Raw genomic sequence first — 72,089 nt, 5'->3', positions numbered from 1 at the left:
AAACGTTCAAAGTTAGAATTCCAAATAACAGACAAAAGTGTCGCTTGTTAAATCATTGTTTAATTTTCTGTTAATTAATATCCTTCCTACTACTTTTCACTTAGAAGCATGATTTTTTTCTCTCATTATAATCCTATGCTTTTGAACTCAAATCAAATAACATGTTTTTCTCAAACGAAATTCCAATGCAAAATCAGAATTCGAGTAAAAAACATACGAGAGCTAAGAATTAAAGAGGAAATCCTTATATGTTAACAGACAATTGTGGTGTTGGTGTACAATGACAACGGCGGAGACGGAGCAAGAAGAAGCGGCAATGGTGATATGATGCCAGTAATGATGAGAAACGTGATGAGGAAGATCGATGGCTTATAGGGTTTTTAAACTGATTTCTCTAATTTTAAGAGATGTTAAAGGTTTTAAATATTTACTATAATTAAATGCGGTTAAAATCACAATTATACCCTTACTTATTTAATAAATAAATAAATTAATTGCTAATTTGTGATTGATACATTCATACACATATAATTTGCTTGAAATATTTGAACACACACACACACACACACACACACACACACATATATATATATATATATATATATATATATATATATATACTCTAATAAATGAATGTTATTTTGCCACATGTCATCTTCTCATTCATTTGGACACATGACATTTTCTAAAATTTTTAGATTTTCTATTTTCTACTTGTCATTTTATTGTATTTTTCATTTTATTAAATTAAAATTCCATATTTAATATGTAAGGTAATATATATATATATATATATATATATATATATATATATATATATGTAAGATATTTATTAGAAAATGGTTTATATATATAATGTATTCAATACATTAAAGCCTTATTAATTTTAATAATTCAAATTTTTTCTCATTTTTCTTATAAATTTAAAATTTTCAAATTGTTAAAATTTTATATATATATTTTTAAATAAACTCATATAATACTTTGTGTGTGTATATATATATATATATATATATATATATATATATATATATATATATAATATATATATATATATATATATATATATATATATATATATATATATATATATGGCTTGGTGAATATGTAGCTGTCATGTATACAAGTTTAAATATAAAACTTGATAAAACTACGTAGTTTCGTTTAAAATCATTTAAATTACCTTCCTATTATGTGAAATTCATATATTAATTATTTAGTTTTTCGTTAATTTTACAACCAAATGGTAAAAACCTCATCTATTTTTTTTCATTTGCGAACGTATTGTCCACCATCTCAAAATCTATTTCAACCATCTTTATTTTCTAATATATATGTTTTCATATGTAACTGGGTATATCGAAGTTATAACAACTTTTTGTGAATCATGATTTTTCATATCTACAAACAGTTGCTTCGCAGCACAACAAAAAGCAATAAAGAAACAAGAATATGATGAAGTCTGAAAACAATTTTAAACAATAATATGATGAAGTCTGAATACAATTTTATATTCAAAAATTGTTAATATAGTTTTGTTATTTATTCATGAATAGAATATTTCAAACGAAAGAAGATACACACAGTTTAACTTCGTGAAGATGTTTATTTATGTTGTATTTGGTCATTTGAAAACATTTAACAAAAATATAGTAAAAAAAACTGGCGCAATTAGGTGGAGTGAATGCAGCAGGAAAGAGACGAATGACTTGGAGAAAAATTAAGAGAAAATGTAGATCGAACATGAATAATCTTCTATTATTATGTAAGATTTAATCAAAACTACATAGTTTTGATGTGTTCTATATGTATGCTTATATACCTAACAGCCTTATATTCACTTTTGCCATATATATATATATATATATATATATATATATATATATATATATATATATATATATATATATATATATATATATATATATATATATATATATATATATCTTAAATATTACTAAAAGAAAAACCTTATGACATCATTTTAAATAATCTGGACCATTGATTGTATTTTAATCTTATTTTTTCCATCCTTAGATCAAATTGCTGACATCATCTTCCCCATATGGAATATATTTAATTCCAATAAATGATTTCCAATAATCAATCAATAACTTACATTCGTTGAAATGGAATGTATTTAATTCCAATAAAAGCTTTCTATATTTTACATCTTGAATTTTCAGTTATAAATATTTTAATATGGTCAGTTTTAAAAACATATTACTAACAAATCATTTCAATCAAGGCCTTAATATCAATCATTAATATAAATCCGTTTATATTAGTAAACCATTAATATAAAATCTTTTTTTATTAGGAAATCATTAATACCGAAAAATCATATTCAAATTATCACATACATATACGATTCATCATTGAATCCGCGACTCACATTTATTTTCTATCGTTTCTTTTCTTCAAACCTTCTCCTACAACATCGTTAATATTGCTTATAACTTTCATCATCATTCTCAGCTATAAACATTCGCTCTTGTGCGCTAGAAGGTAGTACCTTCTTTCGCTTTTTATATTTTTTTCGATTATTTTTTGTTCCTATATCAAATGTATGTATTCATATATTTGGATTTTCTTTGTCACAAATTACATGAAATCAGTTAACTATTTTTCTAAAACTTTTCAAATAGACATGAAAAGATATTAGGTACCTTTAACAAAACAAAAATTAACTATCTTGGGAACTGACATTAATCGCTAAAATGTTACTTTTATATATTAGAGATGATTATGATTTTTTTTTTATAATTTTTATATGATAAGAATCCGTTTAATTTTGGCATGATTTTAAAATATCATTGAAATTATTATGTTTTTGTATATCATATCAACCTATTTTTTTTATCTTTGTATAGTAACAATAAAATATATTAATTTACACAACAAATATAGATATTTCAAATTTTGTAATATTGCTATACCTTATAAAATACAACTCCCTCCAAAATAAATTTTCGCCAGTAACTTCATCCATAATTTCAACAAATTTAAATTTGTATATTCTTTATATAATTTTTTTTAATGATCCTGATTTTTTTTTTCTCCAAAAGTATATCAAACATTTACGTCTTAGATAATGCTGCCTTATTATAATTATTATTTTGCAAAAGTATATCCGTTTAATGAGGAATTTGATATAATAAAGGAAGTGAATGTTAATTAAAATGAGATATATATTCCATAATTATTACATGAGTTTATTAAAAAAATTAATATCAATGTGTAAACATTAAGCATTTTTAAAGTGAAATTTCAGAATACATACAAACGATGATGTTGTACAATGAAATATAAAATTGAATAGACTGAAAAAAAAAATTATTAAAGCAGTCAATCTTGAAAATAACATAGTTATGAAAAATTATAAAGTAATATAAAAATTATAAGATATTAGGAGATTTGTAAAAAGTACATTTAGTAAAAGCGTTATGGTTATTAGAAAAAATAAGACCGTTAAGATTAGTGAAAATACAATATATAAACTAAATTATCACGATAGTAATGAAATGTCATTATTTGATATTTCATATAATTGAAAGATATATCAAATTACATTGATGATATACTAAAATTATTCAAAGTTGCGCCAAAACTAATGCAAAGTTCTTGCGAACACCAAATAAATAAGAACAAACATAAAAGGTAGCATTTATATTTATAATCAATTTAAAATAAACCAATCATGATTTAGAAAAGAATCTCTATTGATGATATACTAAAATTAAATCTATATAACATTTAACATTTTATAAATTATATTACATAACTTTATTTGAATAAATGAAATACTTGTCAATATTTAATTCAATAGAAAAAAACGGTATATTGGTTGTCAATATATGTTTAAATTAGGTAACATTATTATGCAAGGAACGTCTAATTAAAATGTTTATAAATATATAAATATCATAACTATATGAAACGAAGAAAGTCGTTCAGCTAATAAAACAAAAAAATGATGTCTACCAAGAGATCTTTCAATGATTATATATATTTATCGTTTTCAATGTATTTTCTACACATTTCAATAATACTAATAACCATATATTTTTTATAATCATTATACACTATCTATAAACGATTATATGTTTTTTTATGCGTTTCCCGCATTTAACGCGGGCTATAATCTAATATATATATATATATATATATATATATATATATATATATATATATATATATATATATATATATATATATATATATATATATATATATATATATATAATAGTTTTTATCATAACTATAGAATGAAAGTGGAGCAACACAGTAAACGAATAAAGTGAAACTCAGAAGATGTTTCTTACAAAGTCATGAATAAGATAGTCAACAGATGCATACGAAGAACCACCCTTTATCACGGCCACTCTACTCTTCTCGCTCATCTCTTTCACCTTGGTTCTAACGTCGTTATCCTCCATCAGTCGTCTTATTCCTCTTTCTATCTCCTCCGCCATGACTATCACCTCATCCGCCTCGTGATTAAACATATCCTTTTTATAATCCAATTTTATCTCCACCGCCAATCCAAGCTCCACCACCATTTCAAACGCATTAATCTGCTGCTCGGCGTAGATCGGCCATGTCGCCGATGGTACACCGAACCACAAACTCTCCAACAACGAGTTCCACCCACAGTGAGATACGAACCCTCTTACTGCATGGTGAGCTAGCAAAGCTACCTGTGGGACCCACCCAGTCACTTTTCCGATTCCGGCAGTGCGTTCTAGGAATCCTTCCGGCAATATGGTTGCTGGATCCTCGTAATCAGTTGGGGCTCTGTTTGTTTGATCTGACGGAGGACGACGGAGGGACCAAACAAAATGGTAGCCACTCCGCTCTAAAGCATGTGCTATCTCCTTTACTTGGACCTCCTCAAAACTTCCCATACTCCCGAAACACAAGAACACCACCGAAGAAGGCGGTTGACTGTCCAACCACCTAATGACATCATTTTCCGACAAGTTTCCGGCAGCAGCTTCTAGGTTGAGTATGGGGCCCACTGCATACACCGGCGGAATGGTGCTGTCTTCCATTAATGACTTGATCGCGTGTGTTTCCAATTCCATGAATGTATTAACCATGATTGCTTTAGCTTGTCTAAGTTTCCGAGCAGACCACAGAAAAATCTCCAGCCCTTCTCTAGACTTGATAGTGGCTGGAAACACCTTCGTGGGCACCGGTTTGACAAAACTCGGAATTGATATCATGGCATCTGAGCTGTTGCTTAATTCAAGAATGTCTTGCTTATGATCATCACAAAGTGTCTGGATATAGAACATAAATCCAAGAAAACCAGCATTAGAAGTGAAGAAAACATAGGTGGGAACATTAAACTCATTAGCGACATCTATCATCGCCGTGCAAAACATGTCAACGACGAACCCTGCGACCCGACCTGAACCCGGTTTATTTATCATATCGGCCACGACGTCTCTTACGTATTTGCAATGACTATTGATAAATGCTTGAGTGGAAGCCACCGGAGCTTTGGAGTCCATAACTGGTGGGGTTTCGTCTTGATGGAGTTGTATGAAGGATATGCGATCCATGGTGCTTTTAGATAACGAATCTATGTATGTGGTGATAGCTGAGCCAGAACCGAAGGTTGGATTAGGAAGCGGCTTTATTACAAGGACAGTGATAGATAGGTGGTGAGCTCGACTCACGAGTAGTTTTGCGATCTCGATGGTGGACATGATATGACCAACCCCAGGTGCAGGGATGAATACCAGCTCTGCAATTGTGGTTGCCATTTGTTTTGGTTGATCTTTTTGAAGTGAATGTTTATATGCAGTTTCGATGATATTTATGATATTGTTTCATTGGTGGTAGCAGGAACGCGTAGCAATCTAGTGCACATACAATAAAGTCTTTAAAGGTTTGAGCTTTTTGTCAAAAACAATTTCAGATGAAGTCTTTAAAATTTGAAAGCCTACAGAGAAGAGTTTTTTTAAACAAAGTTTTTCGAATGATATTATTAATTAAGAAGTTCTATAAGTAGAGTTTTTATTTTTCAAATAGAATATTAGTTTATTCGCTTTTTATATGTAATTGGATTTGCAAGGACCCATAAAAAACTATGTGAAAAAAATTCTCATATTTTGAATATTTATTAAGTTTTATTTGTAGGTTGGTGATACCACAAAAATTCCTTTCAAAAACCTGACTATTGTGGATGTGCCTATAGCATCCATAATATGTGAACACAAATTAAAGGCCTTATATATACAAAATATATACAAAAGTACTTTATAAAAGGTCGTAACCATATATTATAAAACTAATTAAACTTTTTATAATAAAAATTTATAATTATTAATTAATTATTTTAAATAAATCATTTTAAATAAATTATTAATTAAGAGATATATCAAATGTTTAAAGTTATTATAACTTCAAATTTAACATATAATTAGAAAATATAAATTTAAATTTTGAAATGAGTTACCTAATATATCTACATGACACATAACATAATATTAATAAGGAGTTATATTAGAGTGACACTTGACAAAATAAGATTAAAATTATTTATTTATTAGAATAGAGATTATAAAAAGTAACACTAGTACCTAAGGTATTTTATAGTGCGAAGCATATTTTAGGTGGTTTATTGTAAAAACTACATTATTAAATGGTTATAGCATTAGAAAATAAGAGAACCACATTAAAAAAACACCCAAAGAGAACTCCCGGTACATTTGTTAGTGTGGTTCACAAAGAATTAGTATTAGAAACGATTTTTTGGTATGACTTGTTGTGAAGGCATCATTAAATTACGATTTTTTGTGCTATATTTTGAAGAGCGCATCAAATAAAACCTAGCTATATCCATTTAGGTGTTTCTGTAAACACAAACATGCTTCTTCTTGGTGCAGTTTCTCTGCAACATAAATACATAAAAACTCAAAATATTCTCATTAATTGTTTCAATATCCCGGTTCAAAAAAAAATTGTTTCAATATCTTCATTAAAGGTAATTTTAATTTTACTATTCTTTTGATTTTATTCTAACTATTTATTTATTAAATGATTTTTTATTGTTATTTTTAAATAGATTTTTTTTGTTGATTATTAACATGTTACAGTTTACATAACTTGTTCATTTAAAATCAATATATTTATATTCCTTTTTTGTTTATTTTAATCTTCAGATGAATTGTGATTATTGGCTGTACAAAACTTCACGTTTTTTGAATTTTACATAGAGGGTGTTCGAACTTTTATTAGCGTTGCCGAAGTAAATCGTGTGAATAAAGAAAGTGGATCAATTTGTTGTCCTTGTAACGTTTGTAAAATTTTTTAAATGTTTAATTGTACCGAAGAAATAGGGTATCATTTGTTGCAAAATGGTTTTGTGCCAAATTAGACTTGTTGGTCAAGACATGGAGAAACACTACTTGATTGTAGCACATCGTCAAACAATTTACATATTAATAATAGTACATACAACAACGATTCATATCTTGATGATGATAATGACCCTAATGAAAATTTCAATGAAATATTTGATGACATGGAAGCTAATATGGGTGATGTTGAACAAGAAAAATTACAACGCTTATTTGAAGAAGCAGAAAAACCATTATATAGCGGTTCCAAATTTATGAAACTTAATGTTGTATTGAGTTTGATAAACTTAAAGTCAAAAAACGGATGGACTGATAAAAGTTTGACACACTACAAGAAAAAGACCCTTTTACGACGTACAAACAACGATACTCAATTTATGTTACGCAAAAGAGAGTGACATTAAAAAAGTGTCGTCTCTTCAAAAAATTTAAGGATTTAAGTCATGCATTATTGCGTGCCCCTAAATTAGTGTCTTAAAAAAAAAAAAAAAAAAAAAAAAAAAAAAAAAAAAAAAAACACGGAGGGCACCTATAATAAAATGTGCGTCGTCTAAAGATGTCGCTTTATAAATTTTTATGGAACGCGCGTTCCATCCGGGGGTAAATGAAATCCTAAAAAATAAAAAACCCCGCTATCTTTTTCTTCTTTCCCTCTTGCCCTAATTATCGACGATGCTTCCTTTCCCTCTTGTCTCTCTCAGTCGCTACCTAGGGTTTTTATTTAAAGCTTGAATCGATCGACTGAGGTAACCAAAGTTCAAGCGAACTGGGAAAGGGTTTTTCAGTGAAATCTACTGTTACTCTTTGAAATCGGATTCAATCCCAAAAAGTAGAACCGCTGCCTCTTCCAATTAGCAAGAAAAAGGGATAATGTCACAGTAGCATATGGAACTTTCTTCAATTGGCTAATTTGGTCCTTAAAGTTTTTTTGGTACATTAGGCTAGTAAACTTGTAAGTGACCTTTTAATTACACTATTTTATCAAGTTTTAGACGGTTTCCCGGTTGACCTTTTATATATGTGAATTAATATATATTTTTTTGTCTAATCCCATGCCACGTGAGATATGCCACGTCAATTAATGATATAAGAAGCTTAAATCCTATCGTCTTCAACTATCGAACTTCAATTGTCTTCATTATTCAACTGTAAAAGAAACCGAGTTAGGGTTTGTGAAGCATTCTTGTGATTGAGCTGAAGAAACAAAAAAGTCGCAGCACTGGCACAATCGGAACCTAATGGAGTGTTTGTGATGGTGGAACTCAACTACCAAGGGGTATTTAATTGAAATCCTTTCTCTTACATTGGTGGTGTGAAAACCATGTTCACTGATGTTGACTTTTCTTCTATGACTTATTATGAGTTTGTGACCTTCTACGAACGTTTCATGCATGAAGAGTGTAAAAGTTTTACTACTGTGAACCAGGAAATTCCCTGATGGAAGGGCTTAATCCCATTTCAAATGAAGTGGAATATGCTGCTTTTATTTTTGATGCTTATGGAACAGATGGTGTAATTTCAGTTTATGTGGATCATATTGGGGTTGGTGTTGATGGGTGGCTTGATGATGATGATAATGATGTTGATGAACATGAGTCTTATATTGATGGTGAAAATGAAGATAACATAGATGAAGTTAGGAATATTGCCTTTGAGTTTATTGAGGATGTAGTGCACATGAATAGGACATCAAATGATCCTTTCTTCAGTAAGTTCTGTGTTGATGATGAGGATGAAAACAACATTGTAGATGATGACAATAGGAGAGAAGTTGAAGTTAACATACAAACTCATTCCATATTTAATGAGCTATTACATTGGAAAAAACAAAAACCAATTCTAGGGATAAGATTTAAGGGTTTAGAGCAAGTAAAATCAATGTTGTGTAACTATGTTGTAGCTAATGGATAGCAATTGTGTTTTGAAAAAAAATGATAGGACAAGACTTTTGGTGAAGTGTAGCAAGGGTGCTTGCACATTTAGATTATGGACTTCTTGGATAAGTGATGAAGAGGGTTTCCAAATCAAATCACTAAAAGCTTATCATAATTGTGCTAGGAACTTCAAGTTTGGATCATTGGTGACATATGCATGGATTGGGAGTCACTATACCAAAGAGATTGTACAAAGTCATATAATAAGTGTAAGGAAGCTTAGGTTGAAGGTAACGGCCAAGTTTGGTATCCAAGTTAGTATGGGGCAATGTAAAAGAGCAAAGAAGTATGTACTGAAACTTGTTGAAGGTAGCCTTGTTGAACATTATGGTAAGCTATGGTCATATTGTCATGAGATTTTAAGGACAAATTGTGACATCCTCATTTTCACGGCCAGAAAAGACCGATTTTGTTTATGCTTTATAAAAATCAGAGTATCTATTTTAATAAAAATGTTGCGGAATTTGTTCCTATTAAAACATGATAAATACGTTATAAAAGCATTTCCGAAGAATTTTTTTATTCATTTAAAAACATTTTTGGGATGTCATTGTCAATATAGAAACATAAGCATAAACAGAACTTACATTCATTATCACTAGTGATTTATATCTTCTTAATCTCTCAGTGTAATGTGACTTCATATCAACACCTATGATATAAGTAAACTGAGTGGGTCAGGTTGGGAAACCTGGTGAGTACATAGAGTTTTCAACCCACAATAATATAATTATTATGTTTAAACATTTAAACAATCAACCCAATTACCCATCCCCATTATCTTCTTTATTCTACTCTAAGAATTCAGCTATTCCTTGTTTATTTATTCCTAAGGGTTATCCTAAGGAATAGGCACGAAATCCATCGTTGCCAAGGTTTACTCAATAGGCACTAAATTCATAGTTACCAAGGTTTATCTCATTTATTGACAGTATCGTTTCCGAGACTCTTCTCGCAATACAGGTCAATGGGTTTTATCTCGTTTATCGACGGTATCGTTTCTGAGAATCCACTCGCAATACATGTCGATGGGTTTTTAGAGTACACCTGGTGAATACACAGTTCAAAACACCTACAAGTTGCGAGCCTGCTAGTGTCCACTGGACTGTCTAGAATAGTCTGTGGTTGTCATCCATACTCTGCTGGATGACAGGGCCATCACTTGGGTAAAAGGCTTCTCTCATGGTTCACCTCTCACCCTTACCTCATGGTCTATATCACCTCTTTCTCATTTTATTTTTGTCACACATAAACTATTTCATCTACCCATGTTTTACCCAACACATTTTGTAGATATAAAATACGTATACATTTTAAATAATTTAAAACATGTATGAAGATCCTTCACCCAGCACAGACAACAAGTATTCAGACAATATACACACATAGCACGTAGTTTATATAAAATACTTCATATCTATGTGTAAGCTGAAAGTAACTATGCACTCACTTGATACGGTGGTGACTCAGCACTCAGACAGCGCTTCGATACTCTCAAAACAATTTTCCTTCAATAAAACCTACTATCACTACCACTAGGGTTTAGTCTAACGATAAACGCGACAAATTAATAGTCTAACTATTATTACTATTATATAAGCGTTAAACGATACTTATATAACTCATAATAATAGCCCAAATAATTATTTGAAGGACCTAATAACATTACTATAATTATTTGAAAGTTATATTAAAATTACATAAGCGTAGCTTACTTGCAACGGATTTTAAAGAAAACCGGGCTTTGCTCAGAGCAGCGTTTCGAAACCGAAAGACCCTTTTTCTTGGGACTCCGGGAGCCTCGGGGCTTCCTTCGGGTGTTAGGGGGGTTTCCTAGGGTTTTGGGGGGTTAAAATGGTTTAGAGAGAGAAAGACTGTAGAGAGAGAATGAAGAAAGGTGTGAAAAACTTGGAAAGGCTCGCACCCTATTTATAGGCCGGAGGACTTCAGATTACACTGGGCGTACGCCTCGGATAAGGCCACCAGCTCGGATCCAGCTATCTTCGTACGTCGGATGGATATGGACGAGGGTACACAGGGCGAACTGACTTCGGACGCGGGGCGTATGCGAGGGCTACGTGTCATCCATCCGAAGCGAGGCATGATTAGCAAGCGACGGTCCAGATAATGCCACGTCATCAATCGAGCAACAAGTTTCGCAAATTTGAGTCTACACTTTAAAAATTCGTATCTTTCACATGCGAGCTCCGTTTTTGACGTTCTTTATATCCACGCGAAGGCGGGAACGTACTCTACAACTTTCGTTTAGACTCTGTCGGCTAATTTTGAATTTATTTTAAAAGTTACATTATTAACAGGCCGGTACATGATTGGTCCGTTAAATTCTCATAACTTCTTCATCCGACGTTCGTTTTCACCCATCTTTTTCTCGTTACGCTGCTCTTAATGAGAACTTCGATTCTTGTTTAGGTTGTGTCGGCTAAAAACTGCTTGATCTATTATTCAAATTTCGGGTTGTACACTGCTAATCCGAAACTTCGAAAAATCATAACTTCCTCATACGAAGTCAGATTTGGGCGTTCTTTTTATGGATGCTTTCAGTTTAACATATTCTACGTCTTTCGTTTAGATCGCTAAGGCTAAATCTCATTCTATCATAAATTCACTATTTACGCTTCCCGGTATCGTGTCGGTTCCGTCGCGAAACTTCGACGGGTCATAACTTATTCGTTATAACTCGGATCTTGGTGTTCTTTATATGTACAGAAACCTTGTAACATATACTACAACTTGGTTAAGATTATTTATTCTAAATAATCTTTTGTCAAAAAGTCGTTTTCGACCTTTATTATCTCTAGCCCGGATCTACGGGCGTTACACAAATCCTGGGTCAACTGTGAAACTAGATATGGAGGATGGTCCAGATGGAAAGAAATATTTTAGCAAGTTCTATTGTTGTTTTAGAGGAGTTAAACAAGGTTGGATTGAAGGGTGTAGAAGGATAATTGGTGTTGATGGATGTTTTCTTAAAGGTGTTTGTAAGGGGGAATTGCTTTATGCTATTGGGAGGGATGCAAATGACAAGATATATCCTATTGCTTGGGAAGTGGTTAATGTGGAGAACAAGCAGAATTGGAAGTGGTTTAATTAGTCTCTTTTGATCACTAAATTAATTCCAAATTAATTCTTGATCAATACTAATTAAATAATATGATTATTAATATATTAGAACTTATAATATATTAATAAATCATAAATAACCTTATTCTCAAAAGTCCATCCTATCAAATTGTACTCATGAAGGCAACCCAAAAGGACCATGCTACAATCGGGTCAAGTACATCCCAGTTATAGTTATGGTCTTAGACAGTAAATCCAACAGGATAGTCACAACCATATCATAAAAATCAGATTTTATGATACAAAATAGTTTATAGTAATGATCCTAATCCAATTCTGGCAAAAAAAAACCCGAAAATCTGCCAACAAAATATCCAGCTCGTCGATTATGGCAATGGACTTGTCGAGTTCTTCATGGATTCGTCGGGTTCTTCATAGGACTCGTCGAGTCCAGCAGTCAGAGTGCAGTTTTCAATTTGCTTCAACTTTGAACAATTAAACTGAAACGACCCAAAAATACGACCCCAAAATTTCGTTTTTCAACATAACCAAAAACCATAATCTGAGTGTCATATCATATACCATACATGATGTATCTCAAAATAATAATAAAAAAAAAATATTGTGCGGAAAACTGTATCATATCCATGTCATATAAAAATCAAGAACCAAATCAACTCCCAGGATAAAAGCTGAAGCTGTGGTGTGTGCGATGCCATCATCCCGAGCTCTTCCCTCTACAAGCGGAAGTACCTGAAACCAAAACTGAAACTGTAAGCACGAAGCTTAGTGAGCTCCCCCAAACTACCACATACCATACAATACATATAAATCACATACTGGGCCTTGCCCACTGCATCAGACCGAGGTCTAGAACTAGCTGCATCGGACCGAAGTCCGGAACTGACTCGGACCTTGTCCCCTGCATCGAACCAGAGTCCGGAACTAACTGCATCGGGCCGAAGTCCGGAACTAACTGCATCGGACCGAAATCCGGAACTGACTGCATCGGACCGAAGTCCGGAACTGACTGACCATGACATAGCATAACACATAACAGATATTATAATCACACATACTGCATACTGCATCGGACCGAAGTCCGGAACACATACACGAATATGCTTGAATCACAAAGACATCAAGCACTCTAGCTACTGCATCAGCCTAAAGACCAGAACTACTGATAATTACACGGGCCGGCATTGCGGCCGTAGACCCGTTCCTACTGAAGGGAAACTCACCTCGTGAACTGGCTGCTGAGTGAATAGCTCTGAGGGCTAACTGCTGCCGCTCCGGTATCTCCCCGGCTACAAGTCCATAAACACACTCAATCAAATGCTAAACACTGCACTGGGTAAAATGACTCTTTTACCCTTGGTCAAAGTCAACTCTCTTTGGGCTGACTCGCCGAGTTGGGCCACCCAACTCGCCGAGTCCTACTCTCACTTCTCAGTTCTACACGCTGCTTCTCGTCGAGTGTGGCATCGACTCGACGAGTACCCTCTTGATCCAAGAACTCAGACAATCTTCATCCGACTCGCCAAGCCGTATGAACAAACTCGACGAGTTGTTCATGATCCTAAGAAGATTGCCTTGGACTCGCCGAGTTGTATGAACAACTCGCCGAGTCCCTCCATCACTGAGTCTACCCTCACTCGCTGAGTCCACTCTCTAACTCACTGGATTCACTCGACACTGATCAAAATGAAGGACTCGGGAACTCGCGACCCAACTCGCCGAGTCGTTCTTCCCGACTCGCCGAGTTGCCGCCATGCAACTGATTTTTACTCGATTTTGTTTGAATCCAACACATACAATTGATAGATCTGAGTCCAATAAGCTGATTTACCACGTAAAGTTTCCAACTTTACGTGCACAACCTCATGAATAAGGGAAATAAGGCTAAAAGATGCATAAAATGGGTAGATCTATGATTAATATGCAAGTAACTCCAAAAAGACAGTAGATTTGGGCTCTACAACACCCCATCATTCAGATCTAAAGATATCTCGACTTATTAAGGCATTCATGCAAACATAAGGCTTGGAACAAGCATCAACTAGCTCTTAGGAGAGCCCTAATGGAAGTTTATAGCATATAACAAGAGGGGAACTCCGAAAATACCTCAAATAACTCAGATTTGCCCTTGGATCTTTGCACTACAACTCTTCTCCTTGCTTCTTGCTTCTTCTCCTTCTTCACACCTTCACAAAATGGCACCAAAAACACTTATAAGCTCTCAAGGGAGGATTAGGGTTTTCTCACTGTGTTCTCAGGTTGAGGGAGGCGAGAGTGGGGCTATAAGGTGGTTTAAATAGTGGGCAACCCGGGGATTTAGGGTTTCTCCCAGACGGGCAGACTCGCCGAGTCCAGAATATGGACTCGCCGAGTCGCTAGCTAATCACATGCTCGAAATCCCGACCCTACTCGGTGAGTCAGGCTATGAACTCGCCGAGTCCCTCTTGCAAAACTTCAAAATAAATACCAAGGAATTACCATACCGGACACGGGTCGTTACAATTCTCCCCCACTTATCTCAGACTTCGTCCTCGAAGTCTGCTATGGCTGAACCTGCAAATAACTCTGGGTAGTGCTCCCTCATCTCCTCCTCAGCCTCCCACGTCCACTCAGACCCCTTCCGGTTCTGCCACTGCACCTTTACTAACTGAATTTCCTTGTTCCTCAAGGTCTTGGTCTTCCGGTCCAGAATTGCGACCGGTCTCTCAATATAATTCAGGCTGCTATCAACCTGAATATCCTCTAGGGGAACGACTGCTGACTCATCCACCAGACACTTCCTCAACTGAGACACATGGAAAGTGTTGTGGATCTAACTAAGCTCCTCAGGAAGATCTAACCGATAAGCAACCCGACCCACCCGGGCCAAAACCCTGAAAGGACCAATAAATCTGGGGCCCAACTTGCCCCTCTTCCGGAACCCGATGATACCCTTCCAAGGTGAGACCTTCAGAAGGACCATATCCCCCACCTGGAACTCCAAGTCCGAACGCCTCCTATCGGCGTAACTTTTCTGCTGACTCTGAGCAGTCTGCAGTCTACTACGGACCTGCTGGATCAACTCGGTCGTCTTGAGCACCACCTCTGTGCTCCCAATGACTCGCTGACCGACCTCGCCCCAACAAATCGGGGTCCTACACTTCCTCCCATACAGCATCTCAAAGGGAGGTCGATCAACGCTTGCATGATAACTGTTGTTATACGAGAATTCCGCTAACGGAAGATACGTATCCCAACTGCCACCGAAATCTAGGACACACGCCCTTAACATGTCCTCGAGAGTCTGAATCGTCCTCTCGCTCTGCCCGTCTGTCTGGGGGTGGAAAGCGGTGCTGAAATGGAGACGAGTACCCATCTCGTCGTGGAACCGCTTCCAAAATCTGGATGTGAAACGGACATCTCGGTCTGACACCACCGATACCGGCACTCCATGACGTGCCACAATCTCACGCACATAGATATCGGCTAACTTCTCCGCCGATATACTCTCCTGGATCGGGATAAAATAGGCACTCTTCATCAACCGATCCACTACTACCCATATCGAATCCACTCCACGTGCGGTCCGGGGAAGCTTGGTGACAAAATCCATGGTAATGTCCTCCCATTTCCACACGGGAATGTCTAATGGCTGCATCCTGCCGTGAGGTCTCTGGTGCTCCGCCTTGACCTTCCGGCAGGTCAGGCATCTCTCGACGTACCAGGCGACATCCCGCTTCATGCAGGGCCACCAATAATCAGATCGAAGATCTCGGTACATCTTCGTCGCCCCTGGGTGGATAGAAAATCGAGACTTATGAGCCTCATCCATCAACACTTGCCGTACTCCACCCCAGTACGGTACCCACACTCTCCCGTGAAGCGTCAGCAAACCACGACTATCATAATCAAACGAGGCTACTCGGCCCACGATCCTCTCACACTTCTGTCTCTCCTCCTTGAGACCCTCTACCTGAGCCTCCTTGATCCGCTCCAACAACGGAGTGATCACTGTCATCCTCAAACATAGATCCCTGATAGGGGCCGCCGACACCTTGCGGCTCAGGGCATCGGCCACCACATTGGCCTTCCCTGGATGGTATAGGATTTCACAGTCGTAATCCTTTAGCACATCCAACCACCTCCTCTGCCTCATATTCAGACTCGGCTGATCCATAAGATACCTCAAACTCTCGTGATCCGTGTAAATAGTACAACGAACCCCATAAAGGTAATGCCTCCAAATCTTAAGGGCAAACACAACTGCCCCCAGCTCCAAATCATGAGTAGGATAATTAGCCTCGTGAGGCTTCAACTGTCTCGAGGCATAAGCTATCACATGGCCTCGCTGCATCAAAACTGCTCCCATACCTGTGATCAAGGCATCACAATAGACTACAAAGTCCTCTACTCCCTCTGGCAAGGTAAGGATCGGAGCCTCGCATAATCTCTGCCTGAGGGTCTCAAATGTTGACTGCTGCTCAGGACCCCAACGAAATACCACTGACTTCCTGGTCAGTCAGGTGAGCGGCACTGCTATCTTGGAGAAATCCTGAATAAATCTCCGATAATACCCTGCCAACCCCAGGAAGCTCCGAATCTCAGATGGAGACTTCGGGGCCTCCCACTGCATCACGGCCTCAATCTTGGCCGGATCTACCAAAATACCCTTCTGGTTGACGAGGTAACCAAGGAACTGCACCTCGCGCAACCAGAACTCACATTTGGAGAACTTTGCGAAAAGTCTCTCCCTCCTCAAAGCCTCCAGCACCTCCCGCAGGTGCTCCTCGTGCTGCTCCTGCGTCTTGGAATATACCAAGATATCGTCTATGAACACTATAACCGACCGATCCAGCATCGGCCTACACACGCGGTTCATGAGATCCATGAACGCGGCTGGAGCATTGGTGAGCCCAAATGGCATCACCACAAACTCATAATGACCATACCTGGTCCTGAAAGCAGTCTTCTGTACATCTTCTTCTCTAACCCGCATCTGATGATAACCGGAGCGTAGATCGATCTTGGAGAACCAAGACGCTCCCTGAAGCTGATCAAACAAATCATCTATCCTCGGAAGTGGGTAACGGTTCTTCACCGTTACCTTATTCAACTCCCGATAATCAATACACATACAATGCGACCCATCCTTCTTCCTCACAAATAGGATCGGCGCTCCCCAAGGCGAACTGCTCGGCCGAATGAACCCTTTGTCTAACAGCTCCTGCAGCTGTGTAGACAACTCCTGCATCTCAGGGGGAGCTAATCGATACGGTGCTTTGGCTATCGGAGCCACACCAGGAATTAGGTCGATCCCGAACTCGACCTGTCTCTCAGGAGGTATCCCCGGCAAATCCTCGGGAAACACGTCCGGGTAGTCTCGAACAATAGGAACATCGTCAATTGTCGACTTGCCCTTCCCCCGGGCATCCAAAACGTAAGCTACAAAACCGGCGCAACCCTGTTGAACATAGCGCCTCGCCCTTGCGGCGGAACAAAAGGTCGGTCCTCGCTGTGGCCTCTCGCCCTGAATCACCAACTCTCCCCCACTGGGAGTGCGAACCCTCACTAGCTGAAGCTCACAATCAATCACCGCCCCATTGGGGCTTAGCCAATCCATGCCCACAATAACCTTATTCCCTCGCAGAGGAATAGGTACCAGATCCACTGAAAACTGCTCGTCAAACAACTGAAGAGAACACCCTCTATGCACCCTGTCGACCCTCACGGTCCTATCATCTGCTATCTCAACCTCTAATGGACCATCCAGCTCCCCTGGAGCCCTACTAAATCTCTTGCTAAGCGCAAGTGATACGAATGATCGGGTAGCCCCCGAATCGAATAATACCAACGCAGAAATGCCGTTCACAGAGAACGACCCTGAATAAAACATACATTCATAAGCAATATTCAATCAATAATAATAAAGAGATAAAGGGAAGATACATACCCGTCACCACATCAGGAGTCGCTCGTGCCTCCTCTGCTGTCATCTGAAACGCCCTACTCTTCGCCACTGGCGCATTAGCTCGGCCCTGCCGGCCATCTGTAATCCTCAAAGTAGCAGGGGCAGGTGCAGCCACCTTCCCCGCTGCAGCTAAACTCGGACACTGGGACTTTTTATGTCCCCTCTGATTACACTGAAAGCAAATCAGATCTGATGCTGCAACGGCAGTAGCAGGGGCCGTACAATCCCTACTCAAATGCCCAATCCGACCGCACTTGTAGCAGCCGGAACTCCCTGCCTTGCACGCTCCCTCGTGCAATCTCCCACACTTGCCACATCGACCGTGGCTCTGCTGACTCCTAGATCTGTGATCCGAAACCTTGGGCTTTTTGCCCGAACCGCCTGAACCCGAAACCGCCTCCGGTTTCCTCTTCTTCTCCATCTCGAGATCAATCTCCCTCTCCCGATCCCTACCAATCATATCTTCCAGCGTTTTACAGCTGGACCGGCTCACAAACTGGCGGATATCGCTCCGCAACATCTCATGATAACGGGCCTTCTTCATTTCCTCATCAGCCACGTACTGAGGAACGAGAAGAGCCCTCTCCCTGAACTTGGCGGTGATCTCCGCCACTGTCTCTGTAGTCTGGGTGAGGTCCTGAAACCCCCTAGCCAACTGTTGCACCTCAATGACCGGTGCAAACTCCGCCCTGAACCTGATAGAGAAATCAGCCCAGGTCATGGCGTCCAATGCTGCATCATCTCCAATGGAATGTCCGACCTCCTCCCACCAGTCCCGTGCCCTGTCCTTCAGAAGACAGGATGCCAATCTGACCTTGTCCCCCTCGGGACACCTGCTAGTGCGGAAAGCGTTGGCCACATCCGCCAACCATCTGGTACTCGCTATGGGGTCCCGCGCCCCATGATAGTCCGGAGCTCCACATGCCCTGAACTCCCTGAATGTAAGGGTGCGCGACCCCATCATGGCCGCCACCTCGGCACGGAAGGTGCCCAATCTCTCATCCATTAGCTCTAGAATCCCCTCCTTGATCGAACCGAAGATCACAGGAGTCTGCTCTATAATGATACGCGTAATCTCCGAAGAAAGAAACTCTCGGGTCTGCTCATCCATGCGCTCATCCCCCGAGCCTGAACCTGATCCCTCCCCGGCACCTCCGCTGCAGGCTGCTGGTCTCGAACGCAAAACCACCATTCTGAAACACATCACAACTACATCAGAAAATAGAAATATCTCAAGGGATCATTGATACTACAACTAGCTTCCTGGTCTTGTCTCAGCCTTTCTTGATTCGAGTACGGATCCTCTGCTTTCAGTAGTACGGGCCCATACTACCTTCCACATCTATCCGTACTTTCTTCAAGAACTGCTTTGGCTCCACCAAGTCACTTTTACTACTACTGTTCTCTGCTACTCACATCCTAGGCTTGCCCTTAGGGAAATCTCAGACTCAACTCAACTAGTCCTCAGCTGCTGAGAGTCTCCTTATAATGCTAATTAACCACCACCTGAACACCATCACATGTGACGAAGGTTAGATAATCATTCAAGTAAAGGACCCGTCCCTATAACGGTTGGACTCAAACAAGAGCTGCGCAATAGGGCCAGTTCCAGCACTCTGGGATCATTCAACCCTGATCACATGTGGTGTGACGTGTTCACCTAATGGCTAACTTCCATCACTCAGAACTCCCACAAAGCACGAAGCAAGCAGCATTCGGATAAAGGAAACATATTCAGGCAAAACTATTCTCAAAACGAGAAACTGTACTAGCATACAATGCTAAGATCACACTATCAGGCATAACCTAAACAGGCTATCCTACTGCTATCTGCTCAATACTAGCATACAATACTCATAAAGCTGTAACACATAAAGCATGCACATAAGGCATCCTCCTAGATCCTTAGTCCTATACCAGCATGCTGTTCTACTGAAGCTGGAACAATTAATCATAATAATAAAACTTGTATTGGTAATTTGGGAGTACTTACTTGAGCTCGGTTGATCGCATGCACCACACCCTTATCTCGTTTTAAAAATTTTCTTTCTTTCTAAGTGCTTTCAAAATTCTTTTAGAAACATTTTTCTTTTAAAAATCTTTTTATTTCCCCCTTAGTTTGAGTTCAGATACACCCGGAAGTGTATCCGAATCCCTCAAACCAGGGCTCTGATACCAACTTGAAACGACCCAAAAATACGACCCCAAAATTTCGTTTTTCAACATAACCAAAAACCATAATCTGAGTGTCATATCATATACCATACATGATGTATCTCAAAATAATAATAAAAAAAAAATATTGTGCGGAAAACTGTATCATATCCATGTCATATAAAAATCAAGAACCAAATCAACTCCCAGGATAAAAGCTGAAGCTGTGGTGTGTGCGATGCCATCATCCCGAGCTCTTCCCTCTACAAGCGGAAGTACCTGAAACCAAAACTGAAACTGTAAGCACGAAGCTTAGTGAGCTCCCCCAAACTACCACATACCATACAATACATATAAATCACATACTGGGCCTTGCCCACTGCATCAGACCGAGGTCTAGAACTAGCTGCATCGGACCGAAGTCCGGAACTGACTCGGACCTTGTCCCCTGCATCGAACCAGAGTCCGGAACTAACTGCATCGGGCCGAAGTCCGGAACTAACTGCATCGGACCGAAATCCGGAACTGACTGCATCGGACCGAAGTCCGGAACTGACTGACCATGACATAGCATAACACATAACAGATATTATAATCACACATACTGCATACTGCATCGGACCGAAGTCCGGAACACATACACGAATATGCTTGAATCACAAAGACATCAAGCACTCTAGCTACTGCATCAGCCTAAAGACCAGAACTACTGATAATTACACGGGCCGGCATTGCGGCCGTAGACCCGTTCCTACTGAAGGGAAACTCACCTCGTGAACTGGCTGCTGAGTGAATAGCTCTGAGGGCTAACTGCTGCCGCTCCGGTATCTCCCCGGCTACAAGTCCATAAACACACTCAATCAAATGCTAAACACTGCACTGGGTAAAATGACTCTTTTACCCTTGGTCAAAGTCAACTCTCTTTGGGCTGACTCGCCGAGTTGGGCCACCCAACTCGCCGAGTCCTACTCTCACTTCTCAGTTCTACACGCTGCTTCTCGTCGAGTGTGGCATCGACTCGACGAGTACCCTCTTGATCCAAGAACTCAGACAATCTTCATCCGACTCGCCAAGCCGTATGAACAAACTCGACGAGTTGTTCATGATCCTAAGAAGATTGCCTTGGACTCGCCGAGTTGTATGAACAACTCGCCGAGTCCCTCCATCACTGAGTCTACCCTCACTCGCTGAGTCCACTCTCTAACTCACTGGATTCACTCGACACTGATCAAAATGAAGGACTCGGGAACTCGCGACCCAACTCGCCGAGTCGTTCTTCCCGACTCGCCGAGTTGCCGCCATGCAACTGATTTTTACTCGATTTTGTTTGAATCCAACACATACAATTGATAGATCTGAGTCCAATAAGCTGATTTACCACGTAAAGTTTCCAACTTTACGTGCACAACCTCATGAATAAGGGAAATAAGGCTAAAAGATGCATAAAATGGGTAGATCTATGATTAATATGCAAGTAACTCCAAAAAGACAGTAGATTTGGGCTCTACAACACCCCATCATTCAGATCTAAAGATATCTCGACTTATTAAGGCATTCATGCAAACATAAGGCTTGGAACAAGCATCAACTAGCTCTTAGGAGAGCCCTAATGGAAGTTTATAGCATATAACAAGAGGGGAACTCCGAAAATACCTCAAATAACTCAGATTTGCCCTTGGATCTTTGCACTACAACTCTTCTCCTTGCTTCTTTCTTCTTCTCCTTCTTCACACCTTCACAAAATGGCACCAAAAACACTTATAAGCTCTTAAGGGAGGATTAGGGTTTTCTCACTGTGTTCTCAGGTTGAGGGAGGCGAGAGTGTGGCTATAAGGTGGTTTAAATAGTGGGCAACCCGGGGATTTAGGGTTTCTCCCAGACGGGCAGACTCGCCGAGTCCAGAATATGGACTCGCCGAGTCGCCAGCTAATCACGTGCTCAAAATCCCGACCCTACTCGGCGAGTCAGGCTATGAACTCGCCGAGTCCCTCTTGCAAAACTTCAAAATAAATACCAAGGAATTACCATACCGGACACGGGTCGTTACATAAACAATTTATCAATATAACAGAAAACACCCTAGGCTCTGATACCACTGATGGGTTTTGAGCACTATAACATCTCTATGGTGCGCATACAACCCTAATGCTTTGGATCTAAGTTTTTTCAAGTTATACATGTAATTTTCATTTTTCCAAAGAATGAAGCCTAACTAGCATACAACTTTGATAATTGAAACATAAAAACAAGTAAGATGATTACCTCTTTGTTGTAGCTTGTAGAACTTGGCCTTACAAGAGCTTAGCACCTCAAATGTGATGCCTCAAATAAGTCACAAACACCAAGAACAATGAAGGATTACGAGAGAGAGAGAGAGGTTGGGAGGCACCAAATCGTATATAGTTTCTTCCTTGAATACCCTTGTACCGATTTTAGGGCTTAAGGGTTACATTTATAGTGTAGAATTCCAAGGGTCACTTGTAAACCCTAATTCATTCACTTAGGCTTTATATCCGATAACTCATTTGCTAGCCTTTTGGACTAACACTTCATGGACTCTCACATAAACTTAGTCCATCACTAATCAATCATGGATCATTAGCCCAAACTATATGTATCACTGATTTACATAATCAGCCCCTGTTAATTTAATCAATCTCTTTTGATCACTAAATTAATTCCAAATTAATTCCTAATCAATACCAATTAAATAATATGATTTCTCAATTAATATATTATTCTTCTAATATATTAATAAATCAAAAATAACCTCTTTCTCAAATATCCATCCTATCAAATTGCTCCGATGAAGCCAACCCAAATGGACCATGCTACTATCGGGTCAAGTACATACCAATTATAGTTATGGGCTTAGACACCTAATCCAACACTAATTTCAATTGAGTATGTGAAATCACAACATAATTTGGCAGATCATTCTACTAAGGGTTTGTTAAGAGACTTAGTACACAAGCCTGTGATTAGGATGGGATTAAAGTCCATCTAAATTCTGTAATGGCAAGACACCAAATTCCCTTCTAATATAACATTAGGAGTTGAATTTAATGTGGAAACATCACACTTATAGATTGAAACACATGACGTATACATCCTAGGTAATGTGCTCGATTCTACAGTTGACCAGGTTGAAGTTTAAGTTCTTAATAATTCCTTTGATTAAGTGTAAGTGCAGATACATGGAAACGAGTTATCGACGTGATTGTGAAATGCAGCCGCATTTCAAAAGGTTGTGGACTTGGCCTTGATATGATCATTAGAGGATTAGGACATGCGGCTTAATAATAATGTAAAGTTATATTTTTTTCTAAAATTTTCAATAAACTAGAATGTATTTTACTTTCTAGTATTCAAATAGGTTGATGGGATCAATTCTTAGAACACCTTGATTCTCGAGTATTTGTAAGAGTGTGATACTAAGTTGAAATTCAATCGTTACGTCATTTTCATTTTGTACTGGTTTTGTTTTGTTTTTATAATGTTATGTTTGTTCAAGGGTTACACTAAAATGGGGGAGGGTTGTTGGTGATTTTATTGTCACCAAGACACTTTGTGTAATTGGAACTTACACGTGAGCTAAGGGGATTCATAATTTGTACTCTAATATATGTTTGGGTATGTACGGAGTGCATGCATGTATAGGATCGAATTAGACTCCAGTTCAACAACAAGTCGGGGGTACGGGGGCAGCACCCCTTTGGCGGGGTCTAAGGGCAGCGCCCGTAGCGAGGTCTAGGGGGAGCCCGTTTGGCTCGGTGATTATGGTTAAAATGACTAAGAGCGTTAGTTTTAGAAACCATTGATTTCCTAATTAATTCTAGATTCCATTGACTTGTTTCCAAAGCAACCTATGACGGCCAACCCTAAAACAAAATCCTACTTATTGTTTTCTATATAAATGACTATCCTCTTAAGGAGAAACATGACCTTTTTAGCCCTCGTTTTCTTTATACGAACTCAAAATCTTCTAACAATTTGACTTACGTTTTCTGTGTCTAGATTCGTAAGTGTCCCCTTAGGATTATCCTAGGCTGAATTTCTATTAACGTGAGCATAGGGTAGAAATATCAGTTCTGAAAATGTTTACACGATCCAAGGGATATCTAGATCTCCACTATGACCCTACCCAATTTTCTAACACAGACTGCATATGACAATCGTAATATTCATTCTTAAATCTTGGGAAAGACTTTTTGAGTGTCATGCATATTTGTATGGAGATGAAGTGATCTCTTTGTTGCTTGTTCAATATCGATCGCATGCAACAACTAAATTATGGTTCCCACCTTATCTTGTAGGTAAGAAAAAAAGAACAAACTATTTTTTATGAATTACTAATGCAGGGATAGTTCATAAGACATTTTGCTAATCATTTCATTTGCATTGGATAATCAAATTGTAACAACTTATTAACGTGTATAACTCCCACAAATGTGTTGAAATTGAATAATTAATGTTCTTGTGTGTGTTCACATAGTTATCATGTATTTACAAAGAAAAAATAAATATATTCTCAAGTATTAAAACCAAAAAAATGAACTTTGTAGGTTGTCTTGCTAAGAGTGTTGAGAAGAAGAAAGGACAACAAGGTAAAGGAATTGAAAATCTCAACTGTGGATGGCTTCCAAGGAACGGAAAAAGAAGCAATTATTATTTCAATGGTTATGTCAAATTCAAAGAAAGAGGTGTTTATTTATTATTATTATTATTATTATTGCTTTTTAAATTCAATGAACATGTTGACATAAATTTTTTTATATATGACTTTCAGGTAGATTTTTTGAGTGATCCTAGACGTATGAATATTGTTGTGACTCAGGAAAGGAGAGGCAAGGATACGTTGTTGTCTTATATGTGAGTCCGAGATTGTGACTCGGACATTTTTTAAAATGTTTGATTGAATATTTTAAGGAGTGTGGTGAGTACTTTAGTGGTTCAGAGTTCAGACCATGGAAACTAAATAGAACATGTAATAAAATGATTATATTGAGCTTTATTTAACCTATTTTTTAAGACAGTTTCAACTATTATCAAGGATGTAGCTTTTACGTGTATGCAACTCTGTATGACAGTTTTTGTCACTTGCATATTTTTAAAATGAAAGGACAACATACTTTAAATACATACACAATTTTAACATTATACTTTCAAAGTACAATGCTTAAAAAGAAATTTTAATTTAATTTAATTTAAAAGCAAAATAGAAGTAACTAAGTAAGATGCTATATTAGACATAAAAATGAAAGTACATTGTTATTCATTACATTTAGACCATCATTAGGCATAATGTAAGAAATATAACTCAAAGTAAGATGCTACGTTTATCCGGTGTCATATTAAAAAAGTGACTGAAAGCTTTTTTTTATTATTATCTATTTTATTTTAATGCGTTAACCATGTACACGGGTTTTCACCATGTTATATAGTAAAAATCTATGTAAACAAAAAATCCAAAATTTACCGACATATTGACGCGAGATATAAGAGGAGAAAATTTTATAATAATAACAACTAGCGGAAACCCCACACGCCCTTGGCAGGGGTTGGAATAAACGCTGTATATAGTCTCGCCCCTATGAATTTGTTGAAGCTGAAACAATTACAATAAAAGTTGTTTCTCACCTAGTTGATACATATATCCATGTTGGTCCTAATTGACCCTTTGTAGGATTGATTATCTAGGCCCTTATTATTAAAAGATGAACCATTGTGAAAATTATCAACTTTGTAGTAGTAAAGCTCTGTGAGCACATCACTCGACTCAGAATCACTCTTAATCACTCTTGGACTTTTTTCTCTTTTGCTAAGTAATATATGTTCCCCTTTAATATTGTTTTGTTGTAACTGCTCATGCTAATCTCTTACATTGCATTTTTTTTTGAAAACCATGCATTAAGACGGTGTTTGGGTAAATTAGCTTATAGCTTATTAGCTTATAGCGGTGTGAGAAAGCAACTTTTGCAAAAGTATTTAAATTAACTTATTGCGGTGAGGATAAACAATAAGCGGATAAACATTTAAGTGTTTGGCAAACAAAAGAATTTATATGAGTAAAATGACTAGAAATAAGCTATAAGCAACAAGCTTTAAGCAAGGGGGGAGTTTTTCAAAATTAGCTTATTTAGCTTATCCTCACCATAATAATCTGATTTTTAATGTTTCCTATCCAAACACTTAAACTTAACTTATCGCAGTGGGGATAAGTAATAAGCTATAGGTTGTCTCATTTTTCCCTATCCAAACACCCTCTAACAATATATAACATCATTACCATAAAAAATATGAAGTTACTAAAGCCATACACAATAGAATGTTTTTGGCCGAATTAATTTCAAGTCCAAACCATTTTGGAGTTTTGAAGAACATATTAAATAAGGAAATATATAAAATTACATTCCCACATAAAGAAAACCAACACATGTATCTACAAAAATAGGGTAAATTACACCAATCGTCCTCATGCATATGTCAAAACGCACATATAGTCTCTATTTTCAAAAATTAAGTAAACTGTTCCTCAGTTTGTTTTTTCTTTCATGCTTAATCCCTCCGGACATAAAAAGACAATTTTGCCATTATTTCTTTCTTTTTTGATTTGTTTATTAATTATTAATAAGTAATATATTATAAAATTGTTTAATTAAATATAAACACCACAACTACTATTATATCTTTTCCAATCTTCTTTTTCAACTCTGACAACCACTAGTTATCACCACCAGAAACCACCACCTATCACCACCGTTAACCACCACCAGAAACCACATGTCACCTGTTTCTCTTCCACCACCATTGAACCCATCCCACTAAAGCCTAAACCTGAAAACTGAAACCCACAAGTCGCAGGATTCATAAAGAAGAAAGAGGATTCGGATCGAGGATTCACAAGTCGTAGTAGAACTTGTACAATCTCCACCCCTCCCCAGTTTTCTTTCCCTCTTTCTCACCCACTCCAACAAACAACAACTCCTCCTCCTAGCTCATTCTCTTCCTTTTTCTGATGGTGGTGGAACGTTATGTAGCGAGGATGAAGATGGGGAAGAATAATGTCAACGAGGAAGAATAAGGTTATCTCCAGTCGGTTCCTCACGTCCCCTAAGACTGCCTACTTCTTATCATCATCATCATCCTTACTGTACGATATGGAGGAATGAAAACCAAGAATGTATATGGCGGAAACAATTACGTCGGAGGGTGGCTTGAGGCGGAGGTCGATGTTGAGGTGGGCATCCGGCGGGATTTCGTCAGTCGACGAGAATCCATAGCGGCTTAGTGGCAAACCATATGCGCAATGGAAACCCTAAATCTTGCTGGAAATCGATATCTTCTTCTTGCTGGAAATCGACTGTATTTTGCCGGAAACCTTCTGTTTCAATAGAAACCCTAGCCGGAAATGGAGCGGCGATGGCCGGTGGTTTTCAGCAGACTGACGATTTTTGATGGCGCTATTTGGTGGTGGTAGGACCAACGATTTTGTGCGTGTTATCTTATGTTTTTTCCGATCAGTATCACACTAAAGGGGTAGATGGGGGGGGGGGGGGGGGGGGGGGGGATGAAGGAAAAGGGATGGTCATTTCAATTGTACAGTTTATTATCTTTTTCTAATTGAAAATAATAATAAAACATTAAAAAAATAAAAAACATAAGAATATTATGGTCATTTCAATTATGACATGGACTAAGTTCACATCGAAATCATATTTCAGGGATGAAACGTGCAATGTTAAACCAAACAAAGGATGATCCAAGTTAATTTTTGAAAATAAAGACCAAACATACCTTTTGGCACATATACGAACTACGCCCTAAAAATTACAAATAAAAGTAAACTACAAGCTCTCTTTCAACTTTACATAAATGACATTCCTTGACAAAACTATTAAGTCAATATTTTAATTATTAAAATCTATCCAATTTACAGTTATAGAATTAAAACTCATTTTTAACATGACTAAACATCAATAAACTATACATTGTGTGCCTAATGTATCTGACTTTAACATTAAAACTATCTACTATATTTGGTTTCCATGTTTTTTTTTTTTCCAAAACTCAATTTAGTCATACTCAAAATCAAAAGATTTTATTAAATAAATAGTTATGGCAAAGAACATAAACATTTAGGATCAAACTTTTGCCTATATGCAAACCATATATAATCTCAAGAAGGAAATAACTATTTTCTCAAAATCTTTCACAGATAAAGCTAAACCATGTCAAAAATGATTTATTTGTAGCTAACAATTTCCAAATGGTACCCACATTTCACTTAGGTGACTCTTGCAATATTTTTGAGAAGAAACATCTTCACTTTTGTTGCAGCTTTCATCAAACCATATGCTATCAGTGTAAAACAATATTAGACATGAGTGTGAATTTTACTTTAAAATTCAATAAAAGATAACACTAATGAACTTGAAAACTTAAAAAAAAAAAAAAAAAAAACTCAAACGACAATGACGAACCTTGAACATACTTGGAACAAATGAAAACATCTGACAAAAATAGTATGTATGAGATTGTGAATAGCATAAAATGTTGATGACGGCGCCGGTGACAGATGATGTTGGAGGCTCAGAGACAGACGGAGTGATTCATGGTGAGTGTTCCGATGGTGTCAGCGGCGGACAACGCAACAAAAGAATGAAATGATAGAGCGCAGAAAGTGACAAAACTAAACCCTCCACCGCCGATGTATGCATTTTTTCGTTAATGGGTATCTGAGACTTCGTCATCTCTTCAGCTTCGACTCTTCCTTATCTGTTAAGGAGCGAAGAAGCTACAAAAGGCCCAAGGTGATTTATTTTCCAATAACAACATTATGTGATCTTTATCTGATTTGAAGATAGCGTCGGCGATAAAATAATGGCGGTGAAGCAGGGAAGGACCAAAACCGTACAGCTCAAAACCCATGCCTACTCGTCGATACCTAAATCGATATTTGGCAAGAGGATTGAAAACCTCGTATTCCAGTAATTCTTAAAAATTTGTTCTTCCAGAGGAGAGAATGACGGATTCTACATGGGAGATTAAGGGATAACCGAAGGAAATAGAAGATTGTAGGGCTTTTTTTGTTTAGAATCGAATTAAAGGTAGGCGGTGAACTGTTTGGAGGAGAAGACGGGTAGGACGTAACTGTGATCGGCACAATGTGGCAGGCCCAGGTGTCCTATTGATACACGAAGCAAGTCTATAATCTGCCATGTAAAGAGGTAGAGGGAAAAGGAGGGACTGAAGTTATGACAGATCAACATGAGGGGTGTAAATTTTAAAAAATGGCAAATAAAGGACGAAAATTGCCAGAATATGAAAAATTATGTTGTGAAAGTCTGAAGCCCAAAAAGTAACTATTCCTCGTATCAATAAAGAAATCAGAAAAGTTAAATGTAAGGCTGTGGGAGTGTAACTATTCCTCGTTTCAATAAAGAAATCCGAAAAGTTAAATGCTAAGGTTATGGGAGTGGTGACGTCACCACTCCAAAATTATATGGGATAATGACTTGAAAGGGTAATGAACTTTCGATTTTTTATCACATTTAGTCACTAAATTTTTTTTCGTTATCTATTTGTCATTGATTTATTGAAACTGTTCATATTTTACCCTTATGACCGGCTGTTACCGGTCATAAGGGTAAAATGTGAACAGTTTTAATAGTTCAGTGGCAAATAGATAACGAAAAAAAGTTTAGTGACTAAATGTGAACAAAATCGAAAGTTCGTTTCCCTCTAAAAGTTCAATGACTAAATGTGAACAAACTTCCTATTGTATTATGTTTTACCAAATTATTTATTTTTGTTTAATTGTAGCAACATTTGTTGATGAAGAAATCTATGAAATAAAAAAACAAAATGTAACATCCGGATTTCCAGGTATCATAATTTAAGTATTTTTCTTTTGAGTTAAGAAGAGAGACTCGACGAGTTGACGCCTCAACTCGTCGAGTAAGGTCGCGACTGATGACTCAGATTAATGAATGGACTCGACGAGTCGGTGAGGCGACTCGACGAGTCCGCGTTGTTAGCAGAAACCCTAAATCTTTGGGCCCGAGCCATATTTAAAGGCACTTATGACCTTCAATTGCGACTACATTTCCCATAAGTGAGAACCCTAGCGAGCTTGAGTGTGTAGAGTGAAAGGAAGAGCTATCTTGAGCTTTTTGGTGTGATAGATCTAGATCCTTCTAGGTCCAGAGAGCCGAGAATATGAAGCTTTAGTAGAGTAAACCTTGGGGTTCGAAGTTAGGAAGCATTTATGGGATTTTTATGGTATATATAGTTATTTTCATCTTACACATAGATATGAAGTATTTTATATAAATTACGTGCTATATATGCATATTATTTGAATACTTGTTGTCTATGCTGGATGAACGATTTTATATATGTTTTAAAAGATTTAAACGGTATATTTATTTTATATCTACAAATATGTTGTGGATGAAACATGGGTAGATGAAATAGTTGGTGTGTGATGAAATAAAATGATGAGAGATAAGTGATGATAGAAAGGTGATGATAATTAGGTAAATCGATGATGATGAATATGTGATGTAGGATGAAAGGATATACCATAACCTTAACCAACAATGTGGCGATGTAGTCATCTATCAAAGTATAGATGGCGACCACGGACTATTCTAGACAACTCAGTGGAAACACCAGCAGGCCCATAACCTGTAGGTGATGAATTACGAGTTCAGGCGATGTTGTAACTACGTATTCATGCAATGATACTCTAACCCCTTACTATGAATTACGAGTTCAGACGCTGTTGTAACTACATATTCATGGGATGTCACAAATTCCACATGCCAAACTAAGGGTCATAATTCACATCAGTGAGAATGGTTCATTTTTTTGTAAAACCAAAATCAGATTGAAAATTTTGATTTTTTATTTTGGAAAATGTCAAACCATTGGTTTTTTATTTCGGTTTTGGTTTTTTGTTTTTTTTAAATATATTTTCAGGGTTCTGTTTTTTTTTTTTTTTTTTTTTTTTTTTTTTTTTTTTTTTTATTTCATAGATTTCTTAATCAACAAATGTTGCTACAATTTAACAAAAACAAATAATTTGCTAAAACATAATACAAGAGAAAGTTTGTTAACATTTAGTCATTGAACTTTTTAGAGGGAAACGAACTTTCGATTTTGTTCATATTTAGTCACTAAACTTTTTTTCGTTATCTATTTGTCATTGAACTATTGAAACTGTTCACATTTCACCCTTATGACCGGCAACAGCCGGTCATAAGGGTAAAATGTGAACAGTTTCAATAGTTCAATGGCAAATAGATAACGAAAAAAAGTTTAGTGACTAAATGTAACAAAAGTCGAAAGTTCGTTACCCTTTCAAGTCATTATCCCAAATTATATATATATATATATCTTTTATGATAATTAGATAAACACATATTTTAAAATATAGGAAATTAAGCCTAAATTACTAAAAAAAACATAAAAAACACATAGAAAATTAAAACTAAAATACTAAAAATTCATAAAAATAACTTAGAAAATTAAACCTAAATTACTAAAAAAAACATCGAATCTAGTTGCGATATTGGTCGAGAACTTCTTGTTGAATTTTCAAAAACACCCTTAAATTTTTCCAGTCGAGATTTGGTTGCGGCACCTTGTTTATGATTTGAAGATTGGTGAGTGCCAATTGTCGCTGGGGTTGTTCCTCCGTTGAATCAAATTTCTTTTTTTTTCTAAAAAATATAGAGGTTTGTCGATTTTCTCTACTAGTACGTCCTCGTTGGTTAATTTACCGCTAGACGAAGCCCGTTTCTCGCTTTGTCCCTTCCCAGTGGTCGACGAAGATGGACTTCCGATGGATCCTCCCCCTCAGTGGCGTCGAACTCATCATTGAGGTCGAGGTTAACACCGATGTCCGACTCGGACGTTCTCGACCTTTTGCTGGAACCGGTGGTAGATCCCGAATGCGCCGTTTCCAAATAAATGACCCATTTTGGGTCATTACGACAAACTTCCCATGTGTTTTGGTTGCCAAAAGGTTTACCATTGTTGGTAATTTTGTATTGGTGCAACGCCATTGATAAAATATTGAAATTGTTGCTACCACTTCGATGCATATTTTTGAAATTGTCAAATACGCCGTTAAATTTGGTACAAACCTCTCTAAGATCACGCCATTTAGCATTGAACGGGTCGTATGTCCGACTCGTTTGCCTTCCTAATAACGCGTGGAAGTGGTCTAAAACACGATTCCAAAAGTTTTGACCCGATTGCACGTTGCCGACATCCCCGTCTTGTGATATGAAAATCCAAGTTTTAGCTAAAGTTGTCTCCTCCTCCTCGGTCCATTGGATGTTTTTCTTTTTCCTTGGATCTTTTGCTTTTTTTTTTTTGCCTTCTACGACTTGGTTGGGTTTCTTCAACCCGTTCGTCGTCGTCGTCGTCGAGGTTTACGAGTGAATAATGAGATAACGAAACTTGAGAAGGTTGTGAAGTTTGTGGACGTTGGAAAGTTTGAGGTTGAAATTGCGGAGAAGGTTATTGTTGAAATACTTGAAATTGTAGTTAAACAAATTGTGGTGGTTGTTGTTGTTGGTAGTAGTGTGGTGGTAAGAAAGATTTTTGAATAGAGGTTGTTGTTGAACGGGAGATGTATCAATTGCATATTGTAACGACTCGTCTTCGGTATGATGATTCCATAGTATTTATTTTGAAGTTTGCAAGAGGGACTCGGCGAGTTCAGGGCCTGACTTGCCGAGTAGGGTCGGGATTTCGAGCACGTGTTAGTTGGCGACTCGGCGAGTCCATATTCGAGACTCGGCGAGTCTGCCTGCCTGATAGAAACCCTAAATCCCCGGGTTTCTCCCTATTTAAACCACCTTATAGCCCCCAATCTCGCCTCCTTCACCCTCAGAAAGAGCTGTGAGAAACCCTAATCAATCCTTGAGTGATCTAAGTGTTGTTGTGTGAAATTGTGAAGGCTTGAAGAAGAAGAAGAAGAAGAAAGGAGCAAGGAGAAGAGGTGTAGAGCAGAGATCCAAGGGCAAATCAGAGTTCTTTGAGGTATTCTTCGGATTTCCTTCCCTTTTATGCTTTAAACCTCCATTAGAACTCTTCTAGATCTAGTTTGATACTTTTCTCAAGCCTTATGATTGTATGGATGCCCTAATAAGTCGAGATATCCTTAGATCTGTTCAGTTAGAAGTTTCAGAGCCCAGATCTATTGCCTTTATGAAGATACTTTGCATGGAAACCCTAGATCTAGCCTTTATTATGCTTTTTGAGCCATTTTATCTTCATGGATGAATATGGGCACGTAAAGATAGAATCTTTACGTGCTAATCGAGTTAAGGGAGTCCAGATCTATAAGTTTTATGCTCTGGATTCAAGCAGAATCGAGTTTAGAGTTGCTGCATGCAAGCGACTCGGCGAGTCGGAAGAACGACTCGGCGAGTCGAGCCGCGAGTCCCCGATTTTCCCCCCTTTTTGAGTGATGCCGAGTGGGACCAGTGAGTGGTGGAGTGGACTCAGCGAGTTGAGGTTAGACTCAGTCATGGAGGGACTCGGCGAGTTGTTCATACAACTCGGCGAGTCCAAGGCAATCTTCTTAGCTTGAAGAACAACTCGTCGAGTTGTTCATACGGCTCAGCGAGTCTGATGCAGATTGCCTGAGGTTTTAGATTCGAAAGGGAACTCGTCGAGTTGATGCCATACTCGACGAGTAGCGGCGAGTAGGGTTGAGAAGTGAGAATTGGGACTCGGCGAGTTGGCGGCCCAACTCGGCGAGTCAGGTCAACTGTAGGTTGACTTTGACCAGGAGAGCTGACTTTGTCCAAGGGTAAAAGAGTGATTTTACCCCAGTGCAGTGTTTAGTATTTGATTGAGTGTGTTATGGATTTGTAGCCGGGGAGATACCGGAGCAGCAGCAGTTAGCTTCCAGAGCCATACACACAGCAGCCAGTTCACGAGGTGAGTTTCCTTCTAGTAGGAACGGGTCTAAGGCCATAATGCCGGCCCGTCTAGCTACCAGTCAGCTTCGGACCTCGATCCGATGTAGTAGTTAGTATGTTTGATGCCTTCGTGGTTCAGACAGGATTATTGTGTTTTATGCCAGTTGATATGTTTATGCTATGTTCAGCCAGCTTTGAACTTCGGCCCGATGTAGGGGACAAAGGTTCCAGTCAGCTTCAGATTTCAATCCGATGTAGGGGACGTAGGTCCCAGTCAGCTTCGGACTTCGGTCCGATGTCTCAGTCAGCTTCGGACTCCGGTCCGATGTAGGGGACAGAGGTCCCAGTCAGCTTCGGACTTCGATTCGATGTAGGGGACGAAGGTCCCAGTCAGCTTCGGACTTCGGTCCGATGCAGTGGACAAGGCCCAGTATGTGCTTTATATGTTATTGTGTGGTATGTGGTAGTTTGGGGGAGCTCACTAAGCTTCGTGCTTACAGTTTCAGTTTTGGTTTCAGGTACTTCCGCAAGCAAAGGGAAGAGCTCGGGATGATGGCATCGCACACACCACATCTTCAGTTTTTATCCTGGGAGTTTATTCAGTTTTCTTAGATATGTTTGATACAGTTGTGACACAGTTTTCTTTTTACAACATTTTAGTATGGTTTTGAGATACGCAGCGCATGGTCTTATTATGATATACTCAGTTTTATGATTTTTGGTTATATTAAAAATGAAATTTTCGGGTCGTATTTTGGGTCGTTGCAAGTTGGTATCAGAGCCTTGGTTTGAGGGATTTGGATATGCTTCTGGGTGTATCTGAATTCAAACTAAGGGAAAGATAAAAAGATTTTCAAAAGTAAAAATGTTTTCGAAAGAAATTTTGGAAAGACACTTAGAAAGAAAAGAAATTTTTTTAGCAAGATAAGGGTGTGGTGCATGCGATCAGCCGAGCTCAAGTAAGTACTCCCAAATTACCCATACAAGTTTCAGTTTCAGTTTCAGTTCAGTTTCAGTAGAACAGCATGCTAGTATAGGACTAAGGATCTAGGAGGATGCCTTATGTGCCTGTTATATGTGTTTCAGCTTATTGAGAACTGCATGCTAGTATCGAGTAGACAGCAGTAGGATAGCCTGTTTAGGTTATGCCTGGTAGCGCGAGCTTAGCATTGTATGCTAGATCAGTTTCTCGTTATGAGAGTAGGATTGCTTGGGTAGTTTCCGGTGTCCGAATGCTGCTTGCTTCGTGCTTTGTAGAACTCTTGGTGATGAGAGTTAGCCGTTAGGTGAATACGTCACGTCACATGTGATCAGGGTTGAATAATCTCAGAGTGTTGGATTTGGCCCTATTGCGCAGCTCTCGTTTGAGTCTAACCGTTGTAGGGACGAGCCTTTTACTCGAAGGATAATCCGAGCCTCATCACATGTGATGGTATTCAGGTGATGGCTAATTAGCATTACTAGGAGGCCTTCAGCAGCTGAGGACTGTTTTGAGTAGAGTCAAGATTTCCCTAGGGTAAGCCTAGGATGAGAATAGCAGAGATCAGTAGTAGTAGAAGTGACTTGGTGGAGTCAAGGCAGTTCTTGAGGAAAGTACGGATAGATGTGGAAGGTAGTATGGGCCCGTACTACTGAAAGCAGAGGATCCGTACTCGAATCAAGGAAGGGCAAGACAAGACCAAGAAGCTAGTAGTAGTATCAATGATCCCTTGAGATATTTCAGTTTTCTGATGTTGCTATGATATGTTTCAGAATGGTGGTTTTGCGTTCGAGGCCAGCAGCCGGCAGTGGAGGCGCCGGGGAGGGATCAGGATCAGGCTCGGGAAATGAGTGCATGGATGAGCAGACCAAAGAGTTTCTTTCTTCAGAGATTACTCGTATCATTTTAGAGCAGACTCCTGTGATCTTCGGTTCGATCAAGGAGGGTATCCTAGAGCTGATGGATGAGAGGTTGGGCACCTTCCGTGCCGAGGTGGCGGCCATGATGGGGTCGCGCACACTTGCATTCAGGGAGTTCAGGGCATGTGGAGCTCCGGACTATCATGGGGCGCGGGACCCCATAGCGAGTACTAGATGGTTGGCGGATGTGGCCAACGCATTCCGCACTAGCAGGTGTCCCGAGGGGGACAAGGTCAGATTGGCGTCCTGTCTTCTGAAGGACAGGGCACGGGATTGGTGGGAGGAGGTCGGTCATACCATGGCTGATTTCTCTACCAGGTTCAGGGCGGAGTTTGCACAAGTCATTGAGGTGCAGCAGTTAGCCAGAGAGTTTCAGGACCTCACTCAGACTACAGAGACCGTGGCGGAGATCACCGCCAAGTTCAGGGAGAGGGCTCTTCTTGTTCCTCAGTATGCAGCCGATGAGGAGATGAAGAAGGCCCGTTATCATGAGATGTTGCGGAGTGATATCCGCCAGTTTGTGAGCCGGTCCAGCTGTAAAACGCTGGACGACATGATTGCTAGGGCTCGAGAGAGGGAGATTGATCTCGAGATGGAGAAGAAGAGGAAACCGGAGGCGGTTTCCGGTTCAGGAGGTTCGGGCAAAAAGCCCAAGGTTTCAGATCACAGATCCAGGACCCAGCCGAGCCACAGTCGATGTGGCAGGTGTGGGAAGATGCACGATGGGGTGTGCAAGGCAGGGAGTTACGGCTGCTTCAAGTGCGGTCGGACTGGGCATTTGAGCAGGGATTGTATGGCCCCTGCTACTGCTGTTGCAGCATCGGATCTGATTTGCTTTCAGTGCAATCAGAGGGGACATAAAAAGTCCAAATGTCTGAGTTTAGCTGCAGTAGGGAAGGTGGCTGCACCTGCCCCTGCTACTTTAAGGATCACAGATGGCCGGCAGGGCCGAGCCGAGGCGCCTGTGGCGAGGAGCAGGGCATTTCAGATGACAGCAGAGGAGGCGCGAGCGACTCCTGATGTGGTGACGGGTATGTATCTTCCCTTCATCTTTGTATTATTATTGTTGATTATTGCTTATGATTATATGTTTTATATAGGTTCGTTCTCTGTGAACGGCAATTCTGCTATGGTATTATTCGATTCGGGGGCTGCCCGATCATTTGTATCGCTTGCGCTTAGCAAGAGATTTAGTGGAGCTCCAGGGGAGCTGGATTGTCCTTTAGAGGTTGAGATAGCGGATGACAGGACCGTGAGGGTCGCCAGCGTGCAAAGAGGATGTACTCTTCAGTTGTTCGACGAGCAGTTTTCAGTGGATCTGGTTCCTATTCCCCTGCGAGGGAATAAGGTTATAGTAGGCATGGATTGGCTGAGCCCCAACGGGGCGGTGATTGATTGTGAGCAGCAGTTAGTGAGGGTTCGCTCTCCCAGCGGGGGAGAGTTAGTGATTCAGGGCGAGAGGCCACAGCGCGGACCAACCTTTTGTTCCGCCGCGAGAGCGAGACGTTATTTCCAGCAGGGTTGCGTGGGATATGTAGCTTACGTCTTGGATGCCCGGGAGAAGGGCAAGACAGCAGTTGATGATGTTCCGATAGTGCGAGACTTCCCGGACGTATTTCCCGAGGATTTGCCGGGAATACCTCCTGAGAGACAGGTTGAGTTTAGGATCGACCTGATTCCTGGTGCGGCTCCGATAGCAAGGCACTGTATCGTCTAGCTCCCCCTGAGATGCAGGAGTTGTCTACGCAGCTGCAAGAGCTGCTAGACAAGGGTTTCATTCGGCCGAGCAGTTCGCCTTGGGGAGCGCCGATCCTGTTTGTGAGGAAGAAGGATGGGTCGCATCGTATGTGTATCGATTACCGGGAGTTGAATAAGGTAACGGTGAAGAACCGTTACCCACTCCCGAGGATAGATGATTTGTTTGATCAGCTTCAGGGAGCGTCTTGGTTCTCCAAGATCGATCTACGCTCCGGGTACCATCAGATGCGGGTTAGAGATGAGGATGTGCAGAAGACTGCATTCAGGACCAGGTATGGTTATTATGAGTTTGTGGTGATGCCATTTGGGCTCACCAATGCTCCAGCCGCGTTCATGGACCTCATGAATCGCGTGTGCAGGCCGATGCTGGATCAGTCAGTGATAGTATTCATAGATGATATCTTGGTGTATTCCAAGACGCAGGAGCAACATGAGGAGCACCTGAGGAAAGTGCTGGAAGTTTTGAGGAGGGAGAGACTTTTCGCAAAGTTCTCCAAGTGTGAGTTCTGGTTGCGCGAGGTGCAGTTCCTTGGTCACCTCGTCAACCAGAAGGGTATTTTGGTGGATCCGGCCAAGATAGAGGCCGTGATGCAGTGGGAGGTCCCGAAGTCTCCATCTGAGATTCGGAGCTTCCTAGGGTTGGAAGGGTATTATCGGAGGTTCATTCAGGATTTCTCCAAGATAGCGGTGCCGCTCACTCGACTGACAAAGAAGTCGGTGGTATTTCGTTGGGGGCCTGAGCAGCAGGCAGCGTTCGAGACTCTCAGACAGAGGTTGTGCGAGGCTCCGATCCTTACCTTTCCAGAGGGAGTAGAGGACTTCGTAGTCTATTGTGACGCCTCGATCATAGGTATGGGAGCGGTGTTGATGCAGCGAGGCCATGTGATAGCTTACGCCTCGAGGCAGTTGAAGCCTCACGAGGCTAATTATCCTACCCATGATTTAGAGCTGGGGGCGATTGTGTTTGCCCTCAAGATCTGGAGACATTATCTTTATGGGGTCCGTTGTACTATCTACACGGATCACAAGAGTTTGAGGTACCTTATGGATCAGCCGAGTCTGAACATGAGGCAGAGGAGATGGTTGGATGTACTGAAGGATTATGATTGTGAGATTCTTTACCACCCAGGGAAGGCCAACGTGGTGGCCGACGCCCTAAGCCGCAGAGTGTCGGCAGCCCCTATCAGGGATTTGTGTTTAAGGATGACTGTGATTACTCCATTGTTGGAGCGGATCAAGGAGGCTCAGGTTGAGGGCCTCAAGGAGGAGAGACAAAAGTGTGAGAGGATAGTGGGCCGAGTATCTTCGTTTGATTATGACAGTCGGGGGTTGCTGACGCTTCATGGGAGAGTGTGGGTACCATACTGGGGTGGGGTACGGCAGGTGTTGATGGACGAGGCTCATAAGTCTCGATTTTCTATCCACCCCGGGGCGACGAAGATGTATAGAGATCTTCGACCCGATTATTGGTGGCCCTGCATGAAGCGGGATGTTGCTTGGTATTTTGAGAGATGCCTGACCTGCAGGAAGGTCAAGGCGGAGCACCAAAGGCCTCACGACAAGATGCAGCCATTAGACATTCCCGTGTGGAAATGGGAGGACATCACCATGGATTTTATCACCAAGCTCCCCAGGACCGCACGAGGAGTAGATTCGATATGGGTAGTAGTGGATCGGTTGACGAAGAGTGCCCATTTTATCCCGATCCAGGAGAGTATATCGGCAGAAAAGTTAGCCGATATCTATGTGCGTGAGGTTGTGGCACGTCATGGAGTGCCGGTATCGGTGGTGTCAGACTGAGATGTCCGTTTTACCTCCAGATTCTGGAAGCGGTTCCATGACGAGATGGGTACTCGTCTCCATTTCAGCACCGCTTTCCACCCTCAGACGGACGGGTAGAGCGAGAGGACGATTCAGACTCTCGAGGACATGCTTAGGGCATGCGTTCTGGATTTTGGTGGCAGTTGGGATACGTATCTTCCGTTAGCAGAATTTTCATATAACAACAGTTATCATGTGAGCATTAATCGACCTCCCTTTGAGATGCTTTATGGGAGGAAGTGCAGGACCCCGATTTGTTGGGGCGAGGTAGGTCAGCGAGTCATTGGGAGCACAGAGGTGGTGCTCAAGATGACTGAGTTGATCCAGCAGGTCCGTAGTAGACTGCAGACTGTGCAGAGTCGGCAGAAGAGTTACGCCGATAGGAGGCGTTCAGACTTGGAGTTCCGAGTGGGTGATATGGTCCTTCTGAAGGTCTAACCTTGGAAGGGTGTTATCAGGTTCCGGAAGAGGGGCAAGTTGGGTACCAGGTTTATTGGTCCTTTCAGGGTTTTGGCCCGGGTGGGTCGGGTTGCTTATCGGTTGGATCTTCCTGAGGAGCTTAGTCAGATCCACAACACTTTTCATGTGTCTCAGTTGAGGAAGTGTTTGGTGGATGAGTCAGCAGTCGTTCTCCTAGAGGATATTCAGGTTGATAGCAGCCTGAATTATATTGAGAGACCGGTCGCGATTCTGGACCGGAAGACGAAGACCTTGAGGAACAAGGAAATTCAGTTAGTGAAGGTGCAGTGGCAGCACCGGAAGGGGTCTGAGTGGACGTGGGAGGCTGAGGAGGAGATGAGAGAGCACTACCCACAGTTATTTGCAGATTCAGCCGTAGCAGACTTCGAGGACGAAGTCTGAGCCAAGTGGAGGAGAATTGTAACGACCCGTCTTCGGTATGATGATTCCATAGTATTTATTTTGAAGTTTGCAAGAGGGACTCGGCGAGTTCAGGGCCTGACTTGCCGAGTAGGGTCGGGATTTCGAGCACGTGTTAGTTGGCGACTCAGCGAGTCCATATTCGGGACTCGGCGAGTCTGCCTGCCTGATAGAAACCCTAAATCCCCGGGTTTCTCCCTATTTAAACCACCTTATAGCCCCCAATCTCGCCTCCTTCACCCTCAGAAAGAGCTGTGAGAAACCCTAATCAATCCTTGAGTGATCTAAGTGTTGTTGTGTGAAATTATGAAGGCTTGAAGAAGAAGAAGAAGAAAGGAGCAAGGAGAAGAGGTGTAGAGCAGAGATCCAAGGGCAAATCAGAGTTCTTTGAGGTATTCTTCGGATTTCCTTCCCTTTTATGCTTTAAACCTCCATTAGAACTCTTCTAGATCTAGTTTGATACTTTTCTCAAGCCTTATGATTGTATGGATGCCCTAATAAGTCGAGATATCCTTAGATCTGTTCAGTTAGAAGTTTCAGAGCCCAGATCTATTGCCTTTATGAAGATACTTTGCATGGAAACCCTAGATCTAGCCTTTATTATGCTTTTTGAGCCATTTTATCTTCATGGATGAATATGGGCACGTAAAGATAGAATCTTTACGTGCTAATCGAGTTAAGGGAGTCCAGATCTATAAGTTTTATGCTCTGGATTCAAGCAGAATCGAGTTTAGAGTTGCTGCATGCAAGCGACTCGGCGAGTCGGAAGAACGACTCGGCGAGTCGAGCCGCGAGTCCCCGATTTTCCCCCCTTTTTGAGTGATGCCGAGTGGGACCAGTGAGTGGTGGAGTTGACTCAGCGAGTTGAGGTTAGACTCAGTCATGGAGGGACTCGGCGAGTTGTTCATACAACTCGGCGAGTCCAAGGCAATCTTCTTAGCTTGAAGAACAACTCGTCGAGTTGTTCATACGGCTCAACGAGTCTGATGCAGATTGCCTGAGGTTTTAGATTCGAAAGGGAACTCGTCGAGTTGATGCCATACTCGACGAGTAGCGGCGAGTAGGGTTGAGAAGTGAGAATTGGGACTCGGCGAGTTGGCGGCCCAACTCGGCGAGTCAGGTCAACTGTAGGTTGACTTTGACCAGGAGAGCTGACTTTGTCCAAGGGTAAAAGAGTCATTTTACCCCAGTGCAGTGTTTAGTATTTGATTGAGTGTGTTATGGATTTGTAGCCGGGGAGATACCGGAGCAGCAACAGTTAGCTTCCAGAGCCATACACACAGCAGCTAGTTCACGAGGTGAGTTTCCTTCTAGTAGGAACGGGTCTAAGGCCATAATGCCGACCCGTCTAGCTAACAGTCAGCTTCGGACCTCGATCCGATGTAGTAGTTAGTATGTTTGATGCCTTCGTGGTTCAGACATGATTATTGTGTTTTATGCCAATTGATATGTTTATGCTATGTTCAGCCAGCTTCGAACTTCGGCCCGATGTAGGGGACAAAGGTCCCAGTCAGCTTCGGATTTCAATCCGATGTAGGGGACGTAGGTCCCAGTCAGCTTCGGACTTCGGTCCGATGTCTCAGTCAGCTTCGGACTCCGGTCCGATGTAGGGGACAGAGGTCCCAGTCAGCTTCGGACTTCGATTCGATGTAGGGGACGAAGGTCCCAGTCAGCTTCGGACTTCGGTCCGATGTTCCAGTTAGCTTCGGACTTCGGTCCGATGTAGGGGGCAAGGCCCCAGTTAGCCGGACTTCGGTCCGATGCAGTGGGCAGGGCCCAGTATGTGCTTTATATGTTATTGTGTGGTATGTGGTAGTTTGGGGGAGCTCACTAAGCTTCGTGCTTAAAGTTTCAGTTTTGGTTTCAGGTACTTCCGCAAGCAAAGGGAAGAGCTCGGGATGATGGCATCGCACACACCACAGCTTTAGTTTTTATCTTGGGAGTTTATTCAGTTTTCTTAGATATGTTTGATACAGTTGTGACACAGTTTTCTTTTTACAACATTTTAGTATGGTTTTGAGATACGCAGCGCATGGTCTTATTATGATATACTCAGTTTTATGGTTTTTGGTTATATTAAAAATGAAATTTTCGGGTCGTATTTTGGGTCGTTGCACATATAGTCAATATTTGCTAACTGATCATTTGGAGTGTTTGGGGTGTTCGAGGTGGGTGAGTTATTTTAGTTTGGATCCATGGAGTAAAATATATTTTTTAGAAGAAGTTTATATGTTTGTGTTCAAAGTGTGTGGTGTGTTTGAAATGAGAAAAATGTTGATATATATAGAGAAAGGATTGTAATTAATTAATTATTTTTTACAAACGGTCAAATATGCATTCAACGGTCAAAAAATCTTATCACCCAATCAATTCACTCGCCTTCTTCCGTCTCGAACTCCACGCAACAAGCAACCCAACGGAAGGTGGGGCAATGTTCACGCGTGAAGTGGGTTGACAAGTCGGCTCTCACGCGTCCTTTTGCCTCCACTCCGAGCAGCCTAACAGTTAGAGAGGGAGAGAATAATTAAACGCTAGAATAAAATAAAATTGATGAATGAAAAGTTTTCAAGAATCTTATAACTTCATCCATAGTTTCTCATCATCGCTCTCAGTTAACCTCAACTTTGAATTGAATCATTTACCTTCTGCAATTTGTAATCGTTCAAACTTAAACGGACAACCCAATAGGGATTAAATCAATGTTTGAGATAAAAATGTGATAGTCTAAGACATAGAGAACAAGGTGGAAGAAGTGGAGTACAGAGTTGTTAGAGAGAGAGAGAGAGAGAAGCGGTTGCTTTCTATGTTCCGATTTTTGGTATGATCTATAGTCATATCTTAGGAGAATATGTTCTTGAAAATGAAGGGTTTCTTGGAAGACAAGACCATCAGCGGTGGCTGAGGACAACTTTTTCCAAGCATCTGCAACAAGTTTAGCTCCGTGGAAGCCATTCACTCGTGAAGAAGACGGTGAAAGAGGCGATTGAACTTCAACGAAAAATATCACTCTCATTTTCATGTGCTAAAGAAGAAGGGTAAGTGAAATGCACGCAACCTTATTAAGAAAAAAGGTTTATATATATATATATATATATATATATATATATATATATATATATATATATATATATATATATATAATATAACAATAACAAAATAATAATAACGATAACTATAGTTATAACGACAGTGATAATAATAATAATAATAATTTTTTCTAACACGGTTGAACGAATATTTTTTTGGATTTAATTGTTTGTCATTTGTGCATATATTTATTTGAAAAGTTATTCATGTTAAAAATCTCTGAATTTATAAAATTTTGCAAGAATGATATTGTCTTTTTCCTAAATCACACATCATTTGAAAAATATATCATATTTTGGCAAAATAATTAAATTGGTAAATATGTCCGAAAAATAATTACGCAGATTCTTAATCATTTCATAAAATAAATAATTAGTGTATTGATAAATTTAAAAATATATAATTTGGTTTATTCTCGTACCTTTTTCTTACCATTTGTATTTTTGTGATTAGCTATGATTGGTTTTGCCGGAATGAAATGATTAATATTATCGAAATGGACTGGCGCATAAAGCATTATAAACCTCAAATTCACCATTCTTGAAACAAAACGCAAATGGCGAAAACAATCGTAGAGTTGGTGTTCATCCCTGCGCCTGCAGTCGGTCATATCATGTCTATGATTGAGATCGCAAAACTGCTCATCAGCCGGGATCACCAAATCTCCATAACAGTCCTTGTCGTTAAGCCGCCGTCCACCTTCGGCTCCGCCATCACTACCTACATCGAATCATTATTCAAGAACGCCATGGATCGAATCTCCTTCATCGCACTCCATCAAGATGAAACCCTACCAGTGCACGACACAAAAGTTGATCCCATGACCACCTTCATTGAATTTATCAACAGTCATTCCAAACACGTAAGGAAAATTGTGGCCGGCAAGATAAGTCAACAGGGTTCAACTCGGGTCGTTGGATTCGTCGTCGACATGTTGTGCACAGGGATGACAGATGTGGCAAACGAGTTTAATGTTCCGACATATGTGTTCTTCCCTTCTAATGCGGGTTTTCTTGGATTTAAGTTATACATCCAGACGCTTTGTGATGATCATAACGAAGACATCGTTAAACTGAGCAACTCAGATTCCACAATTTCCATTCCGAGTTTTATGAATCCAGTGCCAACAAAGGTTTTTCCAGGGGTCGTTCAAACCCCAGAAGGGCTCGACTTTATCCTGAGGTCTGCCCGGAAACTAAGAGAAGCAAGAGCGATTATTGTTAACACATTCATGGAATTGGAAACACACGCCATTGAGTCATTGTTGGAGGACAACACCATTCCACCGGTGTATCCTGTGGGCCCTATACTCAACCTAGAAAGCATTGCCAAAAAAGGGTCGGGTAATGATGACATCATCACCTGGTTGGATACTCAACCGCCTTCCTCGGTGGTGGTGTTGTGTTTTGGGAGCATGGGAAGTTTTGACGAGGTTCAAGTGAAAGAGATAGCACATGGTTTAGAGAGGAGTGGCCACCATTTCGTGTGGTCCTTGCGTCAAACTTCGATAGATCAAAAGACAGGAGCGCCGAGTGATTACGAGGATCCGAGGACGGTATTGCCGGAAGGATTTTTGGAACGGACTGCGGGGATCGGAAAAGTGACTGGGTGGTTGCCGCAGGTGGCTTTGCTGGCTCATTGTGCAGTCGGAGGGTTTGTGTCTCACTGTGGGTGGAACTCGTTGTTGGAGAGCTTGTGGTTTGGTGTACCATCGGCGACATGGCCAATCTACGCTGAGCAACAGATGAATGCGTTTGAGATGGTGGTGGAGCATGGATTGGCGGTGGAGATAAAGTTGGATTATAAGAAGGATTTTGTTAATCACGAAGTTGATAAAGTTGTAGTCACGGCGAAGGAAATTGAAAGTGGGGTAAGACGAGTGATGGAGGATAACAAGGTCAGAAGGAAGGTGAAAGATATGATGGCGAAGAGTAGAGCAGCGGTGGTGGACGGTGGTGCTTCGTATGAGTCTGTTGGCTCTCTTATTTTGGACTTTAAAAGAAACATCTCATGAGTTTTCTTTGTAGGTGTTGATGTATGTTGGTAATAGGTGACACATGTCATGAGAGTATCCAAAATACGAGCTTTTTTCTAAAAATCTAAAAATCAAAAGTTTAATATATACCACAATGAGAGTGTTCTCAATTTACTTATGTTTTATTTGTATCCTTTGCCTAAGGGATGTCAAAGGTGGTAAACCGGACGAGAGTGTATCCCCGCCCCGCCCCCGGAATTTTCATGTTCCCCCGTCTCCATCCCTGCCCCCGAAATGTTCAGTCTTCCTACCCCCGCCCCCGCCCCTGAAACCCCTTTATTACCCCTGCCTCCGTCCCCGTTTCCCTGCCCCCGATTGATTTCAGGCTGCTTTTTTTTTGGGTTAAAAGAAGTTATTAGTTAGGTTAAAAGAAGCTATTTATTTAAGTAACAAATAATTATTTATAGCAAAATCTTACATGTTAAAAATAAAAAACGTTATGGCATCTTAAAAACATTATACTAACAACTTAAAAATATGTTTTTTGATGAATTTTGGAAGCTCAAAATCATGTTATTGTTTATTGTATTTATATAATTAATATATTTGAAGGGCTTAGAATAATGGTTTGGTCTAGGTTTAGCAGTTAATGATACGAGTGTATGTGTAATTAGTTTGCGGTTGTAATAGAGTTTACGGCCGTAAACACCTTACGGCCGTAAACTCCTCACGGTCTCGGGTATCTATATATATAGTGTTGTGTCAGACGTATTGGTTGTTGATGCTTTTAGTATTTTGCGGTTCCCACCAAGTTGTATCAGACGTTTAAGGTTATAAAACGTATGCAAGCTTGGTTTGATACATCTTTGCTTATTGTTTCGTTTTGTGTGATTGTTGTGTGCTTTTGATCACTGGTAAGATCCGATTTTGGACCTTACAATTGGTATCAGAGCAAGACTGACGTCAAAGGCATTCTACAGTCGTTTATTTGGTGCTAGTTCGCGCGTTTCAGAAAAGGGGATTTATTGTTTCATCCAAAAATCGAAGATTTTGTGTTCTCGGTCCAAGCTTACGGCCATAAACACTGAGTTTACGGCCGCAAACCAGTCAAATTCATCAACCGTGAAGACTAGATTCTTGGGCCGTAAACCTTATTTTGGTGCAAGTCGGTTAATCTTGAAGACCGTATTTTAACCACATTGAATTATTGAAAGTAAAATAAATTAATTGAAAGTAAAATAAATTAATTTCTTGAATTACTGTTAAAGTTTTTGAAACGAAAAATCATTAGGTTTACGGCCGCAAACGATTTCTGGCAGTAAACTATTTTTCAGCAGTAAATTAAATTTCTTTTAACAGTTAATTTTAATTCACCTTTAAATCTTAATTAATTTTAACTTAAATAAAAATGGAATCACAAAATCAAAACCATTTTCAAGAACTCGATGATGTCATGGGCACCACCACGCGAATTCCAAGGCTTATGTCTGCTGATGGGTTCCCTGAGTGGAAATATAGAATTGAAAAATACATAAAGATGAAGGACTTCAAGATTTGGAAATGTGTCATAAAGGATCCAGTCAGAATCACCACTACAGTTGGGGGGCAGGTGGTTGACAAGAAAATTGAGAACTACACTGATGAAGATTTTGAGAGTGTAGAAGAACAGGAAAAGGCATTGGCCATTTTGACTATGGCCCTATCACCAGACATTGTTCAAGGGTTCAGAGAGTATACTTCTGCTAAATCACTGTGGGAAGCCCTTATTGAGGTATATGAGGGAAATGAAGACATGCGAGAGAGTCGCCAAGATATGCTGAGGCAACGATTCAACATGTTTAACTATGTGCCTGGAGAGACTCTTGAGGCTCAACTGCAGCGGTTCACAACTCTTAATACGGAAATGATTGTGGCAGGGATCTTCTATACAAAGTCGGAAATAAATAAGAAGCTGCTAAATGCCCTCCCAAAATCTTGGGACATGAATGTAGCAGTGATTAAGAAGATTAAGGATCTCAATCGCCTTTCTCTAGCTAAAGTGATGACTGTCATCAAAGCATGTGATATTAATGACAAGCAGCGAGAGATCAATCATGTGAACTCTTACTTAGCTGCCAATCTTGGCATTTCAAGTAACAATGCTCTTTCCTCCTTCTCCTATTCTTCTGCACGTTTATCTCTCAATGCTTCTCCTCAAGCTCAGACACTCTCCCATCCATCGGCTTCCTCTGCATCAGTCATGCCCTACCCACAAAATCAATCATTCGTGTCTACTCAAACTACTGTATCTTCAAATGTAGCCACTTCTTCAAAAGGAAAGGAGGGTGATGAAAACCTTGTTTTTGCAGCAGGGCTAGTTAATTGCTACAATGCACTCGTAGCCGGGGAGCTTCCACCTCAATTGTCATTTGCAGATCTTGATCAAATTTATCCTGAGGACGTTGAGGAGATGGGTATCACGTGGCAAATTGCCATGGCAGTCTTTAGGGCAAAACAATTTGCCAAAAAGACAGGGAAGAATAACTGGGGAATGAGTGCTGATAAGAAAGTTGGATTTAACAAGGGAAAGCTTCGGTGTTTCAATTGCCACGAGTCAGGGCATTTTGCTCGTGATTGCCCACATCCTGATAGAAGAGTTAATAATGATAGGACAATGGTTGCAGTTGGTAACAGCCGAAGCAGTGGTCAAGCAAACAATGACAAGGCTATGGTTGCGCAATCTTTTGATTGGGAGGATCAGATACAAGCTCTCAACTTATCTGGACCAGAAAATGCTCACCTGGCACAGGTAAGGGATGATGCTCCAGCAGGGATTGTAGCAGCTGAAGACAGTGTGATGAAGCTACAGTTTGCTTTGATGGTATCCTCTTCTCATGAACCTAATTCATCCAAGGTAAGTCTCCCATCATGCTCTCAGGCTTGTATTGATTATGTCAAAATTTTACATGACAAAATTGAGACATTAGGCAATGAAGTAGAAAATCTTAGGATTCTTTGTGAACTTAATGAAAAATTGATAAGAGACGTAGAAGACCTTAGATATGAAGGGTACCAACTTCGAAAAGGACAAAAACCACTCAAAGCTCAATTGGAATCGAAAATTAAGGACTTTAGGAGACTCTAGGAAGACTACAGTAACAAATGTGAAAACTATGATTATGTAGTCAAACAAAATGTTGAGCTAGTGGCTGAAGTTGAATCTTTGAAAGGAAAGTTTGAAACCGCCAAACTTGATGTTAGAAAATATGACTTCTCAAGTGAGGTGGTTGCAAATATGATAGACCAAAGTATGCAGTTTAAAAGGAATCAATCAAAAGGTCTAGGGTATAATCATGTACCCCCTCCCTTCAATCATTCATATGTGCCCAAGCCTTTGTCCAAAGAAGAGATTGCCAATGAATCATTTATGGTTTATGGAAAGCCCTCTGGTTTTATTTCGGGAGGATTTATTAATGTTGAAAGTACTAACATTTCTACTTCTCCTGCAGATCAATCCTTGAATCAGTCAAAGCACGAAGTTGAAGGATGTGTTTCTGAAAATAAAATCGAGTCTAAACCTGAAGCTTTAGTTTTTAATAAAGACAATACGTTTTCTGATATTTCTAAAGACAATGTTTTTTGTGATGGTGTTTTTATGACTTCTAATACTAGTTTGAATGTTTTGAAAAAGTCTGGTTTGAACATTGTGGTTGACAATTTTAATGTTTGTGATAAAGATGTTGAAACACCACTAGTCTCACAACCCTCCCCATCCAACGCACCCTCACTTGCCTCACAACCTAATAATGTTGCTTGTTCTTGTGAGAAAAGCAAGGGTGCAGGTAGGGAAAACAAATCTGATCAATGTAGTGCAAGCTATAACAATAATAAGCAGATTTGTTTTAATTGCGGTATTAGTGGTCATATTGCTAGAAATTGTCAAAATCATATGTTTGTGAGTTATAATCTTCCAAGAGGAGAGAACGAGTTCAGAGGAAGGTCTTTAAATAGAAACTCCTCTAGAAGTCGTTCTCGAAATGATGATTGGGCAGATGAACGGAATAGAAAATGGGCTGTTTTTCAAAGACATAAAAGGGTTTTTAATCACCATGTCCCAGGCAGTCTGCCAAAAATGAGCACAACCAAGCCAAGGTCAAGCTCCTCACGAAGCAACGGTGGATCTTCAACCAACTCTGGTAGAAGTCACACATGCTTTATGCAGACTGACAAACACTCCATGACTAAATCAACTGGGACATTTAGAAAACTATATTATAAATGGCTGCCCAAACCTGGTCTCAATACATCATTTGTGTCCTCAGAAAATCTAAATGTGACAAATCTAAAAAGGCATCGGGATTACCTAGGAAGGTAATGACTTGGGTGCCCAAATCTAATTAAACCTGCACATTTTGTAGGGACAGTTGAGGGGAAATGTCGTCAGACCCTGGTTCGTCGACAGCGGCTGTTCCTGGCATATGACGAGAGATATCACCCAACTGCACAACATTCAATCATTTAATGGGGGATATATCTCTTTTGTGGGTGGAGATGGTGGTAAGATCACTCAAAGAGGAACCGTCTCAAATGGAGTTTTAAGTTTCAAAAATGTGAATTTTGCTCCCGAGTTGAAACATAGTCTGTTAAGCGTTTCTCATATCTGTGACAAGGGCTATTCTACGCATTTCACTGACAAGGAATGTATGATTCTAAAGCCAGAATTTATCATCCCAGAAGAATGGATTCTCGTAAAATCAAAAAGGGATGGGAACGCCTATATCATTGATATGAATAGCAATCTTCCAGAACAAGTTACATGTCGTTTCTCCAAGGTCTCCGAGCAAACTGCCATGTTGTGGAACCGAAGATTAGGTCATGATAATGCCAAGAATCTAAATCGTCTTGCGAAGAATGAGATGGTCCGTGGGTTGCCCGTCAAGGACTTCATTACGTTTGAGAAATGTGTGTCGTGTGCTCAAGGAAAGCATCATAGAAAGCCGCACTTGCCAAAACAGGTCAATTCAATTAGCCACGTTCTTCAATTACTTCATATGGATTTGTTTGGTCTAGTAAATGTTCTCAGCATAAACAGAAGCTCTTACTGTCTGGTTGTGATTGATGATTTCTCTCGATTTACGTGGGTCTTCTTTCTATCCAAAAAAGCTGGCGTTTCTGAATTGATCAAGAAGTTCATAGTATTAGTTGAGAACCAGACCAACAATCGGGTGAAGGCGCTTCGTACCGATAACGGAACAGAGTTTAAGAATTCTGTTCTCGATCATTTCTGCGCAGAAAGGGGTATTTTGCGTCAATTTAGTTTGGCCCATACACCTCAACAAAATGGTGTTGATGAAAGACGGAACAGAACGCTAAAAGACGCTGCAAGAACAATGCTGTGTGATTCAAAGCTGCCAGTTTTCTTCTGGGCTGAGGCGATAAACACTGCCTGTTATGTTCAGAATCGAGTACTAATCAACAAAGCTCAGATGAAAACTCCGTATGAAATCTACTATGGACACAAGCCATCAGTCAGTCATTTCCATGTATTTGGCTGTCCTTGCACCCTCTTTCACTTAGATGCCAACCCGAAGTTTAACGCCAAGGCCGATGACTGCTATTTTGTATGGTATGCTGCTCGCACTGCCTATAAAGTCTACAATAAGAAAACCAAACAGATTGTGGAATCCTATGATGTGCGTTGGTTGGAAGAAAATGAGACAGACGCTAGACTGGGTCCGGATTGGTTGTTTGATTACACGTCGCTTTTCAAATTCTTAAATGTGTCTTCAAGTGATCTATCTAGACTTGATTCGTATTGGAAGAGTGTTTCTGAAGATGAAGATGAAGAAGTTGTGTACAAGCCTCTATACACATCCTCTACTTCATTGAAGGGGAAGTCTAAAATTTCACTTGAGGGGGAGTCCTCTGGTTCACAGAAGGGAGGATACCATGCTATGTTTGAGGGGGAGTCCTCCGCTGAACCAGAGGGGGAGTCTTCTGCAACATCTTTGGGAGAGTCCTCAGCCACACCTCAAAGGGGGTCAACTATACATTATGATAGTCCTCAATCTTCAGTCCAATCTGATTCTCCTGATGCTGATACTACACCTCATATGTCAATGGAGAAAGAGTTCTTTCCTGATCTTATCGCATATGAGTTTGTTGCAGAACCATCTGGCACTGCTCAACCACCAAATGAAGGAGGTATCAATATTCACACTCTTCATGTCTCTCTAAATGACATCAGCCAAGAAATACCTTCAAGGGTTCAACGCGATCATCCGATCGAAAATGTCATTGGTCAGCTAGGTGATGGTGTTAAAACCAGAAGTCTGAGTGGAGACGTGAATACATGTCTGTACTCTTGCTTTATTTCTCAAATCGAGCCCAAGAATGTAGAAATGGCTCTAAATGAACCTAGCTGGGTGGATGCAATGCATGAGGAATTCCACCAATTTGAAAAACTTGGTGTTTGGAAGTTAGTTGAATTACCGAAGGGCAAGAAGTCTCTTGACACCCGATGGGTTTATCGCAACAAGCAGGATGATTCAGGGGTCATTGTGCGAAACAAAGCTCGATTGGTAGTTCGTGGGTTTCGACAAGTCGAGGGTCTTGATTACACTGAAGTTTATGCTCCAGTAGCTCGCCTGGAGGCTATCCGTATCTTCCTAGTGTATGCCTCTTACATGAACTTTACCGTTTATCAAATGGACGTCAAGACCTCCTTTTTGTATGGCAAAGTGAAGGAAGAAATCTACGTTGATTAACCCCCTGGGTTTGTTGACTTGAAGTATCCTAATCATGTCTACAAATTGGACAAGGCATTGTATGGGTTACATCATGCTCCTAGAGCGTGGTATGCGACACTAACAAAGCATTTGCTCGAACATGGTTACTCTCGTGGAACTATCGATCAAACTTTGTTCATAAAGCACGTCGATAAGGACCAGATACTCGTAAAAATATATGTCGATGATATTATATTTGGATCAACCAGTCAGCAACTTTGCAAGGAGTTCGAGGGTGTAATGAAGAAACGATTCGAAATGAGTTTGTTGGGAGAAATGACCATGTTTTTGGGGCTTCAGGTTAAACAAAATTCAACCGGAATCCAGCTACATTAAGCCAAGTATGTGGAAGATATTCTTGAGAAGTTCAAGTTTCACGATGCTAAATCTGCGTCAACACCGATGGCTGAACGACCTCTTTTGACTCCAGATCATAAAGGCGAATCCGTAGATTAAACTCATTATAGATCAATGATCGGATCGCTAATGTATCTTACTGCAAGCCGACCTGACATTATGTTTGCGGTTTGTCGATGCGCACGCTATCAGGCTAATCCTAAACTCTCTCATCTTATTGTTGTCAAATGAATTTTTTGGTATATCAAAGGAAGCCCTAAATTGGGTCTTTGGTATCCGAAAAATTCTGAATTTGATCTTTATGCTTTTACTGACAGTAATTATGGAGGCTGTGAGCTTGACAGGAAATCAACCTCAGGAGGATGTTAGTACCTAGGTGACCGGCTAGTTTCGTGGCAATGCAAGAAGCAACACACTGTCTCGACTTCCACAGCAGAGGCGGAATACGTTGCTACCTCAGCTTGCTGCTCTCAGGTTATCTTGATCCAACATCAGTTGTTGGATTACTGTTTGAATTATTTTGAAACCCCCATCTATTGTGATAATGAAGCGGCAATTCAAATTGCTAAAAACCCAGTCCAACACTCTAAAACCAAGCACATCGACATTAAAATTCACTTTATTAGAGACTGTTTTGAACGATCATTAATCCGGCTAGAACAGGTCCACACTGATAATAATGTGGCAGACTTGTTCACAAAGCCATTTAACAAAGCTCGCTTCGATGTGCTTGTCGGATTTCTAAAAATGATACGTTTTGAGGATTAAGTTTTTTTAATTATTATTTATTTATTTTATTTTTTTCTCAAATTTGTTTTCAATTTTTTTTAATTTTGTTAAGAACTTTCTTCTATTTTTTATTTTCTTTTGGTTTCCTGTTTTTTAGGCTAGATAAAAATTGTTTGTTCTTTTAGGTTAGATTAAATTTGCGCATCGTTTTTCATTTTACTTTTATTCTCATCCATGCACAAATTTAGGGGGAGAAATATAAAAATCAGAAAACAACAAAAATCAGAAAATCCAAAAACAATTTCGCTTGTGGGTATTATGATGGGAAATGAAATTAACAAGTGATAACGGGCAATCTGAATCGGCGTAACGTACCTAAGTTGAATCGTCTACACTCTGTGCTTGATGTGCTGGTAGGCACGAAAGATTTTAAATGGACTTGACTAGAAAAAGTTGAACCTAATGAATTTTAAGGACTTGACAAACCTTGACCTAGTTAGATCCGTTTAACCTGATGTCACGACGCTCGGATAGGTTGAGCAGGGAGATATACATAGGAATCTATCGGTCACATTAAATAACTCGTATCTAGAACTGTGGATTTACTTTTATTCGATGTGCGGATTCTGTCCTTAATTCCGGTTGGATGGGGCGACTGGTAAATTCCGATAAATTAGGTCTGTAGAAAATTGTTTTCTTTCTTCCTATCTGTTAGTCATATGTTGTCTCCTTTGCGTGACCTCAAATCCGACCTGGTACACAACATATGCAACTCTATTTGTTAGCCATATGCTGTCTCCTTTGCGTGACTTCTAATCCAACCTGGTACACAGCATATGCAACCTTCTTCTTCTCAATCCCTCTGAAGTAATAAGTAATAGAATTTTGAATCTATTCTCTCTCTGAATGGTTGTCTGCTCACCCGATGTAAGGAGTACTCTGGAAGTTCTTGATGGCTGGGGCATATCTGGAAGCGGGAAACACGTTCCAGTACACTTGAAATTGAACTCATACAAATTATCTATAGATCTCGCTGCTCGATTTAGGTGGACAACAATATCCCTGGTTGTAGTCAGTTAAATGGTCATAAGGTAAATTTATTTAAGATTTAGGAGTTATCATAATGACAGAAATTTACAATTAGATATATGCCTGAATCATGTCATTGGTAGAATGTCCAAAACTGTCACAAATTTTTTGTGTTTAAGTGGACCACAATACTGACAATCGATCAGACAAAGATGTGAAGATAAGGGTACCGACAAGTGGAATAAGGTTGTCCAACAACTTTGATCCCAGCATCACAAAAGGAGTTATAGTGGTTAAGTTTTGGTTTGTCAAATTATTTTAATTTGAATTTTATTTTCACTTTTATAATTTTAATTTTATTTTAATTTTATTTTTTATTTTTTATTTTTACTTTTATTTTTATTATTTTTACTGTCTTAGTTTTTACTTCATTTTAATTTTTCAACAATTAAATTTTTTAGTTTTTATTAGTTTTATTTTTATTTTTAATTTTATTTTTCGAAATTATTTCTAAATAATCCTCAAAGTTTTTTTTAATTTTTAATTCTGTTGGAAGTTCCAAAATACTGGGTAGTTATCAGGTAAAAGGAAAAATACTGCTCAAGAGGAACTCTAACCTAAATGCTTCTTGGGATGAACCATTAATCACAATGACAGATCTTGAAGTGGTTCGGTTCCGAGATACTTTTGGAGATCGATCGGGAGTTGCTTCGTGGGGGTTTCATGATCCCCTTAAGATGTGGATTGTGATACGAAAAAGTGGTAATTCTGAGTTGTACAAAAATAGTCATGATTTTAGCTCATTCACGAGGATTGATTTGACAGAGCTGTCTCGAGCTCTCTTCATCAATCTAATGAACAATCCACATGTAACTCAATTCAAGTATTTCCTTGATGATCAAGTCAAAAAGGGGTTTCCTTCTATGCCGACTGCAGAATCTGTGATTTTTGAACATCCAGATGTTATTGATCACTCTACCGACAAACCATTGCAAGTGGTAATGTGGCCCGTGACAAAACAGGTTAAACAGTTTCCGGTGCTTCAAGTTTATCAGGATGGGTCTCTTGGTTCATTGGAGTGCTGGGTCTTTGACGAAATTACTTCTGGTGCAGTCCTTAAGTTCAAAAATGGATGCATCAGACTCTATGATCGAAGAGACTTGCTGCAATTCCGGAAGTGGGATATTCATTATCTCAGCAACTTTCAAATCAAGGTTGTTGAAGATATCTATGAAGACGGTGCAAAAGTGTATACGACAATGGTAGCTGAAATTCTGAACAAGCGCATGTGGAACGGAGACATGGGGCAAATGGATGTTATGATAGTTAACAAAGGATGACCTTGGGCTAGTCCAAACCAAGGGGGAGATTGAAGGGCTTAGAATAATGGTTTGGTCTAGGTTTAGCAGTTAATGATAGGGGTGTGTGTATAATTAGTTTGCGGTTGTAATAGAGTTTACGGCCGTAAACACCTTACGGCCGTAAACTCGTCACGGTCTCGGGTGTCTATATATATATAGGGTTGTGTCAGACGTATTGGTTGTTGATGCCTTTAGTATTTTGCGGTTCCCACCAAGTTGTATCAGACGTTTAAGGTTATAAAACGTATGCAAGCATGGTTTGATACATCTTTGCTTATTGTTTCGTTTTGTGTGATTGTTGTGTGCTTTTGATCACTGGTAAGATCCGATTTTGGACCTTACAATATTCAAATATATGTGTAATTTATTAACGAGGACCCCATGGGGGTTTCGGGGCGGGATTGCCTACCCCCGCCCCCGCCCCCGAAATTACAACGGGGGTTAACCTTTTCCCCCGCCCCCGTCCCCGCCCCCGAAATTACAACGAACATAATTAAATAATCGATATGCTTATTCATCCTAAAACATTTAATTATAAAAAATAAGGGAGTGAATACTCATAATGTTTTTAAGATGATACAAATGGTGCTTCAACCACACGTCACCCGTACTACTATCAATTCTTACAACGATGTTTTACACTAACGAGTCTCTATTTGAAATATAATAGTAATATACTTAATTTCTACAATAGAATAATGCAAATATTGGAAAATCTCATTTAGTGTTATTGTTAGAAATGTATTTTAGCACTTTTGGAAGAGTTTTTGAAACTAAAAAAAAATCCAAAAACTCAATCAAATCAGTTTTAAAAATTTCCAAACTTTATTTTTTTGTTTCTACTACAACTAAGAACTTGTTTGTAACTTTTCAAGATTTTTAGATATCTTAACTATTTTCTCATTATTTATGACTTAAAGACATCATAAAATCATGGAAAAAATAGTAAATGGTTATGAAAAACTCTTAAAAATTTTGTTTGACTGTTGTACAGTGTTCATAATCTAGGAAAAATATCTAAAGTCATTTGTGAATAGTAAAGCCCAATTTTTAAAAGTTAAGCGTGTTTACTACAAATAAAATAGAAATAAATAGTAAAAAGTTAAGATAAATCCTCATAATTTTTATTTGTAACTATAATATATTAAAAGATGTCCTAAGATAATTAAATCTTGGAAAAATAGCAAAACGTTTTGCAAAATTCTTAAATTTTTTTAAGGTTATATAATATATAGTAGATTTGAAAAATAGTAATTGTGATTTTTAAAACTCAAAATCCGTTTTTACTTGTGCTTAATACCAATAAAACTCAAAATCCATTTATATAATATATTTACAGTGTAGGTCATTTATGAAGTTTTTCCAGAATTTATCGACTAGCGTAAGTATTTTATATTCTTTAACACTCTATTTATTAAAATAAAAAAAAAGTCTACATGGGGCTGAAAATTCCTAGAACGCATCTTCATACAATTTAGTAAGTGTGAAAAATCGTGTTCTCATTTTGGATGTCCAAAACATGCCTAAAGGCACAATAGATTCACTACTAGAAAACAACTATTTAATTACACGCAAACAATGACACTCAATAATTTACGATGCGCAAAAGCGTGCGCCCTAAAAGTAATGTCATCTCTTCTAAAATTTGAAGGACAGACGACATGCATTTGTGCATGCCCTGAAATTTATGTCAGAAAAGAAAAAAAATAAGAAATACGGAAGACGCCCATCAGAAAATGTGCGTCATATAACACTGTCGCTTTATATTTTTTTTAATAAAACATGAAATCCCAAAACCTAGGGTCTTCGTCTTCCTTTCTCTCTCTCTCTCTCTCTCTCTCTCTCTCTCTCTAACATAAAACCCAACCTGCGATTTCATAAAGATCTCCCATGGTTTCGCATATCTCACTTAAATCGTAATAACAATCGGTCGCTAATACATTGGAGTCGGATGAACCTCCTGTGTGCACAGAGGTTGAGGATTTCGATCACTCGCCTCGCCTTTCTTGCAAAATCTTTTGTACACAGGAAAAACATAAACCCTAAAGGAATGAAACACCTGCGCCATCTCATAAACCCTAAAGGGCTTAAACACCCGCCCCTTTTTTGAAAATCGCTCGTGATGCTAAACTTCATAAAAGAGTTCTTCTCCGGTCTTAGCATCTTCCTGAGTAGCTGAACTTTTGTCATCGCTCGGGACGTGCTACTGTTATGAGTTTGGATGTGGACCCCACGATTGGAGATAAGTCTGCTAATTCACAGGTGATATGTTAATGTGATGCAATTTTAGATCAATAATTCAGTCAACATTTACGTAAATAATTCCTTGTGCTTTTGTTCTAATATCTCTTCTATGGATGTTCTAGAAGCTCAAACTATAAATGATGCTCTCTTGCGATGGCTGTACGATGATGACCTAAGTGTGGTTCAGGTAGCATTAAGTATGAGAAGACTGTCTGAGTTTATAAAAAGTACATATCTTCTTGATGGTCTTCAAAGGGTGTTTAAAAGGTGTATTAGTATATTAGTATCTAGTAAGTTTTCTCTATACTTGTATTTGATAGTTGACATAGCTTTTGGTCTAAGTTTAAGCATTCATTATAGTCAAATTTATTTTTTCTTGTAGAGGCATCAAATGATACAACTTTAGCAACTGATATCAGCATGTTAAACAGTTAAAATACCCTCTTTACCAGAAACTTGCTAGCCAATGAATCTGTGTAGTGGTTTGTTGGATACTGCCATGATTTGGAGTTGTCAAAGAACTTATTTTTCTTGATTTTGCTGCATTCACTAATAAAGATACAAAAATGTATGTTTGTCTATTCTAGTTTTATCCTTGCTAAACTGCCATGTGTACATGTGCACATTTTGATTACTTCATTTTCTTTGATATTGCTTCAGATCTTGGTCAATTTTCTACAATATATGAATCCTATTTTCCATATGTTACAAAAGAGTGGGAAAAGTTAGAGACAGTTGGGGTTGGAGTTGCTACAGATGAGGTATCTTTGAAGAGATTTAGATTTTTTATGAGCATTTCATGATTTACAGCTTTTGTATTAACTTTTACACTTGATGCTTACATTGTTACTAAAGAGTGGGAAAAGTTAGAGACAACATGGTTTTGATTTTGTGATAAAGGGATCTTTCGGGGTGCAGTTCAAAACCTTTTATTGTCCCAGAGTTGGTCCCTGATGTGCAGTTCTCTTATGCTTCTCACAAGGTTGTGACCGAATACAAGGAGGCTAAGGCTGTATGTGTTCTTGATATGCTCTTTCCGGATTGTTATAAATAGGATTTAGTAACCTTTTTTTTGTTAATATGTTGGTTGGTTGTTTGTAATGCAGCTTGGAGTTGAAAGCTACAAAGGGTGTCGAGAAAACTTTTGATCTTCTGTCTCTTCTTGATAAAATCCTTCCAATCTACAAGTATGCTTCTTTTTCCTAATCATTTTCATGTTCTTTACAATAAAGTAGAATCCTAGTTTCATTACAACAAGAATTACCCCTGCAGGGAAATGATTGATGAGTTAAAGGAAGCAGGTGTTATATGGATCCACGTTGACGAGGCTACCCTTGTGAAAGATCTTGAGGGGTACTAATGGGAAGCTTTCACCAAGGCCTACTCTGAGCTAGAATCAGCCTGCTTTGGTCTTAATGTTATTGTTGCCACCTACTTTGCTGAAGCATTCAAAACCCTAACTGCATTTCCTAGAGTTGTCGGTTTCACTTTTGATGTTGACACCCGCATTCTCAGGCCACTGCTTTGAGAGGTTCATACCACCGTCGTGCCCCAAATGTCAGTGCCAGGCTGGATGCCCAACATGAATTACACGAAATTACACGAGAGGATGAAAATATGATGTAATGCCAACATGTCCATGGATGAAAGACTTCTCATGGAGATTTAGTCTTGTACTCTACCCATCACCAGTGGTATGCGTCTTTTCTCTTATTCAAATGCATTTTCTATCTTGAATTAATTTATTTACCTAGAATTTTTTTCACTTCAACAGGATTTAGTACAGACTGGAGATGAAGATGTCAGCATAGATATCCGTAGGCTAGAAGAAAAACATCACCAATAGCTAAAAAATTGTTGAAAATCATGAATTTTTTTGGGATGTAAGGGTAAAATGGTCATTTTAGTCTCTTTGAGACTGTTTATTCAATATAGAAAAGAAACAGACATAATAGAGTTGAGTTACAGGTTTCCAGAAAGAAAAGTCTACTGAACAAGCTTTTAAAGTCTACTTTGGAAACAAGGGTGCTACATGAGAAAGAAAGAGTATCTGGATGAAATGCTAAGGAATTTGAATCTCAATGAATTCAATCATAAAGATTAAATTACAAAATCGGTTCTTTCTACTTTTTTTCATTTATATAAATTACAAAATTGGTCCTTCTGCTTTCTGATTTTTACCCACTTTACTCAAGTGTTCATGAATATCCAGTTTGTTGCAGAAACTAATGAAATTGGAGGAGGAAGAAAAGAATAAAGTAGAAACTAGCAAGAGGTGGAAATTTAGGTTGACACCCAATTTTTTGTAGATTTGTGGTTTGATATATTTATACATTTATAGACTTTAATATCAAATCACTGTATTTAAAGGTTTTATTGTGGGAAACTGATAATTTTGGAACCCCAAAGTCGCTTTCAGTAGCTAAAGAGGCTGCAGTGCACAGAGTTGCATGAATTTTCTTCCTATGCTTTCACATCAGCAGTTGCTTTACCTGCTTACCATGTCATTTATTCCAAGGTCAGCTACAAATCTTTATAAGTCTTTTGACATATGAAGCTAGAAAGAGTTATTTCAAATATATCAGGAAGGGTAAATTGGTAATATTCTTTAAATGTATTTTAATGGCAGGGTGCCTATGTCCTTGTTACCAGGATACGAAGCTCTCGTTTAAAAGATCGTTAGAAAGAAGAACGTGAGCTGTTGGTGAAGAAGGAATTCATTGAAGATATCCTCAAAGAATACAAACTGTTAACCTGTATTCTTAATAGATCTTCCTCTTATCATGTAGTCGTATGGGATCTTGAATCCCTCATGCCATCTGTCATTAATAATAGTACAATCATCAATCCACAAACTAAAAACTTTCATGTTGAAAAAGACAATGAAACACTTGTTCATGTATAGAATGAGGACATGTCAAGTGATTTTCAAATTGATTCAGGGACATTACCATGTGTAGCTTGTGGTGTTCTTGGTTATCCTTTCATGTCTGTTATACAATCATCACCAAAAGTGTTGTTTGATAACATGCCAATGAAGGATGATGCCAAGGATGAGTCTCTTGAAGCTTCAACATGTTCATCTAAAGTGAAGGTTAACAATGGATATAACATGAGTAATGGGTATTCAAGACCTAGAATATTTTGTTTAGAGCATGCAAGCAAAGTTGAAGAGATGTTGGACTTCATAGGTGGAGCAAAACTGCTTATAATATGCAATTCGGATCATCATTCACAAGTTCTGTTATTCTTTTTTCAATGATTGCAACTAACTTATTATATGTTGTTTGTGGATTTAAAAAAAGAATCTTTTTAATTAAAGAGGTTAAGTGGAGAAGGTAACAATATGATTGTTTCTTTAATGAATAATGAATCCACAATCTCCTAGCAGTCCTCTCCTCTACAAACCAATTCTTGTTTTGATAGTCATGCAAATGCACATCCTGGGGCATATAGTCCTATTAGAATTGGAAGTATTCCAAAACATATTAACATACATATTCATGCTGGTAAGTTAACTCAATTTGCCTTCACATAAGTTTTTTATATATATATATATATATATATATATATATATATATATATATATATATATATATATATATATATATATATATATATATATATTAACAGGAATAGATCCAAGGGCAGCTAATTTCGAATCATCAAATAAAGCAAATGTTGATCTCCTAATGTTGTTCTTTTAAAATGTTGTTCTTTTATAGGTGGTTGGAATTGGACCTAAAGTTGGTTACTGATAGAGGAATAGTGGGTGTTCCAAATGTAGGAAAAAGCATGTTTTGAAGCGTTATTAGTGTTGACATGTAGTATTGTTTGACATGTAATGTTAGGTAACTTGTTTGACATGTAATATTTTTTTGAAATGAATTATCATTCTTACGTATGGTATTTTATTTTGTTATGATAATTTCAATCTATTGTTTAATTTGAAAATTAGTAACTTTATCATATATATATATATATATATATATATATATATATATATATATATATATATATATATATATAAAACATTTAAAATTGTGACACGCAAATACGTGTCATCTTCATTTATGACAGGGGCTTTAATGATACACAATGCGTGTCCTAAACGTGTGTCGTAAGATTATGACACGTAAATGCGTTTCGTCTTCCTTTATGACAGGTCCTTCCTTGATATGCATTGCGTGTCGTTACTGCGTGTCGTAAATGCGCGTCGTAAATAGACGAAGCACAAAAGCGTGTCGTCTCTCTTTATGACAAGGCCTTCCCTGACACGCATTTGCGCTTCGTCTGAGCGTTTTACGAAATGCATTGTGCGTCGTAAAAGGCTGTTTTCTAGTAGTGATTATAGATAAAAACTTGGTTCTTGTGCTTTTGGTAAAAATTGTTGATGTCAGTTTGAGAATTTTTATAACATTTTCTCATTACTTTTAAGTTAAGATCTTTTTGTCCCTTTGATTTTATGATGCTAGGAGTTCAAAATAATTTTTGAAAGATTTTTATTGATGATTTACTCTCTGTAACATGCAACATAAAAATAGTACTGATGGGTTTTATACAAACAAACAATCCTATGTGTGCATGCAACCCTAGATTTGAGGATCTATGTTTTCACTATTAGACATACAAGCATTGAACACAAAAACTAGAAACCCTAGGAGGCACATGTAATTTTCGAAATTAACATATAATTAGGGTTAGGATACATACCTTGATTGTTATATTGTAATAACAATCAAATCCTTGAAGATCTTGAACTTTGGTAGCAAGCGCCACAAGTGTCGCGCCTCTAATGGCTCACAAACAAACCTAGCAACCAAGGATTACTATGGAGAGAGAGAGAGAAGTAGAGTAGAATTTCGTCCCTTAGCCTTTCTTGGAGTGCCATCCACGAAATCCAACCCTATAGGGGTTTATATAGGTGATAAGGAAGGTTTAGGATAAGGCAGGTGTATCTTAGATAACCCTAATCCCTTAACTTCCTCCCTAAGGTTTCCAAGGCACCCTTAGAGCCCAAGGAAACCCTAGGTCACTCTAGATTTCGTTCCCCACCTCTAAGGGAGGTTCTAGAATGCTCAATGCACAACTTTTGAACATTGTCACCTTTAGTCCATGTAGTTTCAATTAATTCCTTTACTCCCAAAATTAATTCCAAATTAATTTCTGATTAAATATTAATTAAACAATATGATTTATAATTAATATATTATATCCATAATACATTAATAAATCATTTATATTCATTATTAATTTATTAACCAAGCAATAAATTAATAGATCATTCTTCTCTCTCTAACAATTATCCTATTCAATTGCCAGGTTTGAAGGCAACCCAAAAGGACATTGCTACTATCAATTCAAGTACATAGCAATTATAGTTATGGGCTTAGACACCTAATCCAACAGTCTCCCACTTGGATAAGTCTAATAACTATAATTGCTAGTATAACTTCAAAATTTGACAAGCAAATTTTAGCTACCAAAAGCCGTTGTCGAACTCTGACCTAGTCAGTGACGTGTCCTTAGATAAGGGATCATATATTCCTCTATTCTAGATATCGTATAGACATAAGACATGGATCTTAATCATTCTCTCTGTCTATGTTCTGTTTCCCGATTTCCGGTTTATGACGACTGACTAATTGAACAAATCAAATCAGTCCCGGCTTGGCCAAGCACTTTATGGTGTCATCACTAAATCATCGAGGGGCCCACAGATATCGCTTTTATCCAACTTTGGGTAAAAGGAACAGATAAACATCGTCTCATATACTTGCTCTATTTACTCATCAAATCACACACAACGATGCATTTTATAACACCAAGTTACTGGTACATTTATGTATTATCAATGTGCAACCGATTTGCAAACTGTAACTCATATCTCTTTGTTTCAAGAATATAAGATATTATCGTCTCACAATCACTCGTGATAAAATCCATGAAGTGATTCAAGTGAGCGTGGGTTTAATCAAATACTATAATCTTATTAAAGCACTCATGAACTCTGCAACAAACTTTTGCTATGTCTAAACACTTTAGACAATCTACAGATGGACTCATGATAGTCTTGCTTCATACCTACTACCAATGTATGAGCGACTGTGGATGTTTGAATAACCTAGTTATTCTGGAAGTCAAAACATGCAAAGTGAAACGCAATAATAATATTAATCCTATATGGCCCCAAAACATTTGAGCGTAAATAAAAACACTTTTATTTAAACACCATATTGATTACTCATTATTCATTGCTTACTATTTCAGAAAATCAACTTATTACTCGAATTATAACCACAATTGTCCCATGCTCCAAGCATGCACACTTTGGTTTCCTATGGTCCATAGTTTGTGAAATAGATCAATTGTAAAAACTTTTCCAATGAAACTCATTTCACAATCCCCAATCCTTATTATTAGTATAAGAAAACCAAATTCTTGCCACTTTCAGAATATGTCAGATTCTAACATTTTATGCAATGATTCTTTCGTAATGTCATAGCACAAAAGTCACCAAGACCCGGCTAATGAAATTACAAGGTATTCTATCAGAAATTGTTACAAGACAATTCCATAGACGTGAAGTCTCACATTCAAAGTACATTCCTTTGAACATCCTTCTCGCATAAAAGTTTCTAACCTAGACATATTTCTTAATATCCAACTCCCGTTAATGGAAACATTTTTCTTAATAGAATCTTATCTATTCAAAATAATGTCAATATAGTCCATCCAATACTATACTTCCAACTACTCACAAGCGACAAATCCTCAGTGAACCTCAGATCGTCCTTTGATAGTTGTTTAATTATTTTAGTCAAAACCGATTCTAGTCCTTTTTCCCTCTTAATTCCCTAGGCATTTGGAAAATTTTAGAATGGTCAAATATTACAGCATATGCAATCGATCCTATACCCGAAGCGTATTGGACACGATGCATAATGTCTCATATTAAGACATGATACTTTATCAGTCTTTTGCCATAATATTTTGTTAGCCATGTTCTCAAATTCGAACTATGAAGAGGGATGTCGTAATCATAATCGAATTTTGAGAACATGCTATGTATCCTTGACTAAATTTTATTAACATTTCTTGATCTAAGCTTTTAGATTTTGAAACAAAGTATAATATTCTCTCCCTTGATTATAGAAAAACAACTTTTCAACCCCTACAACTTTTCAAAGTTAATCTTTGTTTTCTATAATTAATATTGCTAACTCGCAATACTTGAAATAATAATCATGCTCCTACTAACACAATGATTATTTCTATACAAGCATAACACTTATGCTCCCACTAGCTTTGACATGTATTCAAAAAACACTTAAACTTCTAGAAAACAATGCTTATTGAATTCCTTAAGTTTATATTTCTAATACCTAATGCTTCGATAAGCCTTTATCTAAGCTTCTCAAAATCATGCACCTTTCCTTAGACAGCTCACATGTGTGTCTAAACTAATTCAGAACTTATTTTACTAAGTCCCAAATGTTCAGACTAATTGCCAAATCTCACAATTCGAACTATGAAGAAGGATGTCATAATCATAATCAAATTTGAGAATGCAATTTACATAATCGCTATCTTCTTAAAATCTCTCTTAGTGAAAGCGTTTCCTCACAATCATTTTCATGAAGGAGAGAAACCTTATGACACTTAGATTTTATGGTGTATGTGTTCCTATCCATGTGAATTTGCCATAACCATAATCGAAAGATAATGTTTGTGACAAATTCAAACTCTTATGGATAGAACTTGTTCATTCTTAATATCTTGCCATCAAGGGTCCCACCATTGCTTCCCAGTTATTTGACAGCTCACCTATGCCAGTCAATGTACTTTCATTGATCAAGGTGTTTTCCCTTATGCATTCAATTGAGAACTCGTAGAACTCATATGCATAATCACTCAACTAGATTGGCACAGAAATACAATTTTGTCAACACGATAGGTTATAATCCTCAAGTCGTGTGCTAGTGACCTGTTGACATATATTTTACTTCTTGATTTGTTCTTGAAAATTTTCAAGACAATTTAGACTCCCACTGACCTCTTGACATATATGATTCTCTTGTCAGGAACCTTTCCTAGACAAAACAAATATTCAAGAGTTAGTGTAGTTCTTATCAAGACAAAACACTTCACATAATTGCTCCTAGTTGGTCTTTGTCTTATCCAAGACAGCACAACTTACCAATTTTCAAACGTGCAAGAATAAGAAAGCCTTTTCCAAACCCCACATCTGATGAGTGTTATAAACCTACTTAAGACTTGTCACTCAATTCAAAATCTTGGAATATAATTCTAAGACTTGATATTGGAACGAAGTATGATTGACTTCTTGATTTTAACCATTTCTACAATTCTCGATTCCTCTTCTTAGACATACAAATGCACTAAGACTCACTTGGAGGATCAATTGAGATATGGTTCTTAATCATTAAGACTTATTATAAAACACAATAAAAGGTACTCTCCCTTCTTCTTGGAATAGAGAAACTTTTATCTTTCTGCCTACTTGATTCTTCTTATTCGTTCTGCTATTGATTGAAACTCTTTCAATCAACTCAGAATTATACTTAATCTTATAAGTATAACCATATTTTACTAAACTTTAGTAAATCATGACGAATATCTTTATCACTCTTGTAGAGGACTTGATCAATGCACAACCTAGGGTACTCGATCTCCTAGTCCTTCTCTTGGCACTTTGTCAAAGAATTAGTCTAATTTCCAAATATTAAGTTTTTCATTCATCACGCAACCAAGTTGCATGACTCCAAGTTTCTATCCAACTGAAACTTGGGCAATAGATGAGAATCTTCCCTTATTTGGCAAATTCTCGACATTTCCACAAATAACATAATTAAGAATCAAATCCATTATAGCTAAAAATAGAAACAATCAAACATCAATTTTTCATACACACCATTGCAAGGATAAATAAATAAGACAAAATCAAAATTTATTTTATTGCGGAAAAATATTGTCCTTACAATGCGATTACTAATGAAAACTATGTAAATATTACTTAACAATCTATCCTAACTCTAAAGTAGTAGCTTAAATATCTGATCCTTGAATCATGCGATAAAAATCCATTTCTTCGTGATCAGACTCAGCTTGCTCCTTCCTTTAAGCTTTCTTTCCTTTTTTCGATCCTTCAAAACATCGAAATGATCTTATCACATCATGTATTAAGAATCTCCAAATAGGAACTTAATAGAGTTAGATAGTGGATTTTTACCTAAAGCAGAGTCATACATCTTGACTCTCCCATCTCTTAGATCTCTCAGGTAGTCAGGGCAGCTTCGTAACCAATGGCCCTTCTTTTTGGCAGTAGAAACTTATGGACTCTCTGGAATGACACACGGGACTATCTCAGACTCAGCATTTCTCTTGCGTAGAGAAAACTTTTCTGGACTTCCAATGTTACCATTGCCCATAGAGGGTTGAGATATTGATTTACCAGACAAATATGCTGACCAGTGCGCCAAATCATTTCTGATTCAGCAGCAATAAGCAAATAAGTCAAATCAATAAGGGTCATGTCGTGGTCCATCACATAGTACTCTCTAACAAACTTACCATATGATTCAGGAAGTGACTGAAGAACCAAGTCAACAGCCAACTTTCTTTAAACATCGACACCCAAAAATCTCAATTTATCAACCTTTTATCCAAGATATAAGCACATATAGACTTCCCATTTTCGTGTCTTTTGCCAATAGGGCTTGAGTGACCTTGAACTGTTCAAGTCTTCGAACATGTGGGTCAGGGAGAATTATTGGAGGAGGTGGAGGAAATGAAGCAGGATTTCTATTTCCACAATACAATCGTGGAAGACCATCTTCACGTGGAAAACTTTTTCCAACGGATTTAGGAAGACCATAGTTGTCAGACTTTGACATCTATAAAATGGGAGAAAATTCAAGTTAGTTGATTGAGTCCTTAATAAAACACCCAAATGAGATATTAAGGCTAGGATCCAACACAATATTCTACAATTTGGAAGAGGGATGTCGTAATCCAACTTGCAGAACATTTGAAGGTAAGTGAATGATGATTCACTAATTTTCCACCATGAAAAACGAAAAGGAGATTAAGTTTTAAATGTATTGAAAACTCTTAGATCTTCTGAGATTCATTGAACTTTTCAATGGCATGTTTAAATCTTAATATGCCCCTCGATTTGTGACTGGGTTGCCGAGGATCACAAAATAGGGTGTGAATAACCATGCAAACTTACATGGTGCCCCCAATGTTACAGTCACCTATTCTATGTGTCGGTTAACCACACACGTTCCACTGAACTATGACAAACATTGAGTCACCCTTTGCTACCTTTTCTTAGAACCATTTAGTGTGCCGGTTAACCACACACGCTCCACTAACGTCTTTGCAAGGGTACAAAGTGTAATTTCATGGAATTGCACCAAATTCACTTTTTCCTAAAGTAACTAAGATTGGGAATTTTGTATAAAACATTTAGTTACTTTATACTTCATTATACTTTTAATGGAACGGGTTTGCCCTATCCTACCCGTTCGGTTAACGACCCTCCACCAATCAAGGAAGCGTTGGGTGAGAGTGGATACCCATTAAACGACCATTTTATAGGCCATAACCTTATACCCCCCTTATAGATCGGCTTCATGAATGAGGCCTACTAACGGTAAGACTAGCAATTTAAGTTATACATATATAATATTAGACTTTTAATGTCATATATAGTATAAGGGTGTATTTTACACTTTTAAAATACTAGGTGGTCTAATTTAATAAATTAGACTTTTAATTTAATTAAATATAAACCATATCACTATTGATTTATTAACTCTCTTTTAATTATACACTTAATTAATTTAATAAAACCATAAGGGTGCAATTTGAACTATTTTGATTTAATAATTATTCAAAAATTAAACAATTAATTAAATTATTAAATCAAATAAGGATTACCAATTTAAATTAAATATATTAACTTAATTTAATCCTATATCCATGGATTTCGAAATTTAGGCAGGGGTATCTTTAATTATCCAAATAAACAATTAACAAGATAATTACCAAAAATAACAACCTACTAATAGATTCCTTAGATTTCGAAATCTTCTGCTTAGAGTGGAAGGCAAGGCTTCCAAACTTGCCTAAAAATCAAAAAAACCTAGGGTTATGAAACCCTAGATTTTGACTCCAAGGTGGCCAAAGGAAAGGGTTTTAAAACCCTTAGGGATTTTCAAAAAATAGGGTTCTTAAACCCTAATTTGTGAAAATTTAAAGGCCTTAGGGTTTAATAGCCATAAACCCTAATTTTGTCTAGTTCAATCAATTGTACCAAATCAAATTGAAAACAAAAACCATATGCTCTGATACCACTGATGGGTTTTATACAAACAAACAATCCTATGTGTGCATGCAACCCTAGATTTGAGGATCTATGTTTTCACTATTAGACATACAAGCATTGAACACAAAAACTAGAAACCCTAGGAGGCACATGTAATTTTTGAAATTAACATATAATTAGGGTTAGGATACATACCTTGATTGTTATATTGTAATAACAATCAAATCCTTGAAGATCTTGAACTTTGGTAGCAAGCACCACAAGTGTCGCGCCTCTAATGGCTCACAAACAAACCTAGCAACCAAGGATTACTATGGAGAGAGAGAAGTAGAGTAGAATTTCTTCCCTTAGCCTTTCTTGGAGTTCCATCCATGAAATCCAACCCTATAGGGGTTTATATAGGTGATAAGGAAGGTTTAGGATAAGGCAGGTGTATCTTAGATAACCCTAATCCCTTAACTTCCTCCCTAAGGCTTCCAAGGCACCCTTAGAGCCCAAGGAAACCATAGGACACTCTAGATTTCGTTCCCCACCTCTAAGGGAGGTTCTAGAATGCTCAATGCACAACTTTTGAACATTGTCACCATTAGTCCCTGTAGTTTCAATTAATTCCTTTAATCCTAAAATTAATTCCAAATTAATTTCCGATTAAATATTAATTAAACAATATGATTTCTAATTAATATATTATATCCATAATACATTAATAAATCATTTATCTTCATTATTAATTTATTAACCAAGCAATAAATTAATAGATCATTCTTCTCTGTCTAACAATTATCCTATTCAATTGCCAAGTTTGAAGGCAACCTAAAAGGACATTGCTACTATCAATTCAAGTACATAGCAATTATAGTTATGTGCTTAGACACCTAATCCAACAGTCTCCCAAGAAAAGAGCTGTTAGAGCAACATTTTTGGAAAAATTATTGAAAAATGAAAGCTTAATGATTTCCAGTAAAGCCTTTTGGGTTCGAAATCTTACTCTAATTATTATAATTCAGAAAAAGAATATCGATTATTGATGAATAGATGTATGATATATGGCAATTCAAAGTTAAGTGAAGGAATCTAGCAGATTGCATGCTTGCTAATAGGTTGGAAAAGTGAGTTTTCATCATTACCTTGGCTAAATCTTTAGGAATATTTTAAAGGCATCATGACTCAAGCATCTTCTAGTTATGTTTCCTGCGATAAAAAAGATTTAAAATCATAAAATACATACATGTATTCATATACAAAATATTGTTTCACAAAAACTCTTAACTTGAGTTTGATGTTCTTAACTTTAAAAACTGATTAGCAAAGTTGATTTTGACTTAGGTTTAGGTCATGGGACTTCACCATTTGTAACATGCATGATGTTTTTGAGTGAATTCCTATTACTATCATCATCAAAATCGATATGCATGAACATGCATATGAATGTTCACATAGAATGGTGTAGAAGAAGAAGAAAATGTAAGAAAACTTAAGATTGTTTGATAGAAAATGAAGGAAATTCGGTTTTACCTTGAATATTCACTCTTGATGGTTTAGATTTTTGAAAGAAATGGAGTTCTTTGACTTCCAAATTCATGGGTGAAAGGAAAAGGAAGAATGGGGGTTTTAGAGAGAGGAAAAGAGAGCAAAAAAAAAAAAGATTCTGTCTCTCTGGTTACCGAATTTCTCTTGTCATCTCTTAGGGGTTTCTCTGCACCAAAATCCATGACGAAAATATAGAAATGTGTGTAAAATCATTAATAATCGAATGGAAAACTCTCTCCCACTTATTATGCTTCTCAGCTCGTCATTGTTAGAGAGAAGGAAGAGAGAAAATTTTAGAGAGAGAAGTGGGAGGTAGAGTGTGTGAGAGAGTGAAAATGATTATGATTATAGGGAAGAGTGGTCTTGGAAAGTGGGTGGCTGGTTTTGAGGGTATGAGATAGGGTTTTCCTCTCTTCCATTTTTACAAAATTCAAATCCTTTATAAAAATATCATTTTTTTTTATAAAATGTGCACCTTAACCTAACTTTTATCCATAACACCTTTATTTTGGGCATATAAATTAAGGGTAATTGGTAATGACCTTAAATTTAATCCCATTGTTATATTTTCCTAATTTTAAGTATTTTAAATTCATATTGTAAGGTTTATGATTATGTTAATTGATTTTTAGAGGTTAAAATTTATAAATTTAGGTTTTTAGGCATTTAGGGTTTTTGGGAGTTTGTAATCTTTGGATATCAAAATAGTTTGAATTTTTTAGACTTCAAATTATTTTAGATTCTTATAACTCTTTTCAAGTTATAAAAATACTTGAAATTTGTTTTTGTCGGTTTATTGGCATTTCTATGTAGTGATTCTGAGATTCAAGTGAAATCAAAG

At 38.3% G+C, this 72,089-nt stretch overlaps 2 pseudogenes; one reads left to right on the top strand and one right to left on the bottom strand.

Annotated features, from left to right (window-relative positions):
• Nucleotides 1-4,288: 4,288 nt before the first annotated feature.
• LOC145093885 (anthocyanidin 3-O-glucosyltransferase 2 pseudogene) lies at nucleotides 4,289-5,823 on the bottom strand (annotated as a pseudogene).
• A 38,630-nt stretch (nucleotides 5,824-44,453) lies between these two features.
• Nucleotides 44,454-45,968, top strand: LOC145093887 (anthocyanidin 3-O-glucosyltransferase 2 pseudogene; annotated as a pseudogene).
• The last annotated feature ends 26,121 nt before the right edge of the window (nucleotides 45,969-72,089 follow it).

Source organism: Lactuca serriola, chromosome 3, assembly GCF_051521515.1.
Source record: "Lactuca serriola cultivar US96UC23 chromosome 3, Lser_US96UC23_V15, whole genome shotgun sequence".
Classification (NCBI taxonomy): Eukaryota; Viridiplantae; Streptophyta; class Magnoliopsida; order Asterales; family Asteraceae; genus Lactuca; species Lactuca serriola.
This window is presented reverse-complemented; position numbering and strand designations above follow the sequence as displayed.